Raw genomic sequence first — 72089 nt, forward strand, 5'->3', positions numbered from 1 at the left:
CCGGTGTCAATGTGTTCTTTTTTCCATTTCCAGGAGTGTATTTCATGAAGGTGAAAAGTTGTTAGTTATTTTACAGTATGTTAAGATATGTTGTTTCCAATGTAATGAGAATCATTTTCAAAGGGCGTTAATAATGCCGTTTCTTGGAGGTGGTCGCAGCCACAGTGCGACTTTGCAAAGTGATAAGCTAAACGAAAAAAAAACACACTATGCAGCACGAAGGATGAAGTGATGTAAATGTACATACAACCAAATGATTACAATTACAGAAATATTGGATGAGTTATTCAAGAGAAAGAGTTTCAATAAATTCAGGAAGTCAATAACGCGTTGGTCCACCTCTGGCAAGCAATTATTCGGCTTGGCATTGGTTTATAGAGTTGTCGGAAGTCCTTTTGAGGGACATCGTGCCAAAATCTGTCCAACTGACGCGCTAGATGGTCAAAATCCCCAGCTGGTTGTGGTGGCCCTGCCTTTAGTGCTCAAGACGTCCTGAAGTGGGGAGAGATCCGGCGACCTTGCTGACCAAGACAGGGTTTGGCGAGTACGGTGACAAACAGCAGAAACTCTCGCTGTGTGCGTGCGGGCGTCATCTCGCTGTGATGTAAGCGCGGAGTGGCTTCTCGTGAAGGGCAACAAAAGGAGGCATAGAATTTCGTTGACGTACCACTGTGCTGGATGACAACCAAAGGGATTCTGCTATGAAATGAAATGGCATCGGTTTTGGCTGTCTGCCGTATGGCGGTCGATAGTCAGTTTGGTATCCCACCGCTGTTTGGAGGTCTCCTGACACATCTTCTCACCTTCGCTGGACATGTGAAGCGTCACTCATCATTGAAGACAATTCTACTCCAGTCAAAGAGATTCCAGGACGAAGACGTGTCTGGAGACTGCCAGAACAGCTCCGTTTTTTTTGTCTTAGAGTGTATTTTAAAAAACGTTGATGCAGTAGTGTGTTATTTCGAATTACGTTCGGTTTCCACTGCGGTTGTGCTCATATGCCAATGAAAACAGCTCCTTAACGTTTACACCTACAACACAATTCTGTGGGAATATTCCCACCGATTGCTCTCGTTATTTGTCAGAACGCACTCGAAATGTTCGCGGAAATGTAAGTGGGAGAAATACATTTCGTTGGAGCATTGCGAGGCACACACAGTTGTACTCTAAGTAACAAGTAATGGATGCGAGCAGCCTTTTCTTTACTACGGGTAGCTTAGATGGTTTTGCTTCTGAAGTCTATGCAGGATAAAATGAGAGATCAAAACTAAATCTACGCTATTTGCAGTGGAGTATGAGACAACGAGTTAGTCGGGTACTAAAACTGCACTTATCGAAGCAAATCTTATCGAAGAATTGATGATAAACACAGTTCACCTGCTACACGTATACCGACAGTGCGCAGTCAATAAAGATAAGCAGTTTAACAAGTTACCGATGCACAGTAACAAAGGAATAGGACAAGTGTTGCGATCAAAATATTTCGACATCTGCTAATATATATGATACACTGACGATGCACTCAGAAAAAATGAGATACTGAGCGTTAATAGAGTCACATTATCGTTAATGTGATTTACATTCCTCTGGCTATAAAACTTCTTTCTTCTGGTTACTAAACCATCATGTGGATAAGGTCACATTTTCATCAATAGTTTATCGAGAAATACTACTTTGAAATGTTTATATTAGTATCAACGAAACTTTAAAAGCGGGGCGTTTGCAATTCAGAGACTAATAAATTCTCAAATAGTAATAGCAATTTGTTTGTAGTACTTTGTCTAAGAAAACTCACTTTTTGTGTCCATCTGTACTTTGTCATAGATTGTTTTCGAGAAGAATTCTGCCTTGAGCAAACACACCTTTCTTCCCTTGTCACCTATACAAGTTACAGTGAAGTTTCGCCAGCGTCAGTGGGTTCTCCTCAGTTTCCTCTCGAATAACGGCTACAGAACTGCATTAAAACGCAAAGGTCGTTTAAAAGAGCGTCTCATATTTCTACATGAGATGCTGTTGGTGAAAACTATAAGAAAAATTCCCGTAATTATCGTTTACAAACCAATATCTGTTTAGATGTGGCGCCATTCTGCTTGTGACGACTAAAGTTTATTGTCTCGAATCACAAGAGACGGCACAGTAAACTCCATAATAGGCATGTGCGCGCACATGCAGTTCATCGACAGTCATGAGGTGCGGCGGCAATCTATGGGCAGGAGCTGACGGTGACGGACTCGTAGGATAATACAGTTCACCAAACGACTTAACAGCTGCTGCGTATCACCGATTTCTGCGCGGTGAATGAATCACGAACGCTGTTGCGGAAAGGCAACGACTGTAGTTTATCCTCGTACACAATGATTCAGCCTCCACCTTTTCCCCGGATCGTGTGAAAGTATCACACCACAACGTTCCACAGGCGATGGATTGGTCGAGGTGATCCTGTAGCATGGCCTCCCTCTTCTCCGGATCTGAATCTGTTGGATTCCTGTCTATGAATACATCCAAAGGCGTTGGTGTATTCCCAACCCCTCGACAATGTACAGACGTTGCAGAATCGTGTGACGGTTGCATGTACGGCAGTATGCATTTGAAAGAGCGCGTGATTCACTGTAAAGAAGGGCTGAAGGATGTGTCTGGATGCGTGGTAACCTCATGCGGCGCTGGCTATAGTGTCTAACTCTTCGTAACAGACGGTCGGGAATGGCAGGACAGATTGGAGCACATCTCACCAGGGGCTGGTTTCTGGGCTACCAATACAGAAACTTTTCTCCTTTTTCTTATGGTTTTGGCCAGTACTATCTCCTGTAGAAATATGTGACACTTTTTCAAAAACATATGTTTCAAAAGAGATGGCACAGTAAATTACCATCATACGCATGCGTGGGCACATGCAGTTCATCGGCAATCATGGAGGTGAACCAGGAACGTATGGGCAGTAGCTGACGCTCACTTATTTGTTGGACAATAAACATCATGCAACCTTTCACCCATTATTCGACAGAAAATTTAAAAAAAAAGAGGAGAAGTGTGTTTGCTCAAGGCACAATCCTTTCCCGAAACATATTTATAAGAAGTTTACACTAATTGGTGAGTAATCTTACTCGCAAAAGTGAAATAAACAAGTAACTTCACACATAAAACCCAAGCTATTGGAAAGTTTCGTATAGTAACAACTTAATGTGTCTTCAGTTGCACTCTGTAGGAAATGCAGTAGTTTATTGACAGTGCGATCTATTTCAGAGTAATACAATTCTCTCCTCAACGCCACCTTCTGCGACAGAGAGTGTCTCCCAAGATTTCAAGAGAATCGGTATTAAATCACTGAAATAGTATATATACCCAGAAAAGAAAAATAGAAAAATTACGACGGCAAAATGGTTTCAAATGTCAAGAACTGCATGAGGACTTCGATTTCTAACGACGTTTAACCGAATGCCACTCTTCCGGCGATCATATGGAATTCTACCAGAAATACACTTCAACTTGGGTCAATCATATTACAAACTAAAATCTAACGTATAACTAAATATCAGTTTGGTGATGATGGAACGAAAACGAGTTCAATATGAGAACCAATGCTAGAAAATATTTACAAAAATGGTTAAGTTGGTAACAGCCCGCATCTCGTGGTCGTGCGGTAGCGTTCTCGCTTCCCACGCCCGAGTTCCCGGGTTCGATTCCCGGCGGGGTCAGGGATTTTCTCTGCCTCGTGATGGCTGGGTGTTGTGTGCTGTCCTTAGGTTAGTTAGGTTTAAGTAGTTCTAAGTCCTAGGGGACTTATGACCACAGCAGTTGAGTCCCATAGTGCTCAGAGCCATTTGAACCATTTTTTTGATAACACCTTAAGTGAAATGAACTAATTTAATGACCTGTAATTCTGTGTGCATTGAAGCTACTCACATCCTTCGTTCAACTCTGGTACGCTTTTACTTACCCGTGCTATCCATGTCATGTGAGTGTATTATGTAACTTGACCTAGTGACTCGAAGCCGAAACGGATCATTTATTTTCTGTAAGACCACCAAGACTGTACACTAATAATAAATAAATGTTACAGTTTTACGCAATGAGCAATGGAAATACAAGTTGTTCAATTACTAGTTTATTAGGTATTGTTGTGTTTGAAGTTAATGTGATGTCACTGAAATAGCTAAAATAAAGAAATATGGGAAATTTTATTTGTCCTATGAAATTAATATTAGCGCAAATAAAGTCATCAGCGAAATGAGATATATACTCAGAAAAGAAGAGCAGAAAAATGTCGGCGGAAAAATTGGACGACAAGTCAAAAGCTGCATGACGACTTCTACGTGTAACAACACTTAATCGAACGACTCTCTTCAATCGATTATGCAGAATTCTACCAGACAGGTAGATACCAACGACCGACGGAACACACTACAACTTGGGCCAAACACATTTCGAACATTAATGTAAACAATAATCGAACATCAGTGTAACTGATAAGGGAGCTAAATGAAAGGGAAACGAATTCAATACAACGACGGATACTAGAAAATATTTACAAAAATATTTAAGTTGTTAACACCTTGAGTGAAATAAACGAAGTTATTGACTTGTAACTCACAAGCTTTTAAAAATGAATGGCAATGACAGAAAAGAAGCATGAGAATTCTCACTATATATTATGTACCCGCATCACTGCAAATTTGCTAATAAACGACATTACAATATCATGCAGATAGAATTTAATGATTTAGTTGGCAATGAAAGAGCAAAAAATTACAGCGGTCGACAGACGGGATGCTTTGTTCATGTGCCAAATGAACTTGGTGCCAAATTCGTAGGCATGGAGGACACGAAGAAATTCGTGGTACGAATAGTAAAAAAAAAAAATGGTTCAAATGGCTCTGAGCACTATGGGACTTAACATCTACGGTCATCAGTCCCCTAGAACTTAGAACTACTTAAACCTAACTAACCTAAGGACATCACACAACACCAAGTCATCACGAGGCAGAGAAAATCCCTGACCCCGCCGGGAATCGAACCCGGGAACCCGGGCGTGGGAAGCGAGAACGCTACCGCACGACCACGAGCTGCAGACTGTACGAATAGTAAAATTTCTCATGTCACGCGCATGATTCCGCTGTCGGTTGCAACGGTTTCAGATGGAACTGAACGAACGGCATGGAGACTTCGTATATTGCTGCTAAGTACGTTGGTTAAGCCCGCCCGGTTAGCCGATCGGTCTAACGCACAGCTTTCCGGAGTGGGAAGGAGCGCCTGGTCCCCGGCACGAATCCGCCCGGCGGACTTGTGTCGAGGTCCGGTGAGCCGGCCAGTCTGTGGATGGTTTTTAGGCGCAGTTGCCCTTATTCCGCCTCAGTTACACCATGTCGGCTGTTGTTGCGCGAAAAAGTTCGCCACGTACGCGCACACCACCGTTACTCTAGCACGCAAACATAGGGGTTACACTCGTCTCTCGTCTGGTGTGAGACGTTCCCAGGTCTGGGGGGGGGGGGGGGGGAGGGGAGGGGGTCCACCGGGGGCCGAACCTCACAACAACCCTGGGTTCGGTATGGGGCGGCGGATGGTTGAAGTGGACTGCGGTAGTCGTCGTCGGGTTGTGGACCACTGCGGCTCCGGCGGGGACGGAGCCTCTCCGTCGTTTCTAGGTCACCGGTTTTCGTTTTAAAACTCGCCATTGTTGAATTAATGAAGGACAAAGGAGTACAGGAACGAAAATGAGAACATCAGGAATCGACTGCTGACCTCGCGTTTTAAGTAGACTTGACTGCACGCTACCTACAGAAAGACACTGCATGGAGAAAAACAACTTCCTTCTAATTTGATGGGGATGAATTTAGAAAGAAAATTGCGTTTTAGAAGAGACACATTCTGACCCACAGTCCAGTTGCGTAAGCACACTGACATTAAAGAAACCACGAGGTTTGAAGAATGTACTGTGACCTTAAAAGAATTGCAACGACAGTTTTGTAAACGTTCAGAGGACAATGCCAATGTCACACTTGTTTTAGAGTTGTTTCCGAGACCGTTTCAGTTGACAGCGCCCCTGTCAATGTGCAGATATAACTGATCGATCTACAAGGTACAGTAGTTCCTTTTTTATAGATAAATTCCTTTAACGTTAATACTCTCCAGGAGTTTCCACATCTCTATAACGAGGTTGCAAAAGTGCTACAATATTTCGATGTGCGTGAAAGGCATTTTTTCGATTATTAATCTAAATAACGTGGAAACCTGAGCTCGAAAACCTATGAAATTCCCTGGGTCTGTTCTTATTCTGACAGTTTGTACCAGATAAAAACTATGTCTTCAGTGCACAAAAAATAATTAAATAATACTTACATTTGTTTTGTTCGTGATCTATGTTGTTGAGAAATATGAAATATAAAACCAAGTCGTACACTATAAGACTGAATTGCCATTTAAACATGGTACATACTCAGTTTTTCCCTCCTCACCCTCTGACAGTGTGGCGTTGGGGTGAGGAGAACATGCCAGCCAGTTTCAGCGCTATGGCATTCGTGCTGGGGCATGGGCCATGAGTCGAGTTCTTGGCCACCCCTGGTGTCAAATACAGATACCCATACCACTTGTTCAACCCTGGCACACTTTTACTAGTTCATCCCGTACATACTCGTATAGTGTGAATGCTTGACGTAGTTTTCTGCAGTGAGTTGTACCCAGAAAGAGTAATTTATTTTCTGTAACACAACTAGGACTGTACACTGTTAATGAACGAACGAATATTATGCGTTTGAGCAGTGAGATGGGGATAACCTCTTATTCAGGTACAAATTTATTACATATCATTGTATTTACATTTGATGAGATGTCTCAGAAAAAAGTTAAATAACAAAAGCATTAAAATATAATTAAGCTATGAAATTTATGTCTATATAATAGTTTCAATAGCCCAAACACCAATATGAAATTGCTAACTAAATTCATTTTATACTTGCTGTTCTTTAAACCAGCACTTGTAACTTTGGTAACTGACAATATCTTCAACATCATACATAGGAAAATACAATTACTTACTACAGTTACACATTTATAGAACTGTGTCTATTCAGTCTTCATGAGATGTAAACAAGAACAAAACTAGATTTTAAATATAATCGTCTGTTCTTTAACTAATTTTTAGTATCTAAGCGAGTGAAACAAGTTAAACAACTCAATACCAAGCAAATATTCAGTTTTGACTTAGATTATTACAGTTTCAACAACTGAAGAGTTTTTTCAAGGAACATGGGGACATTGACTATATTAGTTTCACATTAAAGAATCAGTTATTGAATATTGTGAATATAATCCTTACTTCATTATTATTACAGATACCGCCATAGAAATCAGACTTTGAAAACTGGCCAGTATGAGTTGCACATTCAGCACTACTGTGTGTAGTGTTAGTATTGGGACAATGTACATCAGTCTATGTCTGTTGTCTTCAATCGGTAATGTCCGAGGTTATTTCACAACAAAAAATGTTAACTCTCCACAGTGGCATATCTCGTTCATTTCATTCAGATAATTTGACGAATTCCATCATATAAATATCACATGTATAACTATATCAAAGAACTTTGATGTATATTTTCCAAGAAATACTATTTACACATATCAAAATAGATACTGCTGGTTAAGACTCCACTGACATGTAAAAATTGAATACTTTGGTGTTAAGAGTCCATTTGAAATAGCAGGGAAGTTTCAACTCACAAGTGTTACAACAGTACCTACAAAATTAATCAAAAATATACATTGAGAATTTAGTTTCGCAGATATAAAACTGTGTATTGTCACATACTTTGTACTTCATCAGAAATTGTCTGAACCACTGATAGTGGTGATGTATTTAGATGTCGCCATTCTGCTGCATTATAATGAAGGTTAAATGTAAATTATTAACAGCGTTTCACTCAAGAGCTCAGGATTCGAATGGTCAACAAAAACCACGAAATAAGTGCAGGGACAACAGTTTGTTTCCAAAATGATGTTATTCAGTTCTAGAGCTGTAGGTTCATCTGGATAACAAATTCCTTGTACCTTGTAGTGTTCCTGTACTATACGGTAACACAAGTTTTACGTACATTCAGCACAATTACACAGCTTTTCGACGGTTTTAAATACAAGTAACGTACTCTACTCAAAGCTACATGAGAGAGACTAACGCATTTTCCTATTGAAAAAAAAATACCTATGTTACAGAAATATTACGAATAAGAATACATCTGAACAAGATTTCTCTTACTGAAAACTTCTTTTCTAAGTTACAGATTGCAGATTGACTTTATTATGTCAAGTTACAGAGTTCGTACACAGATAATTAAGTACTTTGTCATTCAGTATTGTTAGAAGTAACAAATCTTCTTACGATCAAGTGAAAAATGAGATATACTGATATTCGAAAGTGCTGGACTGAACTTTGTGTAAAAATCTGTTTTGAAATACGATACAGGACTGTAATTAAGATTATTTTTTTGTTTTCTTCGTCACTGTAGTGGGCTGCTCCAGGTCGTGTGCCGACCCGCAGTTAGCAGTGGGCGTCGGTGGGCAAACAGTTGACTCGCGGGCACCCGGGCTGAAGTGTGCACTTCAGCACTGCCCTGGTCACGTGCCCTCGGGCTGGAATGGCCCAGTGGTCTGCGCATGCGCAGGACGAGTGCAATGCGGCTACCCTGCTGGTAACCTGACCTCGCTGCGCATGCTTGCCAGTCAGCTTACGGCCTCTCCCTCAGCGGCCTTACAGCACGGGGGCAGCGCTGGAACAGCCTACAGTGGAGCACGCATCTCTCTGAGAGTAGAGGAATGTTTCTTGAGGGATGTGTGATGTTAGCACTATTTTGCAATACATTACAGCGAGCGTTAGTCAACAGAGAATTGGTAAGAAAGCTTAGAAAAAAATACCTTTCCAAATTAATTTCTCTGATAAATAATTTGACATGTTTAGTATCATGACGAGAGTATAAGACGTAGACGTCATTTATCGAATATGGTCAGCATTACTATTATATAATGATAAGATGAGATTTTTTTGTGATGGTTCAAGTGAGATTTTATTTTCTGTATCTAGGAATAAGGAACTTAGTTTCAGTAATAATAAAACATATAAGTGTTTTAGAAAAAAATGTTAATCATAAAGCTACATGAAATCAGTACTTAAATAAATGTTCAAAACTTTGTCGCTGAATTAGGAAATAAAGATGAAAATATTTTATTTGTTGTTTTTTCATTTAAAAAGATGAAGCTGTTATGTGCCTGCCAAAGACATTTGGAAATTGCGAAAACTGATTTCGAATTACATATATGCCTCAAGGCTGTCGTGTGGCATTAGCAAAATATATGGCAAGCAATGCGTTTCATTCGTTCTGTTTCTTAAAACGCTTAATTGTTATCTGTGTACGACGAAAGAATCTTCAGATCTTCAGTTTCTGAATGGGCGTCGCACATGCAGCACATGGGCAACGTCAGAGGACATTGCACGGAGCATCACAGTTACTTCTGGCACTTATGGCAGAAACAGCAGGAGCTCTAAATGGCAGTGATACCAGCACGTGCTTCGTCCCGTAAGAGAGCCGGAATTTCGGACGCTGGCATTCTTGACCGCAAGCTGTCAGTCGACATCTGCCTAACTAGATTCACTTTGAGGCTCAGTTGGTTTCATCGTCTGCCCTAAGATGTTGCAGGACAGTAATAAGATTTGATCACGAGGTCAACACACAGCTTTCACGGCTGTGTATTCAACTTTACCAATTAGATGTCGGCTTCTCCTTCGAGAAACTCATTATTTGGTGCTCTTTTCTTATTTTCTGTTTTATTTTTTTTTCTTCTTTATTAGAACACTCGATCATACGTGGACTGTTCGCGCTGTAGCTAAACAGGCTCATCGTGTCCGTACATGGACTTCTCACAAAGCCACTGCATTGTGAAGGTTTCATACTGTATACCACTGCAGCCAGTGTTCTACTTGGGACGTAAAACCACTGAACACCTCGACAATAGCTGACTTCATTTAAATGCAATCTCTTGTGCCGAGTACACTATCCCCAACCAAGGTGAAAGGAGTCGCGAACAGCACTATATAGTGTCTCACTTATAAGCAGATGACACATGGGACACGAGCTCACCAGCATTCAGGCGGAATTCCGAAATTTATCTCTGACCACTTGGCACTTTCAATTAATAATTTCTATATTCAGTGTGGTCGTGCATTGGTGTCATGCAGGCCACAGAAATCACCCACAGGATATTTACGGGCCAGCCATGTCTGTTAATTTGGCCGTTGGGCACTGCAGTACGCTGTTTTCGCATTCTAGAACGCAGTGGGCCAGATGGCGGCACGCTTCGGCATGAGGCGAGTTTCACACATAGGTGCATGACAAGAACCGAGCTCTTGTCACACTGTATCCAACCAGGGCAAGTATATATGCCACCACTTCTTTCACTGGCAATGTGCAGTGGAATTTAGGACTGTAAGGCGGGCGCCAGGTGAAAGTGATTCGTCACATAGCCCAGTAACGGCGTCACAAAAAAGGCATTTTGCTTGCAAAAAATGAGGTAGAAGATTCAATTTTATCTTGTGTACGGAGTTAACGCTACGTTGAGTCCACGTTTTCGAGCTCAGAAACCCTCGGTACAACTTTTTGTCGCCAAAAAAACCAAGAAATATTGGCACTTTTTTCAGGTTTTCGTCTATTAGTCGGAAACAAAGCAGCGTACTGAAAATGTTACCCTTACCTCAATGAAACCGCATTAAATTTTCGCCGAATGAGCTACTTAAATACCAAAATAGGAGCAGTCGTTTGGCCGGAATCAGTTGTCAAGTTTCGTTCATTTTTACCAGCTTAGCTAAAAAGTCGGTTCCAACGCCTGTAATTCAAATACTGCTACTTCAGTTCAAAAATGTCGAGTTATCAAAGTTGTAGAGTGTGAAATCTTCTCTCACAAGGCATCCACTTTTTCTGTTTTGGGCACTATTAAGCGTTCGCACACTTGAAAGTCAAAGGAATTTCAGTTTGTTGTTTCTTTTTAAGTCAAAATGAACTCTAGGTAAATAAGAAAAGTGTTGCTCTGTCACATTCATTGATTTCCGAAGAAAGGTCACGGTCATTTCTATCTTCGCTATTAAATGGGCTCAGTACAGTCATATACAACAGATCCGGATCAAGACTTATTGTCGACGCTTTTAGTGCAATTGGATGCGCAGCTCCAATAATGGAAGCTTACCTATTTGAGACGTCCTTGATTGCGCGACCAGAGCATCCTAACCGTAACCAGCGAAGGATTCTTCCAGCGCATCTCTGACAACGCCGATTTTAACATATGCAAGATTGACGGGTTGAATGCTTTCCTTTCCACGGGAGGAGTCATGGCAGTCTCTCCCTGTACGGCTATAGAGTCTGACAACACTGATCGGGGAAGAAGACGTTCAACTCTTAAATTTTTTCCTATCTAAGAGATTCTACGCGAAGGGGAAGAAAGTCTTCTGAAAGATCTCGCCGTTTAGAGACACAGGGTTCTTCATCAGACATCATTTTCGATGAAGATACAAATGCTGCAGTCGCACAAGAGTAGTTTCTCGTAAATAAGAGCAACTAAAACGACTTGCTTTTAATGCTCATGAGGAAATTTGAGGATGTAGGTATTCAAGTGTTACAAGGAGAAGAGTATGCCGATTCATTAGTTGTGAAAGTAGCTATGTCCCAAGTTACTGAGTCTGACAGTGTGGCAATCATAAGCGAGGACATAGGCGTGCTTGTTCTCCTAACCGGTAGAGAAGACTCCTAGAACAACCCGTAGTTTCATATAGTGGGACGAGAGAGTGTAGTACTCTAGTAATTCTTTCAGTTTAGATTCTGGATCTGCGCTTTTCAGCCATGACTTCACAGTATATGATACACAATCCTCCTTTTTTTTGGCTATGGAGAAAGGAAATTACTAAACCATATGGAGCAACAGCCACATCTTAAATTGCAAGCTGCTGAACTTGTTAAACCCTCAGCCTCTCAAGACTTAGCAGCATAGGCAGTAGAACAGTGTACGGGAATTACAGCTGTGCGGCTTTGGACGACCTCAGGCACGAGCTTTTCGTAAAGTCTGCCCCGAGAAAATCTTTCACACACGAAAGGCTACCGCCAACATCGCACGCAGCGAGGTGGCACTCACTGTGATCCTACCATGAGCTGTAAGCTTGGCAGGGGCAGAAAACTGATCCGTTCCAGTGCGGCTGAAAGAAATCAGCCTCGTTTCCCGTGACGATGACGAAAGATGCAGCTCCAGGTACACTACTGAACATGGTTTCCTGTGCACGCAGAACGAGGTGGACAGCAACATGTGGATGTCCCAAATCTGGACTGAAGTGCTCATCGGCGTGCAAACACTCTTATGGCCTATCTTGCGAGAACGCCCCAGAAACTGGACCCGGCAAGGATGCGGAGAAGATATGTTCCAGGTCGAGGAAGTTGGTGACACAGGAGATCGGATGCTGGGAGCGGGACATGCCGGAGTCTCCCAAACGACGGCGATGGAATTGAAACTTGATAAAATGTTAATCTCTGATATAATATTGTTTTTTAAATGTTGCCATACAATTTTATTTCTTCATTAGTACAAATTTTTATGTTACTCATACGTCCATTACTATGTACTTGGTTTTCATTTTAGCAACCGACTCATACCAATTAAGACATGTGTAAAAACGAATAAAAACATAATGGAACGGAGAAAATTAAAGATGATACACATGCAGAACACATATGTGCTCATTAGAGAGCCATATCCTCATTGGAGATTTCATTTCATTGAATAACTGTGACTTGAAAGAAAAACAATAGAATGTAATTACTTTGGCTTTTAGGTGCACAAACGTTTAATAGTGCCTAAAACTGAAAAACTAGATGGTTTTGTAATATGAAATTCCTTGCTTTATAACTTTGATAACGAGACATTTTTCATTTGGAGTAGTCGCTTTTGAGTTACAGGCGTTCGAGCCGACTTTTTAGCCGAACTGGTAAAAATGAATGAACTTCAACAACTGATTGCGGCCAAATGGCTGCACCGATTTTCACATTTAAATAGGTCATTCAACATTTAATGCTCTTTCAGTTTGGTTAGGGTAATATTTAAAGTAGGATGGATAATTTCCGAATAATTGGCGAAAGCCTTAAAAAAGTGCCAACATTTCTTGGGCTTTTGGCTGGAAAAAGTTGTCCCGAAGGTTTTAGAGATCGAAAACTTGGATTAAATGTACTGTCAACTATACACACAACATAAAAATATGAAATCTTTTACCTCTTTTTTGCAAGCAAAACGTACCCCGGTAGTGGAATAACATAACGGCTCTCCCCGTCACCTGAGGAAACTATTGCAAGATAGCTTAAATGCTCGCAGGAGCTGGTCGACTTGCTTCTTGTCCTGAATTCGTGTTTGTAATTGGTATGCGAACTGTCTGACTACCACCTAGAATCTCGTATATGTGTTCCTCTCGACGTTGACCTCTTTCACAAGCTTTGCGAATGTAGGTGAGTAGCAACGCTGTAAGTAGTGCTGTAACGACGAGAAAGACCCACTGTGCCAGGGTGGGGATGAAGGTCACCTCTTCGTAGGCGAGAACGTCGCCTGTTGCCTGCCGCTCGGCGGGGTCCCGCCCGCTCCCAGGGTCTCCCACCTTATTCACCTGCCGAGTGGCTCTCGTCGTCGCCTCCTGGGAAGAGCACTCGGTCCACTGGAACGTCAGATCGGCGTCCAGCAGTATCAGCTGGGGGATCGGTTCCAGAATGCACTCGGATACGAGCTGGAGGTTGTTACCCCGCAGTCGTAATTCGCTGAGGGCCGGCATCTTCGAGAAAACCTGATCCGGTAGTTTGCCGAGGCTGCAGGAGGACATGTCGAGGGCGGACAGCGAGCTGGAGACCAGCATGGGGCCCCGGCCGGGCAGCACCAGCGGGTTCCAGGACAGGTCCAGAAGCTCCAGCCGGCGGCACTCGGCGAACGCGTCGCGGGGCAGCACGTTCAGCTCGTTGTGCGAGATGTTGACCTCGTTGAGGTCTCTCAGCGCGTAGAATGCGTCGGGGGATATCTGCAAGGAAAGGTACCAGAAGTGACATTACACGCTGTATCTCGTCCACATCTCGTGGTCTAGGGGTAAGCGTTGCTGTCTCTGGATCACGGCTCCCCGGGTTCATCCTCATTTGTGAGACTAGATTAGTTTGTGAAAAGAAAATGGACTGTGTAAAAATTGAAAATTGTACAGGCACTGATGGCCACGCAGTTGAGCATCTCACAAAGCAAACATCATCATCATCATACAGTATCTCAAGTGGGAGAACGAATTGTGGCACATTAATTAAGGGATGTTTCTGAAATATGGCTGAATTACTCCGCAAGCATGTCTTCAAGCTATGATATCATAATTTTTATCTTAATTTATTCATCAATTATGGCAAAAAACGTAATGAAAGACACACGACAAAAATACATCTTAGTTTCGAACGTACGCCATTTTTCTATTTTGTGATGGTTTGGACCTTTTGGTCCAGGAAACAACCATTTAATGATATTACCATATCGTGGTCGCATATAAGTTGTTACTGCTGAGGACAGTGTGCTCCACACCAGCGCGGACGGGCCTGCTCCACGCCAGCGTTTCCTGCATCGCCATGGGCTGTAGATCTGATGACGATTTCTGTAGTACTTCGAAAGCAGTCATCCACAAACAAAAAGTAACAGCTTACACGCGGCCACGACTGTGTTTACTAAAGGAATTATTGTTTCATCAAATTAAAAAAAAAACTGTGCTGAAACGTCCCCTTAGAAAAATTTATGAATGATTGTGCTGGTAAACCCCTTACGTTATTTGATTTTCAAACAGCTGAGCAAAACTGAACGTACTCAGACATTTCTCTCTTTACTTATTATGATCATCACTAAACTGACACACAATGTTTTTAGCACAACGCAATCTGACTTCAAAAAATCCCTACAAAAGAATGGCCCTGGCTAACAATAACCAATACCGTTCATGAATCAGTTACCTCACAAAAATCTTCGTTACTCTTACTACTGCAATACGGCGAGCGCCAATACTGCCAGCTAAATAAAAGATTCAAACTACTGAAGTCACTAACTACTGATAGGCATAGATAAAAAATGAAAGATTTTGATACAGAACAATGTATTTACCTTAATATTGTTCAAAAGCCATATATCTATATCAGTTCATGATATCCAGTATTACAAATTTACTCTCTCTGATGGACACACGTCCAGATCATCCGCTCTCAAAACTCCGCCATCTCTCTCCCCACATCCACCACTGCTGGCGGCTCACCTCCAACAAGGTTACTAAATAATAAGGTTGGCCAGTAAGCGCTCTGCTCTGCCATTGGCTGGCCGAGTGACGCCAGCGTGGAAGCAAGCGCTCACAAGCAGACGACACGGCATGCGCGTTTACGTCAAGTTTTTGGCGGAAGACTTTCTTTATACCAGAAATGAGATGCCTAAACTGCTTTTCTGCTGCTAAAATATTACACTTAAAATTGATGAGTTATATTCTTTCGCAGCTTTTGCCTCACACATCGGTAAAATGTCAGATCACAACCACACTGACACACACTTGAAATTCGAAACCTCGGCTCAGATAAATCAGAAACTATTCATTTAATCGCACTGAAATGAATTTACTTAAGAGCTCGAAGTTGCACACACTTGTTTGTAAGAACAGCATTCCTTCTTTCTAAAGCCGCTATAGTATTCATCAAAGTAACTTTATCTGTGTCTGAAAAAAAAACTGTCATCTGTACATGTGCTCTTATTATGATTTTTCTTATTTGGTGACAGCTTTTCCAGAGTTTCCAGAGATTTCTTATGTAGTTCTCGTTTCTTATACCGTTTGGTTATGTCTTCTGTTGCGGGTGACACATTGACAGTCGCACTACTGCACGGCAAATTGTGCGAAGGAACTGCATCTTTCTTGAGCATTCTTTTTCGGGACAAATTAAGCAATTCAGACTGTAAATCCCTTAATTAATCTGTTTCTGCGAAATGGCGAGAACATATTCTTGCATGCGCAACATTTACACTGTCTTTCCTACAACATTTCGACAACAATAGTTTTTGTAATATTTCATTACGCGGGAAACTGTGATACATTACGTCAGTTCCCATTGTGCTCCAGTTGTAGGAAAAACATCCCGTTACAGCACAGCCTGGTAATGTAAAAATTAATTTTCTCACTCACTTGTAGATTCTCCAATAAGAATTTCACAGGATGAACCATAAACTATAGAGCTGGCGAACACAATGTTGCTTTCTGCGCCCCCCTGACCTATCGCTAACTATTTCAGTTCGGAATCAAATATCAATTACAGCAAAAACCGTTAACACTCCCGAATTCCGAATAATTCCGCTGTTGACTGAGTACCTCAGAAGAAAGTACTCAATCAAAATACTCCTCCAAACACAAAACAACACAAGAAAAACAATCACACACAATTCGAACTGTGTACTGTTTGGCACAGCTGCTTCCACCGTGCCGTCATGCGCACAACTGAGAAAACACGTTGTGTCCACATGTTGACCAAACGGCCAGCCGCTGTGGCCGAGCGGTTCTAGGCGCTTCAGTCCGGAACCGCGCTGCTGCTACGGTCGCAGATTCGAATGCTGCCTCGGGCAAGGATGGGTGTGATGTCCTTAGGTTAGTTAGGTCTAAGTAGTTCTAAGTCTAGGGGACTGATGACCTCTTCTACATCTAAATCTACATACATACTCCGCAATCTACAATATGGTGCTTGGCGGAGGGTACCTCGTACCACAACTAGCATCTTCTCTCCCTGTTCCACTCCCAAACAGAATGAGGGAAAAATGACTGCGTATATGCCTCTGTACGAGCCCTAATCTTATCTTTGTGGACAGTTTCCCCGAACGCCACGAACCTGCTACTGGCCATGCGACCTCAGTACTGCACCCGTCGTTCCACGATACCCCACACATTTTCGATTGACAAGTCTGGTGATCTGGCGGGCCAGGGCAAAAGGCTGGCACCATGTGGCACCAAGAAAGCACGTGTTTGTTCGGCAATACGTGATCATGCATTGTCTTGCTGGAAAATGGCGTCTGGTGTGTTGTGCGACCTTATCCATCTCGTCGCATTCTACAGCCTTTCGAGAACCGTTCTCCACACACCCTTTGCACTGCCGAAACACTTCCAACATCACGAGCACCAGTTTTCCGGATGGATGCACCACATTATCTCATGATAATAACGCGCCCTCTTTCAAACTCAATGATTCGACGGTACGGTTCGCGCATGTCACACTGATCTATTACCTTCAGTTTGCTGCGACAACAAGAGTCGCAGCCACATTTTGGCGGTGGGTGGTGTTGTGCCGCGATATCGATGTTGACCTTGAACTCATTGGCCAACATGGTTCAAATGCTAACAATTTCTGCAGAATACACTGTTGTACATGTCCTGTTAATATGAACGTTATATCTGTAATCGTTCAAGGCGTTCTTTTTTTCTAAACATGAGCATATACACTCCTGGAAATGGAAAAAAGAACACATTGACACCGGTGTGTCAGACCCACCATACTTGCTCCGGACACTGCGAGAGGGCTGTACAAGCAATGATCACACGCACGGCACAGCGGACACACCAGGAACCGCGGTGTTGGCCGTCGAATGGCGCTAGCTGCGCAGCATTTGTGCACCGCCACCGTCAGTGTCAGCCAGTTTGCCGTGGCATACGGAGCTCCATCGCAGTCTTTAACACTGGTAGCATGCCGCGACAGCGTGGACGTGAACCGTATGTGCAGTTGACGGACTTTGAGCGAGGGCGTATAGTGGGCATGCGGGAGGCCGGGTGGACGTACCGCCGAATTGCTCAACACGTGGGGCGTGAGGTCTCCACAGTACATCGATGTTGTCGCCAGTGGTCGGCGGAAGGTGCACGTGCCCGTCGACCTGGGACCGGACCGCAGCGACGCACGGATGCACGCCAAGACCGTAGGATCCTACGCAGTGCCGTAGGGGACCGCACCGCCACTTCCCAGCAAATTAGGGACACTGTTGCTCCTGGGGTATCGGCGAGGACCATTCGCAACCATCTCCATGAAGCTGGGCTACGGTCCCGCACACCGTTAGGCCGTCTTCCGCTCACGCCCCAACATCGTGCAGCCCACCTCCAGTGGTGTCGCGACAGGCGTGAATGGAGGGACGAATGGAGACGTGTCGTCTTCAGCGATGAGAGTCGCTTCTGCCTTGGTGCCAATGATGGTCGTATGCGTGTTTGGCGCCGTGCAGGTGAGCGCCACAATCAGGACTGCATACGACCGAGGTACACAGGGCCAACACCTGGCATCATGGTGTGGGGAGCGATCTCCTACACTGGCCGTACACCACTGGTGATCGTCGAGGGGACACTGAATAGTGCACGGTACATCCAAACCGTCATCGAACCCATCGTTCTACCATTCCTAGACCGGCAAGGGAACTTGCTGTTCCAACAGGACAATGCACGTCCGCATGTATCCCGTGCCACCCAACGTGCTCTAGAAGGTGTAAGTCAACTACCCTGGCCAGCAAGATCTCCGGATCTGTCCCCCATTGAGCATGTTTGGGACTGGATGAAGCGTCGTCTCACGCGGTCTGCACGTCCAGCACGAACGCTGGTCCAACTGAGGCGCCAGGTGGAAATGGCATCGCAAGCCGTTCCACAGGACTACATCCAGCATCTCTACGATCGTCTCCATGGGAGAATAGCAGCCTGCATTGCTGCGAAAGGTGGATATACACTGTACTATTGCCGACATTGTGCATGCTCTGTTGCCTGTGTCTATGTGCCTGTGGTTCTGTCAGTGTGATCATGTGATGTATCTGACCCCAGGAATGTGTCAATAAAGTTTCCCCTTCCTGGGACAATGAATTCACGGTGTTCTTATTTCAATTTCCAGGAGTGTATATACAGGGTTATTACAAATGATTGAAGCGATGTCACAGCTCTACAATAAATTTATTATTTGAGATATTTTCAAAATGCTTTGCACATACATACAAAAAATCAAAATGTTTTTTTAGGCATTCACAAATGTTCGATATGTGTCCGTTAGTGATTCGGCAGACATCAAGCAGATAATCAAGTTCCTCCCACACTCGGCGCTGCATGTCCCCATCAATGAGCTCGCAGTTCTGGCACGTTTCTTGGTAGAGGAGGTTTAAACACTGAATCTTTCACATAACCCCACAGAAAGAAATCGCATGGGGTTAAGTTGGGAGAGCGTGGAAGCCATGACACGAATTGCTGATCATGATCTCCACCACGACCGATCCATCGGTTTTCCAATCTCCTGTTTAAGAAATGCCGAACATCATGATGGAAGTGCGGTGGAGCACCATCCTGTTGAAAGATGAAGTCGGCGCTGTTGGTCTCCAGTTGTGGCATGAGCCAATTTTCCGTGGGCTACGCGTGAAACTTGCCCGCACGCGTTCAACCGTTTCTTCGCTCACTGCAGGCCGACGCGTTGATTTCCCCTTACAGAGGCATCCAGAAGCTTTAAACTGCGCATACCATCGCCGAATGGAGTTAGCAGTTGGTGGATCTTTGTTGAACTTTATCCTGAAGTGTCGTTGCACCGTTATGACTGACTGATGTGAGTGCATTTCAAGCACGACATACGCTTTCTCGGCTCCTGTCGCCATTTTGTCTCACTGCGCTCTTGAGCGCTCTGGCGGCAGAAACCTGAAGTGAGGCTTCAGCCGAACAAAACTTTATGAGTTTTTCTACGTATCTGTAGTGTGTCGTGACCATATGTCAATGAATGGAGCTACAGTGAATTTATGAAATCGCTTCAATCATTTGTAATAGCCCGGTATATAATTCTCATTTATTGTTCCGCCTCAGTTGTATATTTAAGTTAGAATACATGTTTCAATCGCTCTGATTCATCTTCAGATCTAAAACGAAGCTAAACTGCATATGTACCATCTAACATTTCACACTGCTGGCCATTAAAATTTCTACACCAAGAAGAAATGCAGATGATAAACGGGTATTCATTGGACAAATATATTATACTAGAATTGACATGTGATTACATTTTCACGCAGTTTGGGTGCACAGATCCTGAGACATCAGTACCCAGAACAACCACCTCGGGCCGTAATAACGGCCTTGATACGACTGGACATTGAGTCAAACAGAGCTTGGATGGCGTATACACGTACAGATGCCCATACAGGTTCAACACGATACCACAGTTCATCAAGAGTAGTCACTGGCTTATTGTGACGAGCCACATGCTCGGCCACCATTGACCAAACGTTTTCAATTGGTGAGAGATCTGGAGAATGTGCTGGCCAGGGCAGCAGTCGAACATTTCCTGCATCCAGAAAGGCCCGTACAGGACCTGCAACATGTGGTCGTGCATTATCCTGCAGAAATGTAGGGTTTCGCAGGGATCGAGTGAAGAGTAGAGCCACAGGTCGTAACACATCTGAAATGTTACGTCCACTGTTCAAAGTGCCGTCAATGCGAAGAAGATGTGAGCGAGACGTGTAACCAATGGCACCCTATACCATCAAGCTGAGTGATACGCCAGTATGGCGATGACGAATACACGCTTCCAATGTGCGTTCACCACGATGTCGCTAAACACTGATGCGACCATCATGATGCTGTAAACAGAACCTGGATTCATCCGAAAAAATGACGTTTTGCCACTCGTGCACCAAGGTTCGTCGTTGAGTTCACCATCACAGGCGTTCATTTCTGTGAAGCAGCGTCAAGTGTAACCGCAGCCATGGTCTCCGAGCTCATAGTCCATGCTGCTGCAAACGTCGTCGAACTGTTCGTGCAGATGGTTGTTGTGTAGAAAACATCCCCATCTGTTGACTCAGGTATTGAAACGTGGCTGCACGATCCGTTACAGCCATGCGGATAAGATGCCTGTCATCTCGACTGCTAGTGATACTAGGCCGTTGGGATCCAGCACGGCGTTCCGTATTACCCTCATGAAGCCACCGATTCCATATTCTGCTAACAGTCATTGGATATCGACCAACGCGGGCAGCAATGTCGCGATACGATAAACCGCAATTGCGATAGGCTACAATCCGACCTTTACCAAAGTCGGAAACGTGATGGTACGCATTTCTCCTCCTTATACGAGGCATCACAACAACATTTCACCAGGCAACGCCGGTCAACTGCTGTTTGTGTATGGGAAATGGGTTGGAAACTTCCCTCATGTCAGCACGTTGTAGGTGTCGCCACCGACGCGAACCTAGTTTGAATGATCTGAAAAGCTAATCATTTACATATCACAGCATCTTCTTCTGTCGGTTAAATTTCGCGTCTGTAGCACGTCATCTTCGTGGTGTAGCAATTTTAACGGCCATTAGTGTACAATAAGTAGAACAGGAAAGAATTGTACATAAATGTTGAGTTTAGCTAAATAGTTAGAAACCCGTCTTGTCTACTCACAACCACATATACCACATATCAAAGTAATGTGTTTCCAACTGGAGTCATTGTTCGGAACGGGTGTATATCGAAGGTAGGGGAGGGAGGAGGGGAAAGGAATGAGGCTGACTAGGGTAGGGATAGGAAGCAGGAAATCGTGGTGGGGATGTCATGAGTTTACTAAGAGGCAGTGTGCTAAAATTATAGAACGTATAATTATGCAAAAATTCTCGATGATACGCTAATAGTGAAGAACAGTGGGTATGTATAATGTAAACTCCATTAAGTAGTAAAAACATGAAATCGATCGAGGGGATAGAGAGCGGGCAAAGAACGCTAGACGGACGGGGGGCAACTGGAGGAATAGTGGCGGGAAAGGATCTTATACGAAAATTGCGAAATATCAATTATATAAAAAGCCTCCTGTTAATGTACCAGATAGGATGCATAAAACTGTAAGTTTGGAATAAAATAGTAGATATGTAGTAGTAAATGATAGTAGATAGTAAAATGGAAATAAAACAGCGAAAACTGAATTAGTATCTTAAAATATTCAATGTGTGGAACTTTGTAAGTGAAAAGTCATGAGGTTTTACTCTGAAAGTTGTTGTTGTTGTTGTGGTTGTGGTCTTCAGTCCAAAGGCTAGGTTGATTCTGATGCAGCTCACCATGCTACTGTATCCTGCGAAAGCCTCTTCATCTTCGAGAAACCACTGCAACCTACATAATTTTGAATCTGCTTACTGAATTACAGAATAAAAATTGTGTAAAATTATAAATATCGTGTACCTGTCACAACACTAAAATTGTGGCTTTATATCGAGAGTTACCCCGCATAATTCTTTCCGACTTCTTCCTCGCACAGGATACATGTAAACGAGAATAGAAGATAACCGGCACATGAAGTAAATTGTATTACCTGTCATAGACGAAAGTCATTAAAAAAAGGAAAAGAAAATGTCTATTATAAAATGTGGAAGAAAACTGAATTTTACTCGTAATGATGCATGTAGTGATGGAAGTTCACGCTAAGAGACTGCCAGTCTTGTCGCACATAGATGCTATAAGCTTCTACCGAAGCTTTCAACTTCACTTCAACAAGGAACTGAGGTAGTGTAAAGACTTGTAGGGGAGAATGCGTCGTAAGATGTGTAGGATAATTTACCGTTAAGGAAATGAAGGGCAGCGTCCACAGAATATCTGCGGAATGTAACTGTCGCAAAAAACATATGGCCTTCACGGTCTCTATCTTCAACTGGAAAATAAACTGTAAGTGTAACAAAAAACATTGTTTAAATAAGTTTGACCGGAAGATATAGCAGCTAGGGAAAGGTAATAAACATATTTTTGCAGTTACTAGTGGTAGTCACTATGAGTATTGACGCAAATAAATGTACAAGTGAGCCAGTCAGAACGTGGTATATTCCTGATAGGGGTTTGCTGGACGTACAGACCTCGCAACAGTGATGATATTCTGTTACTGACAACAACATTCATGCTATGGACATAAGCGAGGCATTGTATTCTGGTCCCTTCTGACAGTTTGAGACCATGTCGGATTCATTTCATTCATCGGCACCTACACCAGCATGACTGAAGTCAGCATTCGACGTACGGATTGCAAACGTAAATTATTCAGCACTGTATTTTACCTCAGACAGGCGACCGTCGGTGATTTCCAGCACTTCCAGGCGCTCCAGTCCTCTGAAGGACCTGCTGTCGAGTGTGGTTATCCGGTGCTGAGTGATGCTCAGCGTCCTGGGGGAGTAGCCGAGGAACCTGGGCACCCGGGTGAGTCCGACGCAGGATACCCGGTCGCCACTGTGCTGGCACGAACAGCCTGCCGGACAGGCTGTGGCAGCGTCGGCGCAGACCGACTGGAAACCCAGGGCGAGGACCACGAGTAGCGCGGCAATTGGCTGCGACAGCCGTCGGCCTCTGAAAAGTCCAGACCAGCAACGTTCGCCGTCAGTCGCTCGCCGTAAGGCACCGTGCAGTCTATAACGTGCTTCACTTGCTGAGCGTTTTCACTTATTGTGAGATCAGTAAGAAGTCGATGCTTCAGTCGGAGAAGGGGTGGCACAAGGTCAGCACCCCCCCCCCCCCCAAAAGTATTTGAGTAAGTGTTTTTTAGACAAAATTATATTTCGTTCCAGCGACCTTTCAGAACCTTCCTATGGAGCAAGATGGATTCCGACTAGGACGGAACTGCGCTGATCGAGCCTTAACTTTAACGGCATTTACTGAAGCAGGATAACAAAGATGCAGAAAGGCTCCTTTCGCTGATCTAAGAGCAACATATGACGCGGTTTTGAGTCATGGACTGCTTTGTAAATTATTAGAAGTTGTTGCATGGAGAGAGACGACAAAAGTAAGTGACATCGTGTGAGCTGGAAGAACATTTACAAAACCTACGGCGAAAAATACTAGCTCTCCAAAACTATTGAATAATGGCTTACCAAAGGGATCCGTCCTCGCCCTTCTCTTGTTTATACTTACCTGGTACACCTCGTAGGCAGTCCAGAAGCTTCGGCCATGTGACCGACTGGGCAATAGCCACCCAACACAAGATCTCCGAAATAACTGAGGAAGTCGTAACTTCTGATCCAGACATCTCAAGCCAATATTTCCGTAAATGGATGCTACAACTCAAATAAGACCAAAGTTACACGTTATCATCTGTCCGGTAGATTGGCACATAGAGCCCTTGAAGTCTATTTTGAGGGGGCCAAACTTCATCACAGCATGCATCCATAATACAGGGTGATTCAAAAAGAGTACCACAACTTTAGGAATTTAAAACTCTGCAACGACAAAAGGCAGAGCTAAGCACTATCTGTCGGCGAATTAAGGGAGCTATAAAGTTTCATTTAGTTGTACATTTGTTCGCTTGAGGCGCTGTTGACTAGGCGTCAGCGTCAGTTGATGCTAAGATGGCGACCGCTCAACAGAAAGCTTTTTGTGTTATTGAGTACGGCAGAAGTGAATCGACGACAGTTGTTCAGCGTGCATTTCGAACGAAGTATGGTGTTAAACCTCCTGATAGGTGGTGTTTTAAACGTTGGTATAAACAGTTTACAGAGAATGGGTGTTTGTGCAAAGGGAAAAGTTCTGGACGGCCGAGAACGAGTGATGAAAATGTAGCACGCATCCAGCAAGCATTTGTTCGCAGCCCAGGAAAATCGACTCGCAGAGCTAGCAGAGAGCTGCAAATTCCACAATCAACTGTATGGAGAGTTCTACGAAAAAGGTTAGTTATGAAACCTGAACGTCAGCTACCCGAGGCGATGGATCGGCCGCCAGGCAGCCCGTGACAGAGCACTTCATCACTGGCCTCCAAGAAGCCCTGATCTTACCCCCTGCGATTTTTTCTTATGGGGGTATGTTAAGGATATGGTGTTTCGGCCACCTCTCCCAGCCACCATTGATGATTTGAAACGAGAAGTAACAGCAGCTATCCAAACTGTTACGCCTGATATGCTACAGAGAGTGTGGAACGAGTTGGAGTATCGGGTTGATATTGCTCGAGTGTCTGGAGGGGGCCATATTGAACATCTCTGAACTTGTTTTTGAGTTAAAAAGAAACCTTTTTAAATACTCTTTGTAATGATGTATAACAGAAGGTTATATTATGTTTCTTTCATTAAATACACATTTTTAAAGTTGTGGTATTCTTTTTGAATCACCCTGTACATTGGCATCACGTTAGAGAGGACACTTTCTTTTAAGGAGCACTTGACTCGAACATCTGCAAAGCTCAAAAGCAGGAACAACATTCTCCATAAACTCTGGGGCGATCGTTGGGGATCATCAAAAGACGCTCTTCGGGTATCAGCACTCGGATTGTGATACTCAAAAGCAGAGCACTGTGCGCCTTTCTGGGTTAATGGCCCACACATAACGGCGATACAGATACAAATTAGCGAAGCCATACTCATTGTTAATGGGTCAACACGATGTACTCTCACATACCACTTATTTATCTTGAGCCACCGTCCATCTCCTGATACCAGACGGACGAGTGCGCTACTGCGTGAATACCACGAGATTGCTTCCAGTTTTGAATGACATATTCCCTGCGGAACGAAAAAGACTAAAATTAAGACATCCTATCGATGAGTGGAAACGCTGCTGGCAACAAAACTGTTCTCCACAATGCCCCAAGAATCCCCATGCGTTTGACTAGCCTCGGACAATTCTGACTACCTTCAACTGCACCCGAACAGACCATAGAAAGTGTTCAGACACTCTGCGGCAAATCTTCATTACCATCGAGTAACTGTGAAGCAGAACAATAGGCAGATGCTCATGTCATATCAACATGTCCCACAGCGCCTACAACGTTTCTTTCAAAGACACCCTAAAAGTGACGAGTGGTGGGACAGAGTACATAAAAGACCTTGTGGATGACATCGGAAGTTCACTGAGGCTTTTGACAGATGATGCTGTGGTGTATCGAGAGGTCGTAACAATGCAAAATTGTACTGAAATGCAGGAGGATCTGCAGCGAATTTACGCATGGTGCACGGAATGGCAATTGAATCTCAATGTAGACAAGTGTAATGTGCTGCGAATACATATCATTTAGCTACAAAATAGCAGGTCAGCAACTGGAAGCAGTTAATTCCATAAATTATCTGGGAGTACGCATTAGGAGTGATTTAAAATGGAATGATCATATAATGTTGATCGTTGGTAAAGCAGATGCCAGACTGAGATTCATTGGAAGAATACTAAGGAAATGCAATCCGAAAGCAAAGGAAGTAGGTTACAGTACGCTTGTTCGCCCACTGCTTGAATACTGCTCAGCAGTGTGGGATCCGTACAAGACAGGGTTGATAGAAGAGATAGAGAAGATCCGACGGAGAACAGCGCGCTGCGTTACAGGATCATTTAGTAATCGCGAAAGCGTTACGGAGATGATAGATAAACTCCAGTGGAAGACTCTGCAGGAGAGACGCTCAGTAGCTCGGAACGGGCGTTTGTTAACGTTTCGAGAACATATCTTCACCGAAGAGTCAAGCAGTATATTGCTCCCTCCTACGTACATCTCGCGAAGAGACCATGAGGATAAACTCAGAGAGATTTGAGCCCACACAGAAGCATACCGACAATCCTTTCCATGAACAATACGAGACTGGAATAGAAGGGAGAACCGATAGTGTTACTCAATGTACCCTCCGCCACACGCCGTCAGGTGGCTTGCGGAGTATGGATGTAGATGTAGATGTAGATGTAGATATCCGCATATAGCTGTTTTCATTTGTGTTATTCTATGCTGGGTAGCTGCGTTTAACTGTTGACATGTAGTAATTTTGTAATCTTTCCATCTATACGATAAATAATACTCACTAAGGTAACTTTTGGAGAATAAAGTAACCTGAAATGTAAAAGTCTCGAAAACTGCAAGGAGTTCTAGAAAGTTAAGAGCCGTGGTACGTGTAATACACGATACTTTTCTCTTTCTTTCCCTCGTCGATGGGGTTCTGTGCTGACCACCTGTGGAGAACATTCTAGCTCGGTGACAGCTCTAGAGGACAGCACCCGTGTGTTGAGCTGAGAGAGCGACGGCCGTCCCACGCCACTTGCTATCGACGCTCTTCTGTCTCACGCGGTTTCACGGGGGCGACCGCTCGCCGACTGTAACCCAGCAGGCGCTCGGCCCCTTCTAAGTGGCTAAGGAAACGTGCACTTGACAACGTCTTAGCGCAGGGCGAACCGTAGTGCAAGACTGTTGAGCCCGCCCACACTGTGGTTTCGCAGACTGTGTATATCCATTTGAATTGCACATGGCTGCATAACCCGTGCAGGTGGCTGTATCATTACGTGGAAAAGTGTCGGCCATCTCCGCAAACTTCTGCTGAGATGTGCGAAGTTAATTCGACTCCGCTGCTGCGTGCCGCAGCTGAACACACAGTTTGGGCAGCGGCCTGCAGTGCTCACAAAAGCAGCCATTATCAGGCTGAGCGCACCGGCTGATCAGAGCAACACACGCCGTTGGAGAGTCTACAGGTGGAACACGAAAATCACAGGAGGTCGAGTGGCAGAAAGGATCTATCCGGCCATTCCCCGTCGCTAAAATGAAAATACCGACAGAAAGACCCTGATATTTTAAGTGATGACAGTATAATGTCCATTACTTCTGCTTGATGATATATACTCTGAGGGACAGTTGTAAAACTACAGTAGTCTGGAATGACATTTTCACTGTGCAGCGGAGTGGGCGCTGATATGAAACTTCCTGGCAGATTAAAACTGTGTGCCGGACCGAGACTCGAACTCGGGACCTTTGCCTTTCGCGGGCAAGTGCTCTACCAACTGAGCTACCCAAACACGACTCACGCTCCGTCCTGACAACTTTACTTGCTCGCGAAAGGCAAAGGTCCCGAGTTCGAGTCTCGGTCCGGCACACAGATTTAATCTGCCAGGAAGTTTCATACAGTAGTCTGCGTTCAGCCTTGATGGTCTACAGTAGCGTAGAACACACCCACGCCCGAAGGAGGACTCAAACCACCGGCGAGAGGGGCAGCGAAATCCGTGACATTGCCCCTCAAACCGCGGGTCCGCTCCGCGCGCCGTCAGTTAAAATCGTAGCCACATTAGCTATATGTTATGTGTTCTGCTTACCTATCGGGCGTTACCTCATTTCGATCACTTTGTTTGCATACGTGATCAGTGTCTTGCTAGATTCTCATAGAAACCGGAGGCAGTGAACCTTGTAGAAACTGATTGAGAATGTATGAAGGGCTGTGCAACCTATGAAACACATTTGTTGTACATCCTCCAGTCAGCTATATAAAAATAAACAGTGTTTATTGCAAATTTGAAATTCTCAGTAATAAGTTCAGATTTTATTCGAAAATTGTTGATTGACAATGTGAAACAGAGGGATGCTGCAGAACAAATAGAATATAATACAGATTTATCATATAGTTCTAGGAAACACAGTTTCCTCAAAGAAAGAAAAAGGAAAATTAATAAACAAACGCATAGTAAACATATAATCCACCGTCGAGTTTACATAAAATATATGTCTGATATTCATAAACAACTTTCGGCTTTATCGATAGTAAAGCCTTTCACTGTAATGAAAGACTTTCTACTGAGAACAAAATAATAACAATTATTTTGTAGATTTTATCATGTTTGTGCATCTAAACTGCACCTGCGTCGGAAGTAATTGCTCTGGATACACAAAAAGCGCAGAAATTACGTGATCAAACAATTATTATTATTTACAAAATGGAATTAACTTTTTATAAGGAAATGAAATAGACAATGGACTAACAATGAATGATGTGCAGTAGTAATAACGCGCAAAGCAGACAAATAAAAACAAAAAGAAGTGGTCAGCTCCTAGTTTCTCTCTCTCGCATTCATTTACATTTCTTTGCCTACGAATGATACCAATACTACCAGCAATCCAACCATTTACTACCGAACTGTATCTTTGGTAGAGCGTAACTCTAAGGAAAATGAGAACTTAGAATGGGAGCTAATTATTCTGAAAATAATGGGAACATAGGAAGCTCTAGGTGAGAAGGAAATGAGGAAAAAGTATTTCTGGGAAAATATGAGGCCAGTAAACAAACAGTGTTATGCTGAAACTCTATTTCGGGATAATCCACGGGAAGAGCTACTAGGAAAGTCTGGTAGACCAATACAGTACTCAAAAAGTAGAATTCTCAAGTCAGGATTTCGACTGCAGGTGGTGGTCGCTGTGGCAGTGGAAACACCAGTATCAGCGCCAGAAGTTTCCTGAAGCTGCAGACTCATGGCAGTGCTGATCGCAGACGAGGCAGCGTGGCAGTGGAAACAGCGCCCCTCCACTGTAGGTGTTCCCAGTGTGGGACGACAAGCAGACGCACGTGGCCAAACAGTCCTCCCACCTTGGCAACAGGTGGCGTCACCGTTGATACGACGCCCAACACAGCGAACAGACTGTACAGGACATGTCTCAAAGCAAGTAAAAGCAACCAAACATGTTAACACATGCAAGTCAGATGTCAGCTGCCGTAGTGACACTCTGGAATCGGTTTTTGACCCCATATGCAGCAGCAAGCTTCACCTTAAAACTGGGTCGACGATGGAAGAGCTCACCCACAAATAACGTGTGTTAATGGGGGCAATCCTCAGAGTGTGTCTATTTTTTTAATTACATGTTTTATTGAACTAAAATAAGTATTACGAGGATTTATAAATTTCTATGCGTGTTTATGCCTATGCAAAAAATATCATTTCCTTCTCTTGCAATTAAAATAATAGTAATAAAATTTTAAAACAGAAGAATTGTCATTGTTGCATTCTCATATCTGATCTCAGAACAGTCTTCAATCTAAATCTTTTCCTTTATAGCTTAAAATGATTTCCTCAGTCGTCTTATTCCATCAGGTCTGTTTTTGTTTTGTAATGTGTGCTCTTCATCGTTATTTTCCATTCTTAGCCCGTCTCGAGCATCAATGCCGATAACTGCGCACTGACGGTCCCTACCTCGCCCATGGATGAGATTTGAGACTCCAGTGTTGCAATGACAAATACTCGGAAGTCCTGTACAGTAGAGTTCTTACGTATGGCGAGAAAAAAATGCCAAGTGTCCAAAAACCAGGCAACTACATTTTGTTTTAAGTCAAGGCATTTCTAACTCAATTTCAAACGAACGTTAATCGTTTTCTTGGATAGATATTTGTGTCCCATGTTTACATCAACACTACACACTTCGTATAAGGCTTAGGGAGTTGTCTCATTTTATGTTTCTTAGCAAGAGCTGCGTGGGTTTTGGTGATGAAATCTAGCCACGTAGCTCTAATATTTGTGGGTAAATCTTTGCGTGGACATTTCTTGAAACGTGTGACCAGTTTCTGTGATGATATTTGATTGCCATAGAATGCTTAGGAGCGAGTTGGATTAATTGTTGGTATGTTCTCCCTGCGGATTATTTCTACGTGGCAGAGACAAACCTCTAAATTTTGCATCCTGGATCGACATAAATCGGCGACCTTAAATCTGAGGGTCGAAACATCTGGAAGATATTTTCTGTGGTGCTTCCTGTACCTTCCCTAAGTATCTTGCTCGTATGTTTTAGGGATAATAAAATTTGAAAAGAGAAAATACTGACATAAAGACGCTGTAAAAGCCGGCCGTTGGTGGCCGAGCGGTTCTAGGTGCTTCTGTCTGGAACCGCGTGACCGGTACGGTCGCAGGTTCGAATCCTGCCTCGGGCATGGATGTGTGTGATGTCCTTAGGTTAGTTAGGTTTAAGTAGTTCTAAGTTCTAGGGGGCTGATGACCTGAGATGTTAAGTCCCATAGTGCTCAGAGCCATTTGAACACTGTAAAAGTGGAATACACAACATAAATTATACAAATAGTCTTGGGTAACTGACAGTCATTTCTCTTCTTTTGTTGACCGTATGTCTTTTCATCATTTGTGTGGGAGCAAGTTTCCGATTAGACAGGGTTGATGAAATATCAGTGATGATATTTTCCCTAAGGGAAGAGATTGGGAAGATGACATAAACTTTTTAACTTAGAATGATCAGGTTTAAGAGGAAAATTTTTGCTAAGTTAAGACAAACACCAAGTAAACTAATTTTCGTTTTCTTTTGGAAGAGTTTTTTTGCCTATCTTTAATGGAAATGGAAGGGTTAGCCTGAGACGTGAAGAAAATATTCTCATTTGTTCTGAGACTTTTTCCTTTTTATTATTTAAGGCTACGAAATAGTTTATTTTGCAAGTTAGGATTGACTTTGAAGAGACTTCCTGATACAGTAAGAAGTATTCTTGGCTAATATTTTGTGTCACAGTGATTTTAGGCTTAATAACGGAAAAGGAATGCTAAGATTACTGAAAAAGCTATTTTTTATTTTTTAGTGCACCGATTTATCGCTAATATTTAGGATTCGACACATATTTTGTGCAACGATTTGTTTTTTTTCTTTTTTTTAATGTAACAATATACTAGGACATTCCCTATTTATGGAAGCGTGTTCTATTAACGAGTTTATTAACCGAAACGCGATGTCCTAGTGTGCTAGTTTCGCTTTCATTACGTCAATAGAATCAACGTCGTGTTGGCTTAATACGAGATCACTACGCGGAGTGTTTCTTCCATCCGTTTTCACTTCCAGCAGGTATCAAATCAGCTGTATTTCGGGGCATTACAATAGGATACGAATATACAGGGTGGGGAAAATAAAAGTAGGCCGGACGAGTGGATACGACTGGACATGAATGAATGCATATAACCACACCACGTGATGCGCTCACCACGTGTACGTCTTCTACGTGATCCGGACCGGTTCAGATAGTGTGCGCTATGCCAGTGTGAGAGTAGCAATGCCAAGTTGAGCAGCGGGTGTTCGTTGTGCAAAGTTGCGTGAGAACAAAGCCGTGGATACGGTGTGGTCAGTTGCTTGCTGAGAAGTCTAATAGCGTCAACTTGCCAGCTAAGAGTGCCGTCCAACGCTTAATCTCGAATTTGCGTGAGACAAGAACTGTTTCGAACATGTCAAAAAGCATTCTGAAACATTCCCGCATACCAGAAAATGTGGCTGCAGTTCACCGCAAAGTGCTTCAGAGTGTTGCCATATCAAAGAGACACATGTCGCAAGAGACCTACGTATCACGTTATCACGTCGATGCTGCGGACGAATACACCACCTGGACCTGCATATCCATCCCTACTGAGTTCTGATGTTCGTGCATTAAAACCGTCAGCTACTGCTCAGCGCCTCCAGTTTTGTGAGTGGCTTTCCAGCGAGATGACAATGAATGGCTTGGACATCTCTTATTAGAATCACAGGTTCTGGGCAGCGGAGAATCCGCGTAGCTTCCACGAAACACCTCTGCGTGGTCATAAGGCTGGAATTTGGCGTGCAGTGTTTGCACGCCACGTTATTGCTCCCGTCTTCTTTCATCAGACGCTGACTTCGGCGCGTCACATTGCTAACATTTGGAAACCATTTGTGGCAGCATTAACGGAGGAGGAAAATACCCACAGTTATTTGCAACTGGATAGAGCAACTGCCTGTACAGCTGGCCGAACTTTGGAGCAGATTCGCACAACATTCACGCCTGACAGATCTGTCAGCAGAGGTCACTCTGGTCGCTGCCCTAGCTGGCCACCCAGGTCACCTGATCTGTCAGTGTGATTACCTTGTTTGGGGAGCCCTCATGTCTAAGGTGCATCGCAAAAACCCTCGTAGTCTTCAAGAACTGCAACAGAACATTTCGGATGAGATTGTAGCAATTCCAGTAGTCCAGCTTCGATCCGCCTTCAGCAACTTGCTAACTAGGGCCCAAAAGTGCCACGAGCTGAGTAGTGGTCAGTTTCAGCAGCTACTGTGTTTCCTTTCCTCTGCTGTGTTTCTCTGTACCCTGGAACTCTGTCCTCCAGGCCACGTTTATTTGCCCCGCCCTGTACATTCGAAAACTCGACTGCACACTGTGGTGCAATGGAAGTTAGTGGTAGTTACACCAGGATTCTTACCGCCACAGCGTGTGCGGGTGAGAAATAAGATAATGGTGCTATGGTATTAAGTTATTGAATCAAGAATTTGTTTTCTAATTTAAATATCATGATTCATAATTTTCCTCACTGCCACCAGAAATAATAAGCCGACCACCGCCACGCACTAACCGACCGCCACCTCGGAGATACTGCCAGCCAGTGTTTGCCACTATTTGCCCTCAGTCCAATAACTTACGAAAAAAATTGTAGCTGAAAATCAAATGGATATCGTTGTCTTAATTAAATAACACATAATGAGATTATGTATGCTTGTTGACATCTTATTGTCAAAGCTAGTCGTGTATTTGGTACGATGAAGTAAAGTCCACAAGAAGTGAAAATTATTTTGTTCATCTTCTCAATCAAGACCCATTATTATTCTTTTATTTAATTAGCAAGGACTGAGGGAAAATTATTTTCGTGTTTTGACTGATTCTTACAGCAGAAAGAGAAAATAGTCTGAGATTATGATTTACAGTTCAGCTTCAGATTATTCAAGGTGCTGCCCCTTCAAGAGAATATTTTCCTCACTGACAATTTTCGACGAAGATGACATTTAACAAGAACAAATGAAAGTGTTTTCGCTCAAGATAAAGTCAATCTACGTTCGAATTTGCTAATTACTCGTCAGGAAACTTCAAAGATTTAGTTGTGGCTTATGCACTGGATAATAGAAATCCGAACACGGTCAAGAAAGACTGAATCAGATGTTTTGTTGAGTGGAAGGCTGATTAACCGAAAACTGAATTTCTGCTATACTTATATGTCGGAAAGTGGATCCCTAATGCCGCAACACACACACACACACACAATCGCACGCGTACTGTAATGGACTGATAAGTCTCTAATCAAACCAGTACTGCGCAAACTCCACGCGTGCTGCAATGGGCTGATAAGTCTCTCATCAGACCAGTACTGCGTAAACTCCACTTAGCACAGTTAGTTACTTAATTTGTCATTGTCATATGCTAATATTCTGCATCAACTCTTGTGGAACAAGGTGGCTGATATTAAAAACTATGGCCATATATTGATCGATTACAAGACTGTGTCCGGTTTACGGTTACATGGTATTTAATTACTGTCTATACTAAGTAATTCACAAGAAAGTTTGGCGACAAGCATCGGATCGTAAATGCTTAATCAGATCGAAAAACACTGGAATACTATGATTTATAGAGAAGACAAGGAAATTCGAAAATACCAGAGCAGCTTCAACAGTGATAGTAAAGGATTTAAGTTAAAGAAACTGTTGATCTCTCTCTTAAATAAAAGTTGCAGAACTACCTCATCTGTTGAACGAGATTCACCCAGCGAAGAGAGAAGGAGATCAAAACACTGGACACAGATGTCGGAGCAGTGCAGTTCAGACACCAGTCCCGCCATTAAGATTTAGGTTTTTCATGGGTTCCCTGAAAGGTTTAAATCAAATACAGTGATAGTTAATTAGAAAAAGTGATTTCCTGCTCCCTCGTTGTCCCATTCGATGTGCTGCTGCCGTTGTAATGATACCATAAGCCAAATTACGTTAAACCGCAATGTGCGTTTCTTTCTTAGAAGGATCTGTGAGACAAACTTCTGCACGACTCGGCTAATTTCGACTCGATTCGGGTGACAGTATGCCAAGACACCACGACGATGTTGCGCATTTGCCGATAAGCGATTCTTTGGTTTCCTCTGTGTGTATCAGTTAAGCGTTTAAGCTTTTACTTAAAAAAAGAAAAAGCAGCACACGTCGAAATATCTAATCCCCGTGCCAGTATCCCCTGATGATGTCTCATGCCAAAGAAAACGAAATTTTGGGCAGAAAATTGAGGTTTAGGCCTCTAACAAAATCCTGACAAAACAGACGTCACCAATAATGAGACACCTGCACCGCATATCAGTTTCAGTTTTTCTTTTTGATTTGTCTGGTTTCCATTAGCACTGTTAAAGTCTGTGTACTGTACGCCTTCCATGGTTTACGTAGTGAACAGTCGATGTCCCATTTGTTGTATGAAACCTCCCCTTAGAAAAATTTATGAATGACTGTTGCGTTATTTGATTTTCAAACAGCTGAGCAAAACTGAACGTACTCAGACATTTCTCTCTTTACTTATTATGATCATCACTAAACTGATACACAATATTTTTAGCGCAACGCAATCTGACTTTCTACAATCCCTACAAAAGAATGGCCCTGACTGACAATAACCTGTAACTTTCACAAATCACTTACCTCACAAAAATCTTCGTTACGCGAACTACTGCAATACAGCGAGCGCCAATACTGCCAGCTAAATAAAAGATTCTAACTACTGAAGGCACTAACTACTGATAGGCATAGTCAGCAAATGAAAGATTTTCATAGAGAACAAACAATGTATTTACCTTAATAATGTTCAAAAGTCATAATATATATCTCAGTTCATGACATCCACTCTTACAAATTTACTCTCTCTGATGGAGACATGTCCAGATCATCCGCTCTCAAAACTCTACCATCTCTCTCCCCACATCCACCACTGCTGGCGGCTCACCTCCAACTGCGCAACGCTACGCGCTGATCACATCGAACTGCCCAACACTACAATAGCAAATATTGCAACAATGCTGACCACCCTCAGACTGCACACAGCACAGTCAGCGATTTTCATACAGAGCGCTACGTGGCATTACCAATATAAAAACCCAAACAGCCTACTTACAGTTATTCATTCCGCATTTATGGACACTACTTTTGTTTCCAGTGTTCGCAAACAACCGGTTTAACATGCGCTTCTAAGTATTTTCAAGGCCTTCTCAGTACTGGTAGTGCGTTAATGGGTTCATTGTGTAGCTGATTTGATATACCCAACATACTGTGTATTTCTTGCAGTGAATACACGATATCGAAGTGTAGCTAGGTTTCTGCTTTGGGTGTCAGAAATGATGTGACGAAAAGGAGGGTGCTGCTCTTACCTGCTGGCCTTGCCAGACAGACCTCCCACCAGGCCATGAGCTACGGTGGACAGCGCCCTGGTTTCCATCGCTGCCTTCCTAGGTGGTCCTCAGGTTCACGGAGTCCGCCAGCAGCTCCCGCTTGACAGACAGGCAGTCACACTCAGGAAGGTAAGATTCACTACAAATGTTTCTCAAAGCTTCAGTTATCGCAAAGGGATATTCTTATCTATCGTTGGCGATAACGTTTCGGAGCTATTATCCAGGTAGCATTACACGTAGCTTGAAGTCTTATCGTTACTGGGTGCATCCTCTAAGGTTTACACAAAGCTCTTTCTATCTCTCACTTTCTCTCGTGTTTGTGTGCGTGCGTGCGTGCGCGCGCGTGTGTGTGTGTGTGTGTGTGTGTGTAATAAAAATGAACGAAGATTTGAGAAATGAATATACTCACCTGCAGTTGGAGCCGACTTGTCGAAGAGTATACACGCGAGCTATTTGCGTTTTAGACGAACTGACAGGAGTGTTGAATCTCGCACCGACTATGATCATTTTAAAACTGGAAGAGACGGGCCAACAACTATTGTCACTGGACAAAGCTGTGAAAGCTGAATATTTATTATCGGAGAAGGTTTTCCATAACGTTGCGCCGCGCGGGATTAGCCGAGCGGTCTCAGGCGCTGCAGTCATGGACTGTGCAGCTGGGCCGGCCAGTGTGGCCACGCGGTTAAAGGCGCTTCAGTTTGGAACCGCGCGACCGCTACGGTCGCAGGTTCGAATCCTGCCTCGGGCATGGATGTGTGTGATGTCCTTAGGTTAGTTAGGTTTAAGTAGTTCTAAGTTCTAGGGGACTGATGACCTCAGATGTTAAGTCCCATAGTGCTCAGAGCCATTTGAACCATTTTTTTGTGCAGCTGGCCCCGGCGGAGGTTCGAGTCCTCCCTCGGGCATGGGTGTGTGTGTTTGTCCTTAGGATAATTTAGGTTAAGTAGTGTGTAAGCTTAGGGACTGATGACCTTAGCAGTTAAGTCCCATAAGATTTCACACACATTTCAACATTTCATTTCATAATGTTGCACCGACTTGATGATGTCATGAAAACAGTTCTTTTGGTCGTAAAACGCGGTCAGTAGCTCTCCCTTCGTCCGAACAGGCTTCAGAAGACCCAACGGAACCGACCGACGGCCGGGTCATCCACAACCACTGGCCATCGCTGGATGCGGACGTGGAGGGGCACGTGGTCAGCACGTCAGAACGTTACGGGAAAGTATGATCAGTTCCTGCCTTCCATGACGAAGAAAAGAAAGGATTTAAACATAAAGTGCCTTACATAAAATAACAATTAAAGAAGTGATGGCTAGATTTTCACAAAGTTGAAAGTACCTTCCTAAAAAATGACAATAACTGCCTGCGGAGTATCATCAAAATTCGCTGTTGCGAAACTCGTGGAGGGTCATCAAACTTGTTCGTACAGTTAACCGAACGTAGTAAAAGGCTTAAGACAGCAATTTTGGAGCCACAGAATTAACGTATGGCCGCAAGTGAAGCTCCGAGCAACTGCAAATGTTGAAGGTTCCAAATTGGTCACTTCATCTCCTACACGAGAGAGGCATTCGATCCCAGTCGTAGAGACTTCCCATTCTTTGGGAAAGCCTCGCTGACAACGAAACAAAATGAAACAATCCGAACAGCTGATAAGAAGGTCTACCTCTGCAACAGTATCCTTCAAGAGGTTAAAACGCAGCGCTACCCTCTGATTGAATTCTGTCAGGTGACAGCCACATGTGCAGAGATTCAACTTCAAGCCTTTGGAAGAGGTTTTAAATGATCTTCCAAATGATGACCCAGATGCACTAGAACTTGTCTATAAATTGGGTTGTGATGGTTGACAGCGAATTTAAACCAAAATCCGAAAACAACCATGATCATGATGCGAACATATTTAAGTCTTCTTTAGTGCCCCTGCAACCTATTAGTCGCACGGATACAGGACTAACTCCTCGCTACTGAAGACCAATAAAAATTAGATTTATTCATGAAACAGCTAAAAAGGTACAAAATCGCAATGACAGAGGGTGATTTATCCATAAAACATACATTGCTGATGAATATGATAGATGCAAAGGTCTTCAATGAAGCAATTTGCAAGGCTGGCTCAAAAGACTTCAGTGACATTCAGAAAACAAAATACACACGTCAAAAAAAGTTTTGCATCACCTCGGTTCTGAGCGCTACGGAACCTGTACAGGAAAGTGGAATAGAGATCAACATAAACATCATTTCCGCCCTTTTTATTGCTCATGAAAACCACACACTGCATGTTGTACCGCCATACAGTGAGACCTTCAGAGGTGGTGGTCCAGACTGCTGTACACACAGGTACCTATAATACCCAGTAGCACGTCCTCTTGCAGTGATGCACGCCACTGTTCGTCGTGTCATACTATCCACAGGTTCATCAAGGCACTTTGTCCCACTCCTCAACGGCGATTCGGCGTACATTCCTCAGAGTGGTTGGTGCGTCACGTCGTTCATAAATAGCCCTTTTCAATCTATACCAGGTGTGGTATCACCGCCAGACACCACACTTGCTAGGTGGTAGCTTTTAAATCGGCCGCGGTCCGCTAGTATACGACGGACCCGCGTGTCGCCACTGTCAGTGATAGCAGACCGAGCGCCGCCACACGGCAGGTCTAGAGACACACGTCCTAGCACTCGCCCCAGTTGTACAGCCGACTTTGCTAGAGATGGAACTGACAAATAGCGCTGACAAATAGCCTTCAGCGACCTAGCAAGGCGCCATTACCGGTATCATTTAATATTTATCTATGGATGCCTGTATCATCAAGACCGATGTTCTCCAATTATGGAATAAAGTTAAGTATTACTTCAACTCCTTACTTTATTTGCTACATTAAATTACATTGACCTGTTCCAGACCTCACGCCATTCTGCGTGAGCTTAGCGTGCATTTCGGCCTCCTCTAACTACAAGGTGTTGGCACTTCTGCCAACACTTCACCAGGCATGTTTGATAGGGTTCATGTCTGGAGAACATGCTGGCCACTCTAGTCGAGCGACGTCGTTATCCTGAAGGAACTCATTCACGATGGAGGCGCGAACTGTCATCCATGAAGACGAATGCCGCGCCAATATGCTGCCGATATGGTTGCACTGTCGGTCTGAGCAGGCCATTCACTTATCGTACAGCTGTTACGGCGCCTGCCATGACCACCAGCGGCGTACGTCGGCCCCACATAATGCTACCTCAAAACAGCAGGGAACCTCTACCTTGCTGCATCCGCTGGACTGTGTGTCTAAGGTGTTCACCCTGACCATGTTGCCTCCAAACATGTCTCCGACGATTGCCTGGTTGGAGGGATATGCTACATTCATCGGTGAAGAGAACGTGATGCCAATCCTGAGCGGTCCATTCTGCATGTTGTTGGGACCATCTGTACTGTGCTGCAAGGTGTCGTGGTTGCAAAGATGGATCTTGCCTTCGGTGTCAGGAGTGAAGTTGCGCATCATTCAGCCTATTGCGCACAGTTTGAGTCGTAACACGACGTCCTGTGGCTGTACGAGAAGCATTATTCAACATGGTTGCGTTGCTGTCAGGGCTCCTCCGAGCCATAATCCATAGGCAGCGCTCATCCACTGCAGTAGTAGCCCTTGGGCGACCTGAGCGAGGCATGTCATCGACAGTTCCTGTCTCTCTGTATCTCCTCCATGTCCGAACTACATCGCTTTGGTTCACTCCGAGACGCCTGGACAGTTCCCTTGTTGAGAGCCCTTCCTGGCACAAAGTAACAATGCGGACATGATCTAACCGCGGTATTGACCGTCTAGGGATGGCTGAACTACAGACAACACGAACCATGTAGCTCCTTCCTGGTGGAGTGACTGGAACTGATCGGCTGTCGGACCCATTCCGTCTAGTAGGCGCTGCTCATGCATGGCTATTTACGTCTTTGGGCGGGTTTAGTGACATCTCTGAACAGTCAAAGGGACTGTGTCTGTGATAAAATATCCACAGTTAACGTCTATCTTCAGGAGTTCTGGGGACCAGGGTGATGCAAAACTTTTTTTGATGTGTGTAGTAAATACAGAAGATCTTCAGGTCAGCCTGCCTACACTCCATGCCAAAATTAGATGTTTAGAATATTTGTATCATTTGTGGTATAGAATAAACATCGAGAAGTTGCAAAACCGGTCAAAAGAGAAAACCGAACTTATTCAAGAGACGAAAAAAAGTCACACAAGAGATGTTTAGAAGTCACTTAGGGTTAGCTGTAGATGCAAGACTAGGGAAATAGAAATGATGGGAATAGCAGCACAAGACATTTTGCAGACGCTGAAACATCAGCAGAAATAACAGGTGTAGATCTGCAACTCTTCTATTCAGAGATATTCTAGAGGCTATTTCCGGTGGACATCAGATGGACATAGACTGATTTGCTGCTTATACTTTTGAAACACCAGGACTGTATGTTGAGTTACATCAACGGAATCCTTTGTCTTGTCTTCCCCTGTATACAAGATTTTCGTGTATGCCCAACTGTTGTTGAACCCACAGTTTATCAGAAGAAGCCGCCGAGGCTCGCATCTACATCTACATCTACATCCATACTCCGCAAGCCACCTGACGGTGTGTGGCGGAGGGTACCTTGAGTACCTCTATCGGTTCTCCCTTCTGTTCCAGTCTCGTATTGTTCGTGGAAAGAAGGATTGTCTGTATGCCTCTGTGTGGGCTCTAATCTCTCTGATTTTATCCTCATGGTCTCTTCGGGAGATATACGTAGGAGGGAGCAATATACTGCTTGACTCTTCGGTGAAGGTATGTTCTCGAAACTATAACAAAAGCCCGTACCGAGCTACTGAGCGTCTCTCCTGCAGAGTTTATCTGGAGTTTATCTATCATCTCCGTAACGCTTTCGCGATTACTAAATGATCCTGTAACGAAGCGCGCTGCTCTCCGTTGGATCTTCTCTATACCTTCTATCAACCCTATCTGGTATGGATCCCACATTGCTGAGCAGTATTCACGCAGTGGGCGAACAAGCGTACTGTAACCTACTTCCTTTGTTTTCGGATTGCATTTCCTTGGGATTCTTCCAATGAATCTCAGTCTGACATCTGATTTACCGACGATCAACATTATATGCTTATTCCATTTTAAATCACTGCTAATGCGTACCCCCAGATAATTTATGGTATTAACTGCTTCCAGTTGCTGACCTGCTATTTTGTAGCTAAATGATAAAGGATCTATCTTTCTGTGTATTCGCAGCACATTTCACTTGTCTACATTGAGATTCAATTGCCATTCCCTGCACCATGCGTCAATTCGCTGCAGATCCTCCTGCATTTCAGTACAATTTTCCATTGTTACAACCTCTCGATACACCACAGCATCATCTTCAAAAAGCCTCAGTGAACTTATGATGTCATCCACCAGGTCATTTATGTATATTGTGAATAGCAACGGTCCTATGGCACTCCCCTGCGGCACACCTGAAATCACTCTTACTTCGGAAGACTTCTCTCCATTGAGAATGACATGCTGCGTCCTGTTATCTAGGAACTCCTCAATCCAATCACACAATTGGTCTGATAGTCCATATGCTCTTACTTTGTTCATTAAACGACTGTGGGGAACTGTATCGAACGCCTTGCGGAAGTCACGAAACACGGCATCTACCTGTGAACCCGTGTCTATGGTCCTCTGAGTCTCGTGGACGAATAGCGCGAGCTGGGTTTCACATGACCGTCTTTTTCGAAACCCATGCTGATTCCTACAGAGTAGATTTCTAGTCTCCAGAAAATTCATTATACTCGAACACAATACGTGTTCCAAAATTCTACAACTGATCGACGTTAGAGGTATAGGTCTATAGTTCTGCACATCTGTTCGACGTCCCTTTTTGAAAACGGGAATGACCTGTGCCCTTTTCCAATCCTTTGGAACGCTACGCTCTTGTAGAGACCTACGGTACACCGCTGCAAGAATGTGGGCAAGTTCCTTCGCGTACTCTGTGTAAAATCGAACTGGTATCCCATCAGGTCCAGAGGCCTTTCCTCTTTTGAGCGATTTTAATTGTTTCTCTATCCCTCTGTCGTCTATTTCGCACTAAGCACTTTCGTCTGTACCAGGAAATTCTCACGAGAAGAATACAGTTTGGACATAATAAACAGGCTACTACTGACATTTGATCCATAAGTGACTCGTATGAGACCGCAGCCAAAGGAAACCAGCAAACCTTTCCTAAAAGAGACGTTAGATCTACTGCTCTCGAGCGAAGAATGGATGAGGCAGGTCTCTCAAGCTGAAAATGATGATGAAGAGGAGTGCCCAATAGAAACAGACTGCTCAGATGAACAAGACTGGAAGGCATCACCGGAATAATACGAATCTAGCAAGAATACCATAATTTTGTTTTATTTTATGTTACGTAGTATGTACATATATTATTATCCTGCAAATATATTCTCTAGGATCTCATAGTACATGAAATACCCAACACTAATTTTGGCCAAAATGTTTTGCGATGGTGAAATGGTACCTCCTCAAGCAGGGTGGACATCCCGTATCCGTGACAATAACAGGCGACATGTCCTCACTTGTATACTGCATTCTCTAGGTTGATTGTAACAGCAAAGAGCATGCAGGAGATGTTCTTCACAGTAGCGAAGATGAGCATAACTCTTAAAACAGGGCCGGCCAAACGCTGCACTGAGTGAAGACGTGCGGAAGTGCTGCACATGTGCGCACGTGTGCGACAGCGCGCCATAGCGACATCTGTTATTAGACATGTGTGCTAAATGAACGGCGGCGGCTCCACTTCCCTTTGGTACAAGCAAGAGCGCAACATATCCAGTCTCGTTTATCCCTGGTGACTGTAACCTTAACAGAGAAGTACTGAGAAATGGCAAGTACTATGAAAAAGCAAAGGACGGGAGATCTATGCTCTCAGTCGTTTAAAAATGACTGGGAACTGCAATTCTTTTTTGTAGCCGTTGGTGAAAACTCACAGTGTTTGCTGTGCCGCCGAATAATAGGGGTCCAGCATAAGTTTTCAATTGAAAGATATTACAATACATATCACAAACACGAGTGTAGTGTACTCAACACTGAAGAACGGCAAGCAAAATTAAATGTCCTTCAGAAAATGGATGAGACACATCAACTCGATTTTACTGTACGTCAAAGTAACTGATACTTCTTGAACTCTTGGTTTTTTGTGTTACATTTACGTCTGTTTTACTGTACGATGTACAACGTACTGTTTTCCATTTTCCAGAATGACAACCACACTAAATCTTCACAGCGAGCAAGTTTTAAAATCGCATTTAGAATTGCACAATCTGGGAAACCCTTTTCCGAAGGGGAGCTTGTGAAAGGGTGTCTGATTGATGCTGCAGAACTTGTGTGTCCCACGAACGTTAGTAGGTTTCAAGAAATCAGTCTATCCAAACAAACAGTGACAAGACGTATCAGTGCTATGGCCGGCGATCTGCACAGGCAGCTAATAAATAAGGCTAAATACTTTGTTGCTTTGTCTGTTGCGCTCGATGAAGCAACAGGTCTTACAGATACAACCCAGGTTGTGATATTCATACGAGGTGTCGATAACGCACTTTGTGTAACAGAGGAGCGACATCTGTGCGTAGAAACATGCACTACATGTACGCTGACGGCTGCGGCGTGCACGCTGTGACCCGGAAGTTGCACATGTGCAGGAGCACCGCACGCGTGCAGAATTTCTGGCCGGCCCTGTCTTAAAATATGCATTTTAGAGCCCAACTTTACTGGACATGTTTGTCTTGTTTTTGGCCCATGCAGCTACCTCCGAAACAGGGAGTGTTTTTTTAAGATTATGCGTATATGTAAACGTAGGCTTTCGCGGCCGTTGTCACAGCCAATAAAATTATTCTGCGTTTCAGGCAGCATTGTCGTCTGTAAAATTCCGACGTTTCAGTGATTGTTGCAAGGTGCCTTCCTCAGGGTGTATTGCTAACTGCTGAATGAGTAATAGTTTGGATACTTATATACTATGGAGGACTGCTGTGATTGGATGTGAGGGTGAGGAGGAAGGGTATTAGGAGTTCATTTTATTGGTCTTTGCATTGTGTGTTATCATTGGCGTAAATGGGCGTTTGCCATTGAAGTTTGCTTTACTGCTTTCTCGACGTGGGAGTTTAGCGTAAGCCAGAGGGGAAACTTGGACACAGAGTTTACAGGAAGCCCACCAACACGGACAGGTACCTGCATGCATCCCCCCACCACCATCCTACGCAAAAGAATTCGGCCCTGCAAACTAAGACAGCCTACAGGATCAGTGATGAACACAACCTACAAGCTGAGCTACAGAACCTGAGGTCCATTTTTGGAGCTAATGGCTACGGGATGAGGATGATAACACAAAAACACGCGCCGAAGGAGAAGGGCAACAGGGAAATGCAGAACGAAGCACAGAATACCGTCAAGCTACCATATGTACAAGGGGTTAGTGAACGTCTGGGCAAAATTCTCCGTCGGGCAGGCATTAAACCGATTTTTCGTAGCAACAACAAAATGAAAGACATTCTGGGATGGACGAAAGATACAATTGACAAGTTTCATGCCACCGGAGTTTATGAAATCGGGTGCGAATGTGAACTGGTGTATGTAGGTGAGACCAGCCGGCGAATAAGCACAAGGTTAACTGAACACGAGAGATACATCAGCCTCAAACAATATAACAAATCAGAGGTGGCAGGACATCAGGAACAGTGCAGGATAAAGATGGAATTTTGAGAGGCCCGCGTACTGGCGAAACACCCGTTTAGCTTGAGGAGGACAATCAGAGAGGCTATAGAAATAGCCAAGCGACCCGACAGTATGAATAGAGAAGACGGTACCGATTTCCTGCGTCTTGGCTGCCAGCAGTGACAGCTTTGCGGAAGGACAGCTCTGGCAGAGCAACAGGCGCGCCGTAGGGCACAGCGGTGGAGGGCACACAGAGCGCTGACTCAGCCTAGTCGACACCAGGCAGTTATCCTATTCGCCGATTTCCACCCGTGGCAAGCAGTAAAGGAACCTCCAATGGCAAACGCCCATTTCCGCCAATGACAACACGCAATGCAAAGACCAATAAAATGAATACCCTTCCTCCTCACCCTCACATCCAATGACAGCACTCCTCCATAGTATATACGAGGTGCATTCAAGTTCTAAGGCCTCCGATTGTTTTTCTCCGGACTGGAAAGAGATAGAAACATGCGCATTGTTTTAAAATGAGGCCGCGTTCATTGTCAATACGTCCCAGAGATGGCAGCACCGTACGGCAGATGGAATTTTACCGCCAGCGGCGAGAATGAGAACTGTTTTAAATACTTAAAATGGCGACGTTTTTCTTACTTGAACAGCGTGCAATCATTCGTTTTCTGAATTTGCGTGGTGTGAAACCAATTGAAATTCATCGACAGTTGAAGGAGACATGTGGTGATGGAGTTATGGATGTGTCGAAAGTGCGTTCGTGGGTGCGACAGTTTAATGAAGACAGAACATCGTGTGACAACAAACCGAAACAACCTCGGGCTCACACAAGCCAGTCTGACGACATGATCGAGAAAGTGGAGAGAATTGTTTTGGGGGATCGCCGAATGACTGTTGAACAGATCGCCTCCAGAGTTGGCATTTCTGTGGGTTCTGTGCACACAATCCTGCATGACGACCTGAAAATGCGAAAAGTGTCATCCAGGTGGGTGCCACGAATGCTGATGGACGACCACACGGCTGCCCGTGTGACATGTTGCCAAGCAATGTTGACGCGCAACGACAGCATGAATGGGACTTTCTTTTCGTCGGTTGTGACAATGGATGAGACGTGGATGCCATTTTTCAATCCAGAAACAAAGCGCCAGTCAGCTCAATGGAAGCACACAGATTCACCGCCACCGAAAAAATTTCGGGTAACCGCCAGTGCTGAAAAAATGATGGTGTCCATGTTCTGGGACAGCGAGGGCGTAATCCTTACCCATTGCGTTCCAAAGGCACTACGGTAACAGGTGCATCCTACGAAAATGTTTTAAAGAACAAATTCCTTCCTCACTGCAACAAAAACGTCCGGGAAGGGCTGCGCGTGTGCTGTTTCACCAAGACAACGCACCCACACATCGAGCTAACGTTACGCAATAGTTTCTTCGTGATAACAACTTTGAAGTGATTCCTCATGCTACCTACTCACCTGACCTGGCTCCTAGTGACTTTTGGCTTTTTCCAGCAATGGAAGACACTCTCGGTGGCCTCACATTCACCAGCCGTGCTGCTATTGCCTCAGCGATTTTCCAGTGTTCAAAACAGACTCCTAAAGAAGCCTTCGCCGCTGCCATGGAATCATGGCGTCAGCGTTGTGAAAAATGTGTACGTCTGCAGGGCGATTACATCGAGAAGTAACGCAAGTTTCATCGATTTCGGGTGAGTAGTTAATTAAAAAAAAATCGCAGGCCTTAGAACTTGAATGTACCTTGTAAGTATCCAAACTGGTGCTCATTCAGCAGTTAGCAATACAAGCTGAGGACGGCGCCTTGCAACAGTCGCCGAAACGTCGATATTATACAGATGACAATCCTGCCTCAGACCCAGAAGAATTTTATTGATTCTGTGTACATCCTTGAATATTTGAGTTTTGTGGGTACTAGAGCTTGGAGTAAGGCAAACAAGTGGTGGGCAAAAAAAGGAAAAAAGGAAACGATGCCTAGTACGGTGTAGAAAGGTCGTTGGAACGGAAAACAACTTCCAGGCGTCTCAGAATGGATACATACATGCGGAGTGCAGTTTTCAAGAGTATCTGATACCATTTTCCCTGAAAAATAGCGGCAAGCTGAGGTATCGATGATGGCGATGGATGCGATCACAACGCTTTTCTCCTAAGTAGGAGACAAAGGGTCAGTAATATTTTGGTTAGATGACTGTAGGGGCCAGGGTAGATGCGACAATAACATCCTCGTGGTCACAAAACCAGTCCTGGACGATGCAAGCTGTGTGAATAGGGGACCTGTCGCCGTGGAATACAGCACCACCATTTGGAAACAAACACTGTACAGTGCGTATCGACGTGATCAGCCAAAATGATCGCATAATTCATGTCAGTAATAAGACCTTCCAGGTTAATCATACTGGAGAGGGGAGGGGGGTCGAAAAGTTGACGGGGTGGGGCAAAATTCCTGGGATCCAAGTCTCATGTGGGACCTAAGTCTTTCAAGGTCCCCAAGGGTGCTCAGCTGGCTAATAACGGACTGCTCTTGTAAGATAAGTTTTGCTGTCATATTGGGTTTCAGAACATGTCCAAAGATGACAACGTTCGAAAGTCAACAATTGATGATAGAGTTCAGCGCCACCTAGTCCTCAATATTATTGTTAAATCTCCACCAACAGAAGGTTGCAAGTGACAGTTCACTTTTACAGTGACTGTTCTACGAACGGAAAAAAAGAATCGTGCAACGAGTACCGTGTAAAAGGCTAGTCCAATTACATGGACGCAAAATGGTGAAAGGTAAATCGCACAGGAATGCTATACCGCTTCTGGTGTCACATGACTGTCCTTCGGAATTCTTATTAAAGGACCAGTGCTTGCTTTACTTTGTTTATAATAACCGAGTATTTGAAAACAATGGAAATTTTATCAAATAAATTGATTCAATTTAGAAACTGCAAATTTTGACACCCTGAGACGGCGAGTTGAAATTTTGTCTGCTTTCCCTTCACCAGTTATCAGTTCTAAGTCCGTTTTTTAGAAAAGTGATTATAATTGAGACCAATAAACAAACGAAAAAACTTGTTAACGAGATTAAAGAAACCTTTAGATTCACCCATCCCTTTTCCTCAGATCTCTTCCTGTGAATGGGAGATGTTGTTGTTGTTGTGGTCTTCAGTCCTGAGACTGCTTTGATGCAGCTCTCCATGCTATCCTATCCTGTGCAAGCTTATCTCCCAGTACCTACTGCAACCTACATCCTTCTGAATCTGCTTAGTGTATTCATCTCTTGGTCTCCCTCTACGATTTTTACCCTCCACGCTGCCCTGCAATGCTAAATTCTTTCAGAAACGACTTTCTGACACTTAAATCTATACTCGATGTTAACAAATTTCTCTTCTTCAGAAATGCTTTCCTTGCCATTGCCAGTCTACATTTTATATCTTCTCTACTTCGACCATCATCAGTTATTTTGCACCCCAAATAGCAAAATTCCTTTACTGCTTTAAGTGTCTCATTTCCTAATCTAATTCCCTCAGCATCACCCGACTTAATTCGACTACATTCCATTATCCTCGTTTTGCTTTTGTTGATGTTCATCTTATATCCTCCTTTCAAGACACTGTCCATTCCGTTCAACTGCTCTTCCAAGTCCTTTGCTGTCTCTGACAGAATTACAATGTCTTCGGCGAACCTCATAGTTTTTATTTCTTCTCCATGGATTTTAATACCTACTCCGAATTTTTCTTTGAGTATTCCAGTCAACATTGCCAAAAGCTTTCTCTAAGTCTAAAAATGCTAGAATGGTAAGTTTGCCTTTCCTTAATTTTTCTTCTAAGATAAGTCGTAAGGTCAGTATTGCCTCACGTGTTGCGATATTTCTACGGAATCCAAACTGATCTTCCCCGAGGTCGGTTTCTACCAGCTTTTCCATTCTTCTGTAAAGAATTCGCGTTAGTATTTTGCAGCTGTGACTTATTAAACTGATAGTTCGGTAATTTTCACATCTGGCAACACCTGCTTTCTTTGGGATTGGAATTATTATATTCTTCTTAAAGTCTAAGGGTACTTCACCTGTCTCATACGTCTTGCTCACCAGATGGTAGAGTTTTGTCAGGACTGGCTCTCCCAAGGCCGTCAGTAGTTCTAATGGAATGTTCTCTACTCCCGGGGCCTTGTTTTGGCTCAGTTCTTTCACTGTCAAACTCTTCACGCAGTATCGTATCTCCCATTTCATCTTCATCTACATTCTCTTCCATTTCTATAATATTGTCCTCAAGTACATCGCCCTTGCGTAGACCCTCTATATACTCCTTCCACCTTTCTGCTTTCCCTTTTTTGGTTAGGACTGGGTTTCCATCTAAGCTCTTGATATTCACACAAGTGGTTCTCTTTTCTCCAAAGGTCTCTTTAATTTTCCTGTAGGCAGTATCTATCTTACCCCTAGTGAGATAAGCCTATACGTTCTTACATTTGTCCTCTAGCCATCCCTGCTTAGCCATTTTGCACTTCTTGTCGATCTCATTTTTGAGACGTTTGTATTCCTTTTTTCCTGCTTCATTTACTGCGTTTTTGTGTTTCCTCCTTTCATCAATTAAATTCGATATTTCTTCTGTTACCCAAGGATTTCTACTAGCCCTCATCTTTTTACCTATATGATCCTCTGCTGCCTTCACTACTTCAACCTAGAGCTACCCATTCTTCTTCTACTTTACTTCTTTCCCCCACTGCTGTCAATTGTTCCCTTATGCTCTCCCTGAAACTTGCAGTTTCTTCAATTTTAATCTGCAGTTCATAACCAATAGATTGTGGTCAGAGTCCACATCTACCCCTGGAAATGTCTTACAATTTAAAACCTGGTTCCTAAATCCCTGTCTTACCATTATACAATCTCTCTGATACCTTTTAGTATCTCTGGAATTCTTCCATGTATACAACCTTCTTTTATGATTCTTGAACCAAGTGTTAGCTATGATGAAGTTATGCTCTGTGCAAAATTCTAACAGACGGCTTCCTCTATCATTTCTTACCCCCAACCCATATTCACCTACTATGTTTCCTTCTCTCCCTTTTCCTACACTCGAATTCCAGTCACCCATGACTATTAAATTTTCTTCTCCATCACTATCTAAATAATTTCTTTTATCTCATCATACATTTCATCAATTTCTTCATCATCTGCAGAGCTAGTTGGCATATAAACTTGTACTACTGTAATAGTCGTTGGCTTCGTGTCTATCTCGGCCACAATAATGCGTTCACTATGCTGTTTGTAGTAGCTTACCCGCACTCCTATTTTTTTTATTCATTATTAAACCTACTCCTGCATTACCCCTATTTGATTTTGTGTTTATAACCCTGTATTCACCTGACCAAAAGTCTTGTTCCTCCTGCCACCGAACTTCACTAATTCTAACTATATCTAACTTTAATCTATCCATTTCCCTTTTTAAATTTTCTAACCTACCTGATCGATTAAGGTTGGTTGGTTGTTTGGGGAAGGAGACCAGACAGCGTGGTCATCGGTCTCATCGGATTAGGGAAGGATGGGGAAGGAAGTCGGCCGTGCCCTTTCAGAGGAAGCATCCCGGCATTTGCCTGGAGTGATTTAGGGAAATCACGGAAAACCTAAATCAGGATGGCCGGACCCGGGATTGAACCGTCGTCCTCCCGAATGCGAGTCCAGTGTCTAACCACTGCGCCACCTCGCTCGGTGATCGATTAAGGGATCTGACATTCCACGCTCCGATCCGTAGAACGCAAGTTTTCTTTCTCCTGATAACAACGTCCTCCTGAGTAGCCCCGCCCGGAGATCCGAATGGGGGACTATTTTGCCTCCGGAATATCAACATTTAACCAAACAGTAAAGCTGCATACCTTCGAAAAAAATTACGGCTGTAGTTTCCCCTTGCTTTCAGCCGTTCGCAGTACCAGCACAGGAAGGCCGTTTTGGTCATTGCTACAAGGCCAGATCAGTCAATCATCCAGACTGTTGCCCCTGCAACTACCGAAAAGACTGCTGCCCCTCTTCAGGAACCACACGTTCGTCTGGCCTCTCAACAGATACCCCTCCGTTGTGGTTGAACCTACGGTACGGCCATCTGTATGACCGAGGCACGCAAGCCTCCTCACCATCGGCAAGGTCCATGGTTCATGGGAAATAGCATCCACCAATGGCGAACTAAAGAATTAATGCAACAATGCGCCTCTGGGATTCCCCTCGCTATTCGTAAAGATTACCGTCCTCGCGAACGCCTGTTAGCTGTCAACATCGCCCAGAACGGGGGAACTGCCGGAAAGCAGTTATATTGTTTAGTCCTACAGTTTCAAGCATAGCGATACTAAGAGCTGACAGCAGCACACCTCAACATCCAACTGTTATTTATCTACAATCTTTGGACTGTTGTAAGGTTTGTGTGCAAGGGTGTAAGCTTGATTTCAGTGATCTTAACATTCTGAAATCTAAACATAAGTCTGTGGCAATGAAGGGAAAAGAAAAAAATAAATATTTGAATAAAAATGAAGTTTTAATGTAACGTGGTTTTAAAGCGGACTAAAAAGTGTAAAATAATTTCTCCTAGAGATCCGAAACCCCATGCAGATATCCTGAAAATCTATGCTTGTGAATTTTTTATAGGTATGACAATAACTGCAAAATTTAAAAATCGAAAAATAATAGTAATGAGTGTAGAGAGAGCTGTCGTTGAGAAAAATCGCACAACAGTACATTTTTTTATGGTGAGATTAAAATTGTTACTGAATAATTCATGCATCGTTTATCTGGGGCATGCACCCCACGTTTTTCGTTTCATATTTCACAAATCGTTTTACAGATATTAAAAACTCACAAGCGCAAATTTTGAGGACTACGTGGTGGTAGGAATCTGTATGCGGCTAGGAGGTTTTAAAAAGGTGTTACATTAAAAAGTTTTTTATTTAAATAATTATTTTTTTAGTCTTGTGTGTGTGTGTGTGTTATTGACAATTCTGAATCGACTGACACATTTGCAAGAGATTATAACAGAGACACGTGGTAAATTTAAGGTTTATTTCCGTTTCTCTTCACCTGATAGCTTTCTCCTACGTATATCTCACGAATAGACCATGAAGGTAAAAAATTAGAGATTCTAGTCCACATGGAGGCCTATCAGCAATTGTTCTTAGCGTGACTGGAACAACAAAAGGGGTAAACAGCAGTGGTGTACAAAGTATCCTCCACCACACACTAACAAGGAAGCGAGTTGGTATTGCATTGTCCTTGAGTTTGGAGTTATCTTGGCAGTTTCAAGTCTCTAGCTCATTGGGAAGTTAATCTGAAAGCAATTGTGAAATATGTACTGATCAGATAAACAGACAGAAAAGCAAAGAATCCTCAGCGCCACTCCAGATACTAAACCTAGATAATATTAAATTGTTATCCATTTCTGAGACATGTTGGAAGCTAGTTCATTAGTTACAGAACTTCTACCAAACAAACAGGCACTAGAAAGCGACCTTATAAAAACGTGTTAAAAGTGGAGGAAGAGGATAAGGGAAAAAATGTGAGACAAATTTATTCAGCCTCAAATCTGCTTCTACCTCAATGTATAAGTGATAAAGGAAACGACAAGAACCCACCATATGATATTCAGGTTGGAGAAATGGAAACCGGTTAAGGGTAATCTCTTATGTGACTGTGGAATAATTACTATTTATTAATTTATCAGTTCGTAAAATTTTATTTCCTCGAGTCATTATTGTACATATTATCCGTTCATAGTCAGATAGGTAAACAGTATGACATGTCTACAGTGGCCAGTAATAATGCAGGAAACACAAGTCATTCAACTGAAGTTCAAGAGTCCTTTGAATTTAATGATATTTATGCTGAAATTGAACCACTGAAAAACAGTTACATTGTATCAGCAGCTACAGTTTGGCTCCTCCTTCTGACCAAAATTTGTCGGTAGATGTCGCGAGCCTTTCTCCTTGAAACAACAGCCAACGTATGGAAACTATCACTGGGTAGCGTGTTTTGATTCAGTACACTGTAAGTGATGGTGAGTGACCGTAAGTGAGGAGCTATAATACGCTTTCACCTAATACTATTACCTCCACACGTCATTTCTAGCATAGCAAATTATTCAGATGATTCAAATGGCTCTGAGCACTATGGGACTTAACATCTGAGGTCATCAGTCCCCAAGAACTTAGAACTACTTAAACCGAACTAACCTAAGGACATCGCACACAACCATACCCGAGGCAGGATTCGAACCTGCGACCGTAGCGGTCGCGCGGTTCCAGACTGAAGGGCCTAGAACCGCTCGGTCACAACGGCCGGCAGCAAATTATTACTGCACAGCAAATTATTATTGCGCAGCAGTCTTTCCCCACACTCAGCCACTCTCACAGTCAAACGTATAAGTTGTTCACCTTTTCTTGAGGCATAATAATGTGTTGCTCATGGAACAATGGAGTAAGCACTGTCGCCACCGCGGGGAGTGGATTGTTGCGGGAGAAGATCTCCCTCACGAGGGAACCTCCCCATCGCACCCCCCTCAGATTTAGTTATAAGTTGGCACAGTGGATAGGCGGCCGCGAGGAGTGGAATGTTGCGGGAGAAGATCTCCCTCACGACGGAACCTCCCAATCGCACCCCCCTCAGATTTAGTTATAAGTTGGCACAGTGGATAGGCGGCCGCGGGGAGTGGAATGTTGCAGGAGAAGATCTCCCTCACGACGGAACCTCCCCATCGCACCCCCCTCAGATTTAGTTATAAGTTGGCACAGTGGATAGGCGGCCGCGGGGAGTGGAATGTTGCGGGAGATGATCTCCCTCACGAGGGAACCTCCCCATCGCACCCCCCTCAGATTTAGTTATAAGTTGGCACAGTCGATAGACGGCCGCGGGGAGTGGAATGTTGCAGGAGAAGATCTCCCTCACGACGGAACCTCCCCATCGCACCCCCCTCAGATTTATTTATAAGTTGGCACAGTGGATAGGCGGCCGCGGGGAGTGGAATGTTGTGGGAGAAGATCTCCCTCACGAGGGAACCTCCCCATCGCACCCCCCTCAGATTTAGTTATAAGTTTGCAGAGTGGATAGGCCTTGAAAAACTGAACACAGATCAATTGAGAAAACAGGAAGAAGTTGTGTAGAACTGAAAAAATAAGCAAAATATACAAACTGAGTAGTTCAAGGGAACATAGGCAACATTAAGGACGATGGGAACGCAGGAGTGCTGTGGGCTCGTGGTAACGTGAGCAGCTGCGGAACGAAAGGTCCTTGGTTCAAATCTTCCATTGACTGAATAGTTTAATTTTTTATTTTCAGTTTATGTGACAAACTCTTATGTTTTCATCACTTTTTTGGGAGTGATTATCACATCCACAAGAAAACTTAAATCGGGCGATGTAGAAGAATATTTTTACCCATTCGCCAAGTGTACAAGCTAGGTGGGTCGACAACATATTCCTGTCATGTGACGCACATGCCGTCACCAGTGTCGTATAGAATATATCAGATGTGTTTTCCTGTGGAGGAATCGGTTGACCTATGACATTGCGATCAAATGTTTTCTGTTCCCATTGGAGAGGCACGTCCTTTCGTCTACTAATCGAACAGACACTAAACTTATTACAGTGAACAGAGATGTCAATGAACGAACGGACAGATAATAACTATGCAAAAATAAAGAAAGTAAGATTTTCAGTCAAGCGAAGACTTGCACCAAGGACCTCTCGGTCACCAGCTGCTCACGCTACCACGGGACCACGGCGCTCCTACGCTCACTCTGTCCAATATGTTTCTTATGTCACCCATGGACTACCCAGTTTGTATATTTTGCTTATTTTTTCACAGTTCCACGTTTGACGTTTTGTGCCAGATCTCATACCCTACTCCACGGTCAGCAGTGAGTAGGTTTCAGCAGTCATACTATCCTCATCACTTCAAGTGCGCTCCCATCACGTCGTCCGACGCGGGACGCAGGTTTCCGACGTAGAAAATCGTGTTGGCTAATTACAGATGAATTTTCACGCTCGACAAACTGAGAATAACATTGCAGTCGGCATCATGACCTTCTCTGATATGTCACCCTTTACGTTAAGTACAGTTATTGCATTGCCATGCTGTTTTCAAAGCACAGGCTGTCTCTGCTGTGCACGCGCATCTTCGTGATCGCCGGTATCACCACGTGCGGAAGTCTAACTTACATTCAGTGTGTTTCGTTTTTTGGCCATCTGCAGCGCTAGTTGACACCTTTGCTCCGTTTGCGTTGCCCAAGCGTTCGATTTCCCATTTCTGATCGGCATTTCTTGGAGCGATCATCTAACACCACGAACAAAATGTTAACGGAAGAAATTTTGAATTGACTCTGTCACTGACCACCTCCTTATTGTCGTTGTTGTGGCCGTCAGTCTGAAGGCTGGTTTTATGCAACTCTCCATGATAGGCTGCCCAGTGCAAGCCTCTTCGTCTCTGAGTGACTACTGCAAACCTACATCCTTCTGAATCTGCTCACAGTATTCATCTCTTGGTCTCCCTCTACGATATGTACCCCACATACTTCCCTCCAGTATTAAACTGGTGATCCCGTGATGCCTCAGAATGCGTCTTATCAACAGATCCCTCCCTTTAGCCAAGTTGTACCACAAATTTCTTGTCTTCCCAATTCTGTTCAGTACCGTCCCATTAGGTATATGGTCTATGCATCTAATTTTCGGCATTATTCTACAGCACCACGTTTCAAAAACTTCCCTTCTCTTCTTGTCAAAACTGTTTATCGTAAGTGGTTCATTTCCATGCGGGGCAACACTCCAGATAGTCATCTTCATAAAAGACCTCCTAACACGTAAGTCTATATTCGGTGTTAACAAATTTCTCTTGTTCAGAAAAGCATTTATTGCCATTGCCAGTCTACATTTTATGTCCTCTCTACTTTGACCACCGTCAGCTATTCTGCTGCCCAAATTACAAAACTCACCTGCCGCTTTAAGCGTCTCGTTTCATAAGCTAATTCCTGAGCATCCCCTGATTTAATTTTGCTACATTCCATTTTCCTTGTTTTGCCTTTGTTGGTGTTAATCTTGTATCCTCCATTCAAGACACTGTTCATTCCGTTCTACTGTTCTTCAAAGTCATTCGCTGTCTCTGACGGAAGTACATTGTCATCAACGAACCTAAAAGTTTTATTTCTGTTCGCTGAACTTTAATTCCCACTCCAAATTATTATTTGGTTTCTTTTGCTGCCTGATCGATGTACAGATTCAATAACATCGGGTATAGGCTACAACGCTGTCTTCCTCCCTTCTCAACCACTGCATCCCTTTCATGCCCCTCGAATGTTATAGCATCCCTTTCATGCCCCTGGAATGTAATGACTCCCGACTAGTTTTTGTACAAGTTGTAAATAGCCTTTCGCTCCCTGTATTGCATTCTTACGACCTTCAGAATTTCAAAGAAGGTATTCGAGACAACACTTTCCAAAGCTTTCTCTATGTGTACAAATGCTTGTAAGTAGGCTGTTTATGTTTTCTTATCGGCAACGTTACGTAGCGCTCGGTATGAAAATCACTGGCTGTGCTGTGTGCAGTCTGTGGCTAGTTTGCATTGTTGTCTGCCATTGTAGTGTTGGGCAGCGGCAGCTGGATGTGAACAGCGCGTAGCGTTGCACAGTAGGAGGTGAGCCGCCAGCAGTGGTGGATGTGGGGAGAGAAATGGCGGAGTTTTGAAATTTGTAAAAATGGATGTCATGAGCTGCTGTATATATTGTGACTTTTGATGACTATTAAGGTAAATACATTGTTTGTTCTCTATCAAAATCTTTCATTTGCTAACTATTCCTATCAGTAGTTAGTGCCTTCCGTAGTTTGAATCTTTTATTTAGCTGGCAGTAGTGGCGCTCGCTGTATTGCAGTAGTTCGAGTAACCAAGATTTTTGTGAGGTAAGCGATTTGTGAAACGCATAGGTTAATGTTAGTCAGGGCCATTCTTTTGTAGGGATTTCTGAAAGTCGGATTGCGTTGCGCTAAAAATATTGTGTGTCAGTTTAAGCACAGTCTTATATAATTGTTCAACGGGGACGTTTCAAATGGCGACCCTGCCAGGATACGAACCTGGAATCTTCTGATTGTGTGTGTACATTCTTCCTTGTTAGTTGCACGATTACGTAACGACTATAAGGCTCACATACTTAGAACATTTACCAGTACTGCTAATGAGATTTTAATGCAACATTTTGGTTTGCTTGAGAGTGGATTCTGGATTTGAGGTGCTTTCTGTGAAATGCCAGATGACACAGTGGTTGGTTTGTGTGACAGCTACACGATTTTATCACGACGCTGCTAATGAGTGACAATTTACAATGTTGCTTTTGCGGTGTATCTGTTTTATATCTGCACAGTTTTTTCTGAATTCTTCTGTAAAGTGAGACATGTTTTAGTGGTGACTTTTGTGCTATGGCTACAAGGAGACAGCCTTTTACGTAGCACAACAATACGTTACAGCACAGTAATTTCTTCATCACAACAATAAGCGTAATAACGTCGATATCTATACGCAAAGCATTTCACTTTTGTTTATCATGAGGTAAGATAATGGAAAATAAATAATGAGGTAAGAAATGTGTGAACATATAAATACAGGAAGCATGCTTGGATAGATTTTTTTTGGCTGGAGCAAATGTGGAAGTAAGAGGAAAGATCTATGGAATGAAGTTTTTGGGTTGGACTGCAGTACCAAATGTTACACTGAAAACAAACCCTGTTCTTTCCTTTTGTGTTATCCCACTATGTGTTTGTGTACCCTTGTGTATTTATGTTCTTCCTGTCTTTATATGTCTATCTGATAAGACTTATGTTGTAGAATTTTTCTAATACTGAGCTACATTCTCTATGATGAGGAATACTGTTATCCTCAAATATAATTGGCATTAATAATATGTTATTTACTTTGTAAAGATGTTTAGACATTATTTATTCTGTTTTGTTTTAATGCTCATGTGTAAAGTTGATGTTTCAAAAGTTATTCTGATCTTTTATGTATGTACTCATGTCATAATTCCTGTAACACTGATGTATATGTTATTTCGATTCTTTTGTAAAGCCTGTACTACAAATGTTATCTGTATTGTTATGTTCTTTAATGATGTATTTTGTACCTTTGTTATTGTATTCTCATGTTATAATATTGTAATTGTCACCAGTTCATCATATTATTAACTTCTAAGTTACATTTCACTGCACACGTTTCTGTTGGTCATAGTATATGGACAATATGTGAGAAGTAGGGACTGATAGTGTTTGCACGTGTGTTAATAATTCAGCAAGGGACTGGATAACAGCATTGCTGGTTCTAAGGACAATTCCAAAAAGTTCGTGAGTGTACAGGTGGAGGTTTAGGGACTTGCTATCTTCTCTGCAAGACTCTTCGATGGTGATTGTGCACCTGCACAGTCGCAGCAGATGGCTGCTGGCCATCTCTACCAGGACTACAGTGGGTCTACACCTTTGATGACCCACCAATACCATTATTTCTACAAGGACTACAGTGGGTCTACACCTTTGATGACGCACCAATACCGTAATCTCTACCAGGACTACAGTGGGTCTACTCTGTGATGACCTACCTACCAATATTCTTCAAAACTTCGACTGACTCTGTGGTTGGTTTGCTCTGTTGTGGTCCATTACCTGTCTGCATGTCAAGAGTCAGCACTGTCTATCCGTTGGAAGGACAACACTACTTCTTCAAGACTGCATGGAAATCCACTACTTCTGTGTGCAATTTCTTTTACTAATGAGACTTTGTGAAAAAAAACTGTAATTACTATTATGATGATTGATCAGGACTATCTTTATGCACTGTGAGAAAATTTTAGCTTTTGACCAACATTGTATCAATAAGTGTGTGCATTTGATTTCTTTGTTATTGTAATTACGATTATGAAAAATTTTAACAAATATGTATTGCCCAGTGCCCAAAACAATTTGTAAAATTTTTTGGGGAAGCATGGGGGCTATGTAAGTAGGCTGTTTATGTTTTCTTATCGGCAACGTTACGTAGCGCTCGGTATGAAAATCACTGGCTGTGCTGTGTGCAGTCTGTGGCTAGTTTGCATTGTTGTCTGCCATTGTAGTGTTGGGCAGCGGCAGCTGGATGTGAACAGCGCGTAGCGTTGCGCAGTTTGAGGTGAGCCGCCAGCAGTGGTGGATGTGGGGAGAGAAATGGCGGAGTTTTGAAATTTGTAAAAATGGATGTCATGAGCTGCTGTATATATTATGACTTTTGATGACTATTAAGGTAAATACATTGTTTGTTCTCTATCATAATCTTTCATTTGCTAACTATTCCTATCAGTAGTTAGTGCCTTCCGTAGTTTGAATCTTTTATTTAGCTGGCAGTAGTGGCGCTCGCTGTATTGCAGTAGTTCGAGTAACCAAGATTTTTGTGAGGTAAGCGATTTGTGAAACGCATAGGTTAATGTTAGTCAGGGCCATTCTTTTGTAGGGATTTCTGAAAGTCAGATTGCGTTGCGCTAAAAATATTGTGTGTCAGTTTAAGCACAGTCTTATATAATTGTTCAAAGGGGACGTTTCATGCTATAAACGTGGATTTGCCTTTACTGTCTTTTAAGATAAGTCCTGGGGTCAGTACTGACCCTCGTGTTCCTACGTTTCTCCGGAATCCAAACTGCTCTTCCTGGAGGTGGCTTCTGCCACTTTTTCCATTCTTCTCTAAAGAATTCGTTGAAGTATTTTGCAACTATGACTTATTTAACTGACAGTTCGGTAGTTTCCGCACCTGTCAGCAGCTGCTTTCTTTGGAATTGGAATTATTATATTCTTTTTGAAGTCTGAGGGTATTTCGCACACCAAATGGATGCTATCAGTAGTTCTGACAGAATGTCGTCTACTCCCTGGTCCTTGTGTCAAGTCAGATCTTTCAGTGCTCTTTCAAATTCTTCTCGCAGTATCATATCTCCCATCTCATCTACGTCCTCTTCCATTTCTATTATACTATCTTCTTGTTTATCTCGCTTGTGCAGACACTCTGTATACTCCTTCCAGCTTTCAGCGTTCCCTTCTTTGCCTAGGACTGGCTTCCCGTCTGAGCTCTTGATATTCATCCAGCTGCGTCACTTTTCTCCAAAGGCGTCATTAATTTTTCTTTTGGCGATATCTAGCTTTCCCCTGGTGAAATATGCTTTTAAATCCTTACATTTGTCTTCTAGCCATTCCTGCTTAGCCATTTTACTCTTCATTTTTTAGACGTTTGTATTCCCTTTCTCTTGCATAATTTGCTGCATTTTTATATTTTCTCCTTTCATCGATTAAACTGAATATTTTCCGTGGTATCCTACACTTCTACTAGGCCTTTTTTTACCTATTTGTACCTCCTCTGCTACCTTCACTATTTCATCTCTTAAAACCACCCATTCGTCTGCTATTGTATTTCTTTTGCCGTTGAAGCTATCAACAGCCTCTTGTTTTTTCAACTTATCCATGTCCTATCTCCTTAATGTCATACCTATTTGCAATTTGTTCAGTTTTAATCTACAGTTCGTAATCAATAAATTATGGTCAGGGTCCACATCTGCCCCTGGAAATGTTTCACAATATAACTTGTAACCTCCCCGCAAAAAATTAGAAAGTAAATGATTATAAAAAAAAATGTACCAAATGTTGTCTTCCCACAAAAGTGAATAATAAAAATGAGCCAAGCGTAACCTGCTTGCAAAATTAAAGAATAATAATGGCCCAAATGTAAACTCTCCACAAACATTAACGAATGAACATTGCTCATAAAACCCACAATAATGTTAATTAAATGATGAACCATGAACTGAATGTAACATCTCAACACAAATAATTAAACCTGATAAATCATATAAGGGCAGCAACGCTGACCTTCGGCCTGTGAAATAATTAAACCTGATAAATTCTTACCTCAGTAAAACTGTATCTATATCTGCTCTTATTTTTCGGCACAGCTCCGTGCAATGCTGGCCTATATTTAATTTTGATTCTTGGAGGGAATGCATAGGAAATATTATTTAGCTTGAAATGAATCTTTTTCTTTAAATGAGTTACTTTATAAAAAGTTATTATTGGGGCATCATTGTGAACAAATTAATTACAATTAACATACGTTATTAGCTGAGCGCAATGCTGCTTCATTACCTTCTATAACAACATACATCGTCCCGAACCGTGACCAGAGTCGCGAGAAGAGCACGCCGCCGACGCATGCCGACGCCCGCTCAGTACAATCGTCCACTCGAGACTACTGTATCCGACTGACTGCCCTCTCTGCCGACTCGCCACACACAACAGTCGTCTCGCGCGGTCAAGCGCAGACTCGCAACGATAAATAACTCTCTGGTCAGAGATTCTGTCATGCCTCGCCATCGCTGGTAATGAATACATATGAAACGTACGCGTTTCAAACTTTTGTTTCAGAAAGCTCTGTCTTACCAAAATATAATAAATCTGAAACCCCCAGGGTCTCCAGATCCCTTCGATGTATACAATTTTCTTTCATAATTCTTAAACCAAGTGTTAGGATGATTAAATAATGCTCTGCGGAAAGTTCTACTATACGGCCTCCAAGGCTTGTACTACCGTGGTAGACGTGGGTTCATTGTCCATTTTGGCTACGATAACGCGTTTACCATGGTGTTCAGAGTAGGTTACCCCCATTCCAATTTTTTATTCATTATTAAACTCAGACCTGCATTACCCCTATTTAACTGTATTTATAACCCTATATTCACCTGACTGGAAATCCTGTTCCTTGTGCCACCGAACTTCACTAATTACTGCTATGTAGTACTTGAACCTATCCATTTCCTTTTTTAAATTTTCTAACCTACCTGCGCGATCAAAGGATCTAACATTCCGCGCTCGGATCTGTAGAACGCAAGATATTGTTCCCCTGATGTCGACATCCTACTGGGTAGTCCCTGCCCGGAGATCCATATGCTTGACTAATTTACATCCGGAATATTTTATCCAAGAGGAAGCCACCATCATTTAACAATACAGTAGAGCTGCATGCCCCCGGGAAAAATTACTGCTGTAGTTTTCTCTTGCTTTCAGCCGTTCCCAGTACCAGCACAGCAAGCCCGTTTTTGTAGTGTTACAAGGTCAGGTCATTCAGTCATCCAGACTGTTGCCCCTGCAACTACTGCACAGGCTCTGAACAGGTACACCTCCGTTGTGGCTGCATCAACCGTACAGCTACCTGTATCGCTAAAGCACGCGAGCTACCCTGCCACAACGAGGTCAGTGGTTGACGAGGGGACATCCTCATTCACACTGCGACCTAACATCTCAAAACATGTTCGGGTTCACATGCGGTTCCACTTCGTCGAAATGTCTTGGCTCAAACTCGTCTAGTGGTTGAGCCGCACGTGTCGCATTACACGCCCAAAATTAGACACTTGTGACCCTTTGGTTAAATTGTCTGGCTGATGGCAAGTTTGCGAAATACAACGTTTACATAACATATAATAACAGTAACAATAATATTGGGAACTAAATTAACGACCTATAAATGATGTAGGCCACACGGCTGCGATTTGGTTACAATAATGTTTCTTCCGAAAGAAAGCTAACAGCGAAAGTGGTCGTATTTAGAGTTACTCCTACAATCGAACGCATATCCATTTGACACAATTCGATCATTCACAATCTCATCCCTTACACTCGAGCGCAAATACGTTTATCACAAATTGGTCGTTCAGAATCTCATTGCGAATTTCAAGTCCAACACTCCAGCTCGTTAACTACGCGAAAAGTTAGAGTTCACACCAGGTGCGCGGCTGCTCACCGCTCAGAGACACCACACACCGCGAAATTTTCTAAGTCGTTTCACTTCCCAGCTACCTAAAGACTGACAGTCCGCTACCGCGTCTCCACCAGCACTGTACCCTTTGGTGTCTAGACCAGTACTGCTCTCTGCCCGTATCCGACCGTGTTTCCCGCGTGCCGAACATCTTCGCTCAACCGACTAGCGCAGTTCACTTTTCTGAAGCCGTCCATCTGATTGGCTACAGCTTATTCTACATTACTTTACCTTTTAACATGTTTAAATAATCAAAGTTTGACCACCTTCACGTTCTAAATAAAGTAACAATAACATCCATTACATAATAAACGTTAAATTCTTTTAAGTAAAACCAATACAATTTCCTTCTTAACTTTGAATGTCACGACCAGTAGCCTTGCACCAATGTCCTTTCTGATAAGTAAATAAAGAACAAAAGTAACTATTATCCACTAAACTTTACAACAAATATTCTATTACCTAATGATTCAAAAAGGTGTTATGCTGTCATCGTTCAATGTGTTTTGTGTGGAGGAAATGATGATCTGATATTTAACGGAAAATACTTATAATTTATTGTAAATTTTCTATATCTTTTAAACAAATAAAGTTACAGAGTTGATATTTACAACGTCCGTCATTATAATGATGTGCTTCTATATGAAATGTCGATCGTTAAGATCGACCAGAGCGTTCAGATTTTAGCACTCAGGTCTTTGTTACATAAATTGTTGCCGGCCGGTGTGGCGGAGCGGTTCTAGGCGCTTCAGTCTGGAACCGCGCGACCGCTACGGTCGCAGGTTCGAAGCCTGCCTCGGGCATGGATGTGTGTAATGTCCTTAGGATAGGTAGGTTTAAGTAATTCTAATTTCTAGGGGACTGATGACCTCAACTGTTAAGTCCCATAGTGCTCAGAGCCATTTGAACCATTTTGACATAAATTGTTAATTTCACTTTAACCGTAAATCCTAAACTATTGTAGATATGATCAATATTCAAGCTTTATTGGGATCACCACGAAAATTTATGGAGGATGGCAGATTAAGATTACTGTAGTTTGATTCCCTTCATTACTAGAGAATTAAATAGTTTTCATACATGTTTCCCTTTATGGCCGAACTTAGGTTCGCCATATTTAACACTGCTACGTCTTCTCCGCCCCAAACGGATGCTACTGGGTTTCCCTATGACGTAGGTTCTCGTCTGTCTCACTCGCACACTACAGCGCTTAGGCCTCAATAGACAATAGACACCTGTGAGTTTCCCCATCTCGTCGTGAATCTGCGCCCTTTGTGACATGCGGTCCTGGACCACAGGGTTCGTTTCACAATTCCTGTGGGCTGACTCTTTCGGCCATATATTTAAATGAGAGCGCAATGCTCGTTAACTCACAACATCCAGCAATGTTTCGCATATTTTGATTATATGCATACTCTGACACAACTGATAAGCCTGTCTCATTTATTTCGGTAACATACAGTTATTTTTCTGATTGGTTCTAACTTTGTGCTGTGTACTGTCAATGTTGATAAACTACAATATACTACATGTGCAAACATTACAGATGCTGAAACTTCCTGGCAGATTAAAACTGTGTGCCGGACCGAGACTCGAACTCGGGACCCGAGTTCGAGTCTCGGTCCGGCATACAGTTTTAATCTGCCAGGAAGTTTCATATCAGCGTACACTCCGCTGCAGAGTGAAAATCTCTTTCGGGATTACAGATGCTGGAAATAATCAGATTTCAAGAAAAACAATCAGTTTGAAGTTGGTAGAGAGGTTGCAAAGTTTCCAATGTACAATCGTATGGCTATTTCTATTGTCATTAAGTATGTTAACGAAATAAGTGCACCAGGCTATTGTCAATGAATTAATTTCATATGGAAAAGTTATTTATATTTAGAAAACCACAAATAGATTATGTAATATCAATTAAAGTGGTAAGGACCATATCTCAGTATGGTATTGAGAAGTACTTTGTCAGCTGCATCTCTTCTAAAATTTTGTCATTGCACTGGCAGGCTTTGAAATTGGCACTGTAATTATAAATCTGAAGAAAACATTTAGCAAATATTTCAGTTTTGTGTGCACTTTGTAACACCATAGCTTTAATGCTCTACTGATTTATTTATTTTTTGTTCTATTTAACGTTACATCGTTGAGTTTCTGTAAACGTTGTTTGATTGAATCGATAACACAAAATTGTATACTTCTTTCTTTGTAAAAACTTTGATGTCATGGTTTGATTCTATGCAATGTAGTATATCTGCCATTTAAATTCTTTGCCTCAAAAGAAGGGAGACAAAACTTACTGTATATATTTGGAATTTGGGTGAATAATTTTTTGTATAAATATCAATATGTACAAATGTTCTGGTTTATTTAAAATGTTTGTTTGCTGTTATGTAAACTGCTGACCTTCACTTAGGCTTCTTAGTTACTTTGTATTTAAAATGTGTTGTGGCTCCCCTCGGAAACGGAACTGTGTAGCGCACGCAAATTGCGGTTGTCCTAGGTAGAAACGGTGGAACAAGAGTCAGTCGGGGACGAGCTACCAAACTATCAACTGTTCATGTAAAAGCTGTGTATTGTGCTGGTTCCGAGAGAGGCTTTTCCTGACGTTTTCCAATGGCTAAGATGGATGGACAAAGAGCTGGAACTATTCTGGCATTGGTATCTATCATCGCCACCAAGAAGTGACAGAGTACAGCAATTCTACCTGCAAATCCACCTACCAACATGCAATTGCCACCACAGTGCGCAATCACTGTAATGGAACACTATAGTAATATACAATGAAGGATCAGCTCATTGGATGTTTTAGTGGGCGCAAATATAAAGTAACGTGAACTCTTATACTTACCTTGATTTTTTATCCCTCTGTCACATTTCCACTTAGGGTCCTTCCCATGCTAAAGTGATTACCGAGTGTCCTTATTCAAAGAACATTAAAGCCCAGTGTTTTACTAATTAATGCCTCTTGAACATAGTAAAAAGAAAGTTAAATTTAATGTGGCAAGAGAGTGAACTATAGTAAATGATGCTTGCTGAAAATAATTTTTGTATTTAAACTGCTTATTAATATGTTGTTGCCAACTTCAAAATTAAAAGTTCTTAAAACTGAGGTTTATAAAGTTTTGCTTAGTAAATGATCACATTGCTGCCTGTTGTAAATCGCAAAAGGTTAGTCAGTATCTTACAAATACGTCAATTTTGTGTCTCACTGTAGTAAAAGTTGAAAACTGAAATTGTGGAAAGTTATATACTCATGCTTGCTAAACACTTGTTTCTCTTGTGTATAGAATGTGCATATTAACAGTGTAATAGGATACCCGGTTTATCCTTTATGCTCTTGATAAATAACAATTAATAGAAAGACCACTATCTATGGAAACAGTAACTTCTTTTATTCAAAATTCAATGAGGAATTGTTTGTTAGTGAATTCCACTTAATTTTCATTCTAAGTACAAAGGCGTTTAGTAGTGAGAGACTTAATCTGTGAACCATATCCATATTTTATGTCAGATAGGAATATGTTTGAAAAGTAATATTGAACCTATGTACAATTTACGATCCTAAAGTGCACTTTAATAGTAACATTATTGAAACCATTCAGTTTGACCAAGCCTTGTATGTCATTTTCTGTCGTCCTTATGCAAATAGATTGTTCTCCTATAACTGTTAGCACTTTCTTTAAAGTCAGCATCTGTTAATGACAGGGTTTATTGCACTCTCATACGATAAAGTATAGGCTGTGTCTGCTCATTAAAGTTAATCATATCTATTTTTTTGAACAAGAATGTTACTCATTAGGCTAGCGACCGTTTTCTTTATCCTTTGAACAGTGTGGATAGGTTAAATATTGTTTATTACTGTTTAAATATTTACGTACTTCTGACTTGCACTTCCGATAAGCCACCTCCGTTAGGTATATCAAGGTCAACACAACTAAAATCCTTTCGGAGAGTAACACTACTCTGCTTCTTCATACTATATTTACTTGAATATAAATAATTTCATTATACGAACTGCCTCCAGTAGCGGACAGTAGTGTTATAACTTCCGTTGCTTTCCAACTGGTGTTAAATGGGCAAATTTAAACATTTAGAACAAACAGTACTGATTGTGGTCGCCGGCCGAGGTGGCCGAGTGGTTGTAGGCGCTTCAGTCTGCAACCGCGCGACAGCTACGGTCGCAGGTTGAAATCCTGCCTCGGGCACGGATGTGTGTGATGTCCTTAGGTTAGTTAGGTTTAAGTAGTTCTAAGTTCTAGGGGACTGATGACCTCAGATGTTAAGTCCCATGGTGCTCAGAGCCATTTGAACCGTTTGAACTTACTGTGGTCATTACTAACAGTGGTTATGAATCTGCGCACGCTGCTTAATTTTCCCGGTATATGTGTAACAGTTTCGCACGAATAGTGCTAGTTATTCCTTCTTCCCTCTAAAGCGAGCTAATTTGCACATGCCATTTAGAGTAACGAGTACAGAGTGAGACCCATAATTTTCTCATCTTGTGATCCGATCCTTGTGTGGAAGACGGAAAAATTATTCATTTTGAAAGGTGCTTTCCATTCCCCAAGATTCATATACAAAACAAATTTTTGCTGAATAATTCCTCAAGGCAATTAAATTACTCTAAGATATATTAATTTTTTGCCAGACATATGTGTCATCCATTTTAAAAGGCTATCAGTAACGTACTCGTTGTTTTATTCAAGGAGAAGTATACGAAAGCAAGGTTATTAAATGCTTTGGAATTGCAGTAGAAATTCCAGTGACCAGACGACAATAGCCATGACCATCTAGAGCCCGCACCTGAACAGCTTTCAACCAGTCATTACCTGCTGGAATCGGGAGAACACATAGCTGTGATTATTTCTGGTTGTGATCGCCGGTGAATTAAAAACATTACTTAATATCAGCTTAAATTTATTACACATTGTAGTAATAACAAGGTCATTTATTAAAGTCGTTTCTACCCATTTAAGCATATTTTCAAACTCTTTCGCGACATCAACACCCGGGCTGTAGTTATAAGTTCACCTATTGATAATTAAAGGAGAAGTTTTTTTTGACCAGCGATCGATGAGTGCATGTAACGCTTTCAATGTCGAAACTTTAAAAACTTCAAATTCTTCAGCTAGGAAGTGGAAGTAATACGTGGTTTGTCCACATAACCATCCAAAATATTTTCCAGCAAATCTTAATTCTCATACGTTTCGTGCGTCTCTACTTCAGTGTAAACTTCCGAACAATGAATGTGTTCATTATAATTGATTAGTTTGGAAGTCGACAAGCATTATTTTGTTATCTTTGTCGTCTTTCTTCTAGTCAGGCTAAGACAATCCGTTCACACCTCTCTTCGAAAACAATATATTCGTATCAATTGAAGTGGAAAAATTTATGTGACAGGATGCCAGACATAAATCTAGCAATTTTCATAAGGACTGTTACTTGAAATGGCAAAGATTCCGCTATTACCATATTCCTAAGGACAGAGATGCTGGTTGGAAAGGAAACCTATTTTTGGAAACAGACATTAAGATGATTACTTGATGTAGCATTATATCTTCGTCAAAGAGGCTCGGCCTTGAAAGGTTCATTTCAGGATACCGAAGATCCAAGTAATGGAAATTTCCTCAGAATATTAGCACTCTTGATTCACTATGATACAGTTCTTGCAAAACATATTAGCAAGGTCGGAGACAGACGAGACCCTGGAAGGCGCTGCAAATGCATTGTCTATCTAGTGATACTCAGATCGAATTTATTTCTATTTGTGCCCATCATGTCAAAAGTGCGATCGTGGAACAGAGAGGAAATGCGAAGTATTATTCAATTATTGTAGAGGCAAATCATTGTTCTAATCATTGGGCACCATTCGCCCTGCGTTTTATTTACTTCAGTAAGCAAATTCACAAATATGAATAAATGAACGGTTTTTGGAGTTCATAGTTCACAATCAGAAACCAGGTCTTGCTATCGCAGTTTACTTCGCAGTTGTGAAACGCTCAATTCCTATCAGTAAATGCCGCGGACAAGATTATGATAACGCAAGTAATATGAGTGTAGCTTAGAAAGTGACTCAGACGCATTATCATCAGTGTAACCTTGTTGCAAAATTTTCCCTGAGTGCTTGTCACAGCACCAAACTGCAGCCGAGAGTTGTCAGCAAGCTGATATCGTTCCTTTTTCGGACTGATTAAAAAATGCTCGGTTGCAGTCTACAACGGCAGAAAATTTTGAAACAGTGCGTTGGAAGTCCTTCATATTTCAAGTCTGATACTCCCTGGAGTTGCAGCTCACTTGTATAAGATTACCATTGCTTTTGAAACTATTCGTAAGTCAAATGTGTAATCTGAAACACGTTCTGTGGTATGGGCTGTTTTGATTATGTGACATAATTCAAGTGTTTAATCACGTCATGAGTTTAACTGAAGTAACTTTTACCAACTGACTATATAAACACATCACTATAAGTTCGAAATTACACCGCTAATGCTGAGGTAAGGAACACCGAGAGCTTGTTAAATGACTCAAAACACTGTCTGAATCTAAAGTTGTTGCCAAGGCAATTAGTGTCGATCGTGAATTTCCGGAGGTGTGCACTAAGAAGAAAAAAATCATTTCACTATGAAACCAGGAATCAAGTGAAAGATGTGCATTTAGATGATTTACTTAAGAAAAATGTTTTATGTCGTTATTGATAATCTAGTATCTAGCTTGAAAACTCGATATGAAGCAGTGATGACTTTGAATGATACAGTTTGGTTTTTATTGAAATACCCAAAGATGACTGACGATCAGGTCGATGCGGAATGCAGCTTATTTACAAATGAATACCATGATGACGTCACAACAGATTTAGAAAAAGAAATGATATACTTGAAAACAATTCATACTTCACACTTTGGAGACAGTACTGCAGAACCATTAGACGTTTTGAATAAGACGCAGGAGCTTAGAATTCCTAGCTTATTTACGAATGTATGCGCATTTATCTTGTGTGGTCGCACTCTTCCAGTGACCGCACCTGAATGAGACTGATAAGCATTTCAAGCGTTTGTTGAACGAAACGCTAGCTGAGAGTGTTGTGGGCCAATAGGTTATAATATACTACACGTTGTACAAGCCACTGCGGGGTCAGATGGCTCTGATGGCTGTTTACTGAAACTTGTGGGCACGGCAAGGGAACGACGGGTGACAGAATACTCCATATAGGAGCGTTGCGGACAGTAGACGTTCGTAAATGTCCAATCATTATAATATTTCCCTTTTAGTGTACAGTGAAGTGAAAGTAAATTAAACCAATTTAATAATAAAATTAAATGGAGCGTATATACAGTTCGCAATATTTCATTAATGAGTAGCACTTGAAGTCGAATTTTTAAGTTTATCAGTCGTATCAGTTTTCTCTCTTGCCGTGTAGGTCTTGGCCGAGTAATCATTCAGTTCCCTAGCTACAGTGGTTTTGTGTTCCTGGTAATCTTTCCATGCCCCTAGGTTTTCCATCCTCGCTACCCCTGATTATTATATTTTCTGTAGAAAAGACTGAGTAAATCGTGTGGGTCCCTATTTTCGGCTAGGTGCTTCTTGTTTCAACACTTCTCCGATGACGTGAGGGAGCGTCGCGAATCCAATAATACTTGGAGGCGAGCCAACCATCACACCATCCAGTGGAAGGGAACGAATGTCCGTTCCCCTCTCTTCTTCAGAAGAGAGTCCAAATAACATCAGTAATAAATGACTGACACTAATGTCTTATTAACATTGTAGTTAGCTGAAAACTCTCATCTCTGACATGAAATGACATGCAGACTGCTAATAAGATCACCGCAACCTGGGAGCCAATAATTAAGTGCCATCGACAAATTAGTCGGCGGCAGACGCTGGATCCAGGCAAACCCTTTCTTTGTGGTGCACGGATACCCCGAGCCGTTGATCACGAAATGCTCCAGGAGTTATTAAATCTGGTGTTTAAGCAACGTGCGGAACATTGTCATATACAGGGTGTTTCAAAAATGACCGGTATATTTGAAACGGCAATACAAACTAAACGAGCAGCGATAGAAATACACCGTTTGTTGCAATATGCTTGGGACAACAGTACATTTTCAGGCAGACAAACTTTCGAAATTACAGTAGTTACAATTTTCAACAACAGATGGCGCTGCGGTCTGGGAAACTCTATAGTACGATATTTTCCACATATCCACCATGCGTAGCAATAATATGGCGTAGTCTCTGAATGAAATTACCCGAAACCTTTCACAACGTCTCTGGCGGAATGGCTTCACATGCAGATGAGATGTACTGCTTCAGCTGTTCAATTGTTTCTGGATTCTGGCGGTACACCTGGTCTTTCAAGTGTCCCCACAGAAAGAAGTCACAGGGGTTCATGTCTGGCGAATAGGGAGGCCAATCCACGCCGCCTCCTGTATGTTTCGGATAGCCCAAAGCAATCACACGATCATCGAAATATTCATTCAGGAAATTAAAGACGTCGGCTGTGCGATGTGGCCGGGCACCATCTTGCATAAACCACGAGGTGTTCGCAGTGTCGTCTAAGGCAGTTTGTACCGCCACAAATTCACGAAGAATGTCCAGATAGCGTGATGCAGTAATCGTTTCGGATCTGAAAAATGGGCCAATGATTCCTTTGGAAGAAATGGCGGCCCAGACCAGTACTTTTTGAGGATGCAGGGACGATGGGACTGCAACATGGGGCTTTTCGGTTCCCCATATGCGCCAGTTCTGTTTATTGACGAAGCCGTCCAGGTAAAGATAAGCTTTGTCAGTAAACCAAATGCTGCCCACATGCATATCGCCGTCATCAATCCTGTGCACTATATCGTTAGCGAATGTCTCTCGTGCAGCAATGGTAGCGGCGCTGAGGGGTTGCCGCGTTTGAATTTTGTACGGATAGAGGTGTAAACTCTGGTGCACGAGACGATACGTGGACGTTGGCGTCATTTGGACCGCAGCTGCAACACGGCGAACGGAAACCCGAGGCCGCTGTCGGATCACCTGCTGCACTAGCTGCGCGTTGCCCTCTGTGGTTGCCGTACGCGGTCGCCCCACCTTTCCGGCACGTTCATCCATCACGTTCCCAGTCCGTTGAAATTTTTCAAACAGATCCTTTATTGTATTGCTTTTCGGTCCTTTGGTTACATTAAACTTCCGTTGAAAACTTCGTCTTGTTACAACAACACTGTGTTCTAGGCGGTGGAATTCCAACACCAGAAAAATCCTCTGTTCTAAGGAATAAACCATGTTGTCCACAGCACACTTGCACGTTGTAAACAGCACACGCTTACAGCAGAAAGACGACGTACAGAATGGCGCACCCACTGACTGCGTTGTCTTCTATATCTTTCACATCACTTGCAGCGCCATCTGTTGTTGAAAATTGTAACTACTGTAATTTCGAAAGTTTGCCCGCCTGAAAATGTACTGTTGTCCCAAGCATATTGCAACAAACGGTGTATTTCTATCGCTGCTCGTTTAGTTTTTATTGCCGTTTCAAATATACCGGTCATTTTTGAAACACGCTGTATATGTATTGAAGATGTCACAAAGCTCTACAAATGTTGCTGTTTCAGAAGGTGACAAACTGAATGTATATCACGAAGCTGCTACTCGAAACACACCTGCACTCAAAG

The 72089-nt window shown here is 42.8% G+C and overlaps 1 protein-coding gene across 1 annotated transcript; it reads right to left on the reverse strand.

The window, feature by feature from the left end:
- Positions 1–6830: 6830 nt before the first annotated feature.
- On the reverse strand, positions 6831–36031 carry LOC126095254 (leucine-rich repeat-containing protein 55-like). The gene is made up of 3 exons (XM_049910008.1): positions 35900–36031; positions 23104–23389; positions 6831–14068 (listed from the first exon to the last, which is right to left on the reverse strand). Exons 1-3 carry the CDS (start codon positions 35965–35967, stop codon positions 13367–13369), a joined length of 1056 nt encoding a protein of 351 aa, XP_049765965.1. The 5' UTR covers positions 35968–36031; the 3' UTR covers positions 6831–13366.
- Positions 36032–72089: the final 36058 nt, after the last annotated feature.

Source organism: Schistocerca cancellata, chromosome 8 (assembly GCF_023864275.1).
Source record: "Schistocerca cancellata isolate TAMUIC-IGC-003103 chromosome 8, iqSchCanc2.1, whole genome shotgun sequence".
NCBI lineage: Eukaryota > Metazoa > Arthropoda > Insecta > Orthoptera > Acrididae > Schistocerca > Schistocerca cancellata.

What these genes read in the sequence shown, in the direction of transcription:
- LOC126095254 (XM_049910008.1), bottom strand. Translation starts at nt 35,967, where the DNA reads ATGGAAACCAGGGCGCTGTCCACCGTAGCTCATGGCCTGGTGGGAGGT. An exon ending in CTGTCTGGCAAGGCCAGCAG is followed by an intron (nt 23,390 to 35,899) that starts GTAAGAGCAGCA and finishes TGGACTTTTCAG; the next exon opens with AGGCCGACGGCTGTCGCAGC. An exon ending in CCGACGGTCGCCTGTCTGAG is followed by an intron (nt 14,069 to 23,103) that starts GTAAAATACAGT and finishes CTTTCCTTGCAG; the next exon opens with ATATCCCCCGACGCATTCTA.